A 60,994-nucleotide genomic window follows, 5' to 3' on the forward strand; every position below is an offset into this window, starting at 1 on the left:
ACGTGGAGCACAAATCTCTGTAACCAACAGCCTCCTTCAAAGCTTTTCCTTTTCAATAAAAATGATGGTATTTTAACTGAATCCACAAATTAAATCACAATCAAGGAAGCAAAGTCTGCTAACGGCCAAACCAGGAGATTTCTGTGGCTTGGAAACATCTCTGCACCTGTTTAATTGCTTGAAGACCAAACAATAAAGCTCTAGAGGAAATTCCCTCAGTATCTCATTCTCTTTTTTCCTGACTTCACAAAAATTAATGAGGTCATGAGCATCAGTTAAAACATTTATTGGTGGGCAAGGAAAACAGACATAAAAACGTTGCTGTCCCTACTTGATCTTCCCTTTGCGTGTGAAATTTATCTTTATAGTTGTCTACAACTTTAGACAAAGCCATTCCAGCAGTTCCTACCAGTTACTCATGTGTCTTCTCCCTTCCTAACAAAAATCAGCACATAAATATTCCCAAGAAATTGCAAATAAATAAAAATAAAGGAGCACTGGTAAATAGAGACCCCACGATGGAGATCCAGACCAACTGTGTTAAATAAATCACACACACACACATATATATATATAGTGACATTTTGGTCCATCCTGGACATAGATTCATACATTTGTTTGCATTAAACAAAATAATCATATCTTTCATTTGACCTACAGGTAATGAACAGGAGAAAAGTTGAAGTAGATATAAAATTCACATTGTTCATGGTAGGAGACTTGTGGCTCTCAAACCTTTAAGAGCATGACAGAATCAAGCCAAAAAGAAGGATGAGAGCAAGTCTGTGCTGCTCTCCAAGTTTTCATTCTCTGACCTCTATTAAGAATTCTGTAAGGCCACAGCTAATTAACATTTCCAAGGGCTGAAAGAGCAAGCTCCAAAGTCTGATGCCAGGCTGGACAGTTGCCCAGGTCACCACCCTCATGTGCTCACAGCCTGTGGCTCTCTGGGAATAAAAGAAAAAATGCTAAATACCCACTCAAGACCAAGGCCCTGGAACCAGGCCTGGCTCTCCATCACCCCAAGGAGCCCAGCCACTCCCAGGCAGTGCCTGCCCTGGTGTGACATGTGCCAACACTCCCAGAAAGAGGAAAATCCTCCCTCAGTATGGATTTACAAGCATGTGACAGGTGTTAAAAACATGGAGAACTTCATATGGGCGTGCTGCTATAAAGGAGCATGAGTTGAATGGAGTTATCCACTTGTTTGTCCATAAAATCACCCTGTTGATTGTATGACCCTGCTGGAGATAACGCTGAGGTGCCTGCCAGCACTGCTGGCACGAAGAAGAGCTGCTGTGTGCCATGGGCTCTGCCACACACAGTACCTACACATCCTGGAATCCCAGAATTGTTCCGTTTGGAAGAGCCCATCCAGGGCAGCCCCTGCCCAGGCAGGGTCACCTGGAGCAGGTGACACCGGACCGTGTCCAGGTGGGTTTGGGATGGCTCCTGAGGGAGACTCCACACCCTCCCTGGGCAGCTGTTCCAGGCTCTGCTCTTTCCCCTGTCATGGAAAGAGGTTCTTCCTCCTGTCAGGTGGAACTTGTTGTGTTTTAGTTTGTGGCCATTGCTCCTCATCCTGTCACTGAACAGAGTCTGGCACCATCCTCTGACACCCCTGGGAGGGATTGGTATGGATTGATGGATCCCCTCACAGCCTTCCCTTCTCCAGACTGACCAGGCCCAGCTCCTGCAGTCTCTCCTCATCACAGAGATGCTCCAGACCTCTCAGGAACACATATTTATAAATATTTTTTGTGCTCATTTGGGAGGGCCAGTGAGGGGACACTCACTGAGGGAACATGACACCCACGGATGGAACCCTCGGGTGGGACATAGCAGAGCCCCTCACATCCTCAGGGAGGATCATGGCAGAGCCCCTCACACCCTCGGGGGGGATCATGGCAGAGCCCCTCACACCCTCAGGGAGGATCATGGCAGAGCCCTTCACATCCTCAGGGAGGATCATGGCAGAGCCCTTCACATCCTCAGGGAGGATCATGGCAGAGCCCCTCACACCCTCGCTGGGGATCATGGCAGAGCCCCTCACACCCTCGGGGAGGATCATGGCAGAGCCCCTCACACCCTCAGGGAGGATCATGGCAGAGCCCCTCACACCCTCGGGGGGATCATGGCGGAGCCCCCTCACACAGAGAGGAAGGAGACCCCCTTCAGCCTCCTGCTGTGCTGGTGAGCACAGCTCCACCACCCAAGGGCGATGTGAAGCGAAAATCAAGGATGCACACACGGGAGTGTCGCGTTCTCCTCACACACGATATTTAAACACAGAATTTGCTGCTGTGTTTCGGTAAAAATACACCGGGAATGGCACTTGGATGCGTGCCGGGTCCCAGCCCCCTCACGCCGCCCGGGCGCGAATGGCGCCGCCCCGGCCCGTCCTGCACCGCGGCGCCAGCATGGCGGCGCCCAGCGAGGGCCGTGCGGGTCGGGGCTACGCGCCCTTCTCGGGCACCGACAGCGGCTCCTTCCCCTTCTCCGTCCCGCACAGCGCGGCGGGGGAGCCATCCAAGAAGCCATGCCGAGCCTGCACGGATTTCAAGAGCTGGTTCCGCGACCAGAAGAAGCAGACGGCCCCGGGCAGCGCGGTGAGGCGCGGCGGGAGCCCTCCCTGGAGCCCCTGGCGACCCCCAGTCCCTGTAGCGCTCCCTCCGTCCTCCATCCTGCCCCCGCAAGTGGGACGAGGCTGCGTGTTCCCTTCAGGGTGTGAAGGAGCCGGGGACAGGGTTCCCTTTGGTGGGAATGGGAAGGGGGTCCCCATCTTCTCCCTGGGGATGAGGGGCTCTGCCATTGCTCTCGCTGAGGGTGTGAGGGGGGCTCTGCCATGTCCCCTGAGAGTGTGAAAGGGTCCTTGCTTTGACCTACAGAGGATGTAAGGGGAGCTCTGCCATGTCCCCTGAGGGTGTGAAAGGGTCTTTTCCTTGTCCCCACAGAGGGTGTGAGGGGGCGCTGCCATGTCCCCTCAGAAGGTGTGAGGAGGCTCTGCCATGTTCTCAGAAAGGATATGAAGGACCTGTTCCCCAATCTCACCTTCCCGCCCAACACAAAAGGGCTGTTTCCCCATCCACCCCAGTGTCCCCTCACAGCCCTCTGTCCCTCTACAGGACGTGGAGGTCATGGAGGAGAAGGAGCCCCCTCCGGACTGTCCCCTGGACAGCGAGCAGCTGGGCCGCAGCACCTGGGCCTTCCTGCACACCATGGCTGCCTACTACCCTGACCGGCCCTCCGGGGCACAGCAGAAGGAGATGAGGGACTTCATCAACCTCTTCTCCAAGTTCTACCCCTGCGAGCACTGTGCGAAGGACCTGAGGGAGAGGTGGGTGGGAAAACCCTCCGAGGGTTTTTTCGGGATCCGGGGAAAGGTGAGTTTCCTCAGTAAGTTTTTTGAGGCTCTGAAGGACAGGTGACTGGCCTCAGCGGGTTTTCTGAGGATCTGAAGGAAAGGTGAGTTTCCTCAGCAGGTTTTTTTGAGGTTCTGATGGACAGGTGACTGGCCTCAGCGGGTTTTCTGAGGATCTGAAGGAAAGGTGAGTTTCCTCAGGAGGTTTTTTGAAGAGCTGAGGGAAAGGTGAGTTTCCTCAGCAGGTTTTTTTGAGGTTCTGATGGACAGGTGAGTGGCCTCAGCAGCTCTTTGTGCTGGAGGGGCTTGCCAGAAGTGCTGGGCTGCAGCAGCTAGTTTGCATATCAGCAGCTCTTCCTGCACTTGGGGTTTGTAGCTACCTGAACTCGTTTCTTCCAGTATTGCGTCAATCACAGATGCAATGACTCAAAAAACAAACACCTGTCCTCATGCTGTTGGGTTCTGTGCTGCCTCCAAGGCCTCCCTGAAAGTGATTTTGGAGTTTTCTGGTTCAAAATGGGCTTTTGGACAGTTGTGGAATTAGACTGGGATAATTTGGTTTTCAGGAGACAAGTGTTCTTCTACCCTCTACAATGCCTTGTATTGGCAATCTCAGTATTGGTGTTTGGTTTGGTAGAAGGTGTCCCTGCCCACGGCAGGAGCTTGGGTTGAGATGATCTTTCAAGTCCATTCCAACCCAAACCATTCTGGGATTCTGTGATAAAGTTTTCTGCTTCTCTCAGCTTCTTTCTCAGAAGTTTCCACTAATTTGTTTCCCATTCCCTGCTTGCAGATTACGGACAAACCAACCTGACACGAGCACCAGGAGAAACTTCTCCCGCTGGCTGTGTCTGCTCCACAACGAAGTGAACAGGAAGCTGGGGAAGTCGGAATTCGACTGCTCCCGTGTGGATGAGCGCTGGAGGGATGGCTGGAAGGATGGGAGCTGTGATTAACCCGCAGGGATTGCTCTGGGAATCCAGCACAGCAGTGCAGTCCATGTGGAGTTGCTGCAGGGACAGAGGGAGTCAGTAATTCTGTTTGTGTGGGGCTGATTCAGAGCTGAAGCAATGCCAAAAGAAGAATTGAAAATCCTGTCCCAGTGATGTGTTGATAAGTAATGGTACCTGAGGGGTTGAGGCTGCCAGAAACCTCTGAGACTGGGTCACTGACAAACTCATTTCATTATGACATTTCCTGATTTTTGGGGCATTTGCTTATTTCTGTGGCTAGAATTCATTTTTCCCTGAACACAGTGGTGTTCTCCGCAGGCATTGCCTGATGTTTTAGAAGATGTATCTGATTAATTGTCATTTTAGTTTCTGTTGTTCTGATAGAGACAATTCATGCTGGGTTTTGTGCCAAGTCTGTACCCCTGGATTTCCAGGATCTCCAACATATGTTGTTTCTCTTTCATCCAATTCCTTTGATAAAGGGCATGTACATCTAATTTAAACACTAAAATATGGAGCCCAGATTTCTCAGTTTGGTTTTGCATTTCAGCTTACCATGTCAGAGGACAAAACAGAGTCAAAATCATTTCAAGTTCTTCACGTAGCTGGTAATCTCATCCCTTCCTGCACTCCTGGCTGGGAGAGGTTTGCACAAACCCTGACAGCAACAGGTTTTTTTTTTTCTTTCCCTGCTTCCTGCTGAGGTTTTCTTGCCTGTTTTATTGAGCTTCCTTATGTCGTGCCCCACAGCACACCTGTGAACTTACCCCTGGGGACTTTTGGCAAGTTTTGACTGGAAAGGTTAATGGTGCTGCTGTAATTAGAGCAGAGGCACCTCTTATCTGAGCCTTTGGTCCTCACACCACTGTGTGGGGCTCCTTAGTGGTTAGAGAGCCAGGAACACCTTTGGAAAGACATTTTAATATTTTGTGGCACACTCAGGTCCTTTCAAGTCAGGTCTGTTAAATGAATGTGAGACTTTTATGGACTAACGATTTCTGAACTCTTTACGTCGTAACATTTCTAAACACAAACCCAAAAGACCTGATAAACGAGGCACTGCATGAAGAGTGTGACTGGAGGTGTCACTCAGGCTATTAAAAGTGCTCAGAAAATTTCCCTATCAACATGTTGAGGTTTCTTAGAACAAATAAACCCCAGCTCTTGGGTTTTGTGTTTTGGTAGTAAACTCAGCCCCCGGAGCAAAGTCCATTGGGATCCCCTAGAGGGGAGAGGACCAACAAAAGGGCTGCAGGCCTCCCTTTTTGCAGGTAGGACCCAGCTGACTCAGGTCTCTCAGGACACTTTTAGCAGCTGGGCGTGTGGGCAGGCATCTCCCTGTTGGTTGTGCTAAAGCAGGAATTTTGTGTTCTTCCATTCCAATCTGCCCTGCTCTGTTGTGTGTGACAATGTCCTCGCCCACGGAGCAGATGATGAGATTTCTCCCTCATTTGTTTCAGCGTAAACGAGCAGGTTGGTGAAACGTCTGTCCCATCCTTTGTCACCTTCATCTGCCAGGGGACCAGGCTCAGGGAGCCACCCAGCACACCTGTGCACCCCCTGAGTGCAGAGGGAGGCGAGGGTGTATCCAACACATTCTGGTCACTTTGTGTGCTTCAGGGAGGTGGTGTGCAGTGCAGGAGGAAAAGCCTGTCCTGTCCTGGCAGGGGTTGGGAACAGCTTCAAGCTGAGTCTGTGTCTTTAGCAAATCCTGCCTAAGAATGAGGCCACCAGCTGTGGGCAGGATGCTTTTAGGGCAGTTTCTATCTTTACCAAGTGGCCATTTGATAAAATTTCTGCTTGCACTTGGTTGTTTCGTGTTTTTGGTTTGGCAGAAGAGCTCTGATGTAGTTGTTTCTCAGGCATAGCCTCACCTCTGTGGAGTTGACCATGTGAGGATTGGGGGGATTTGTTCTGCTGCTCATTTGTACCACAAGTTTTAGTCTTGGCTAAGGAATTTCCATTGGAGGTCCTCATACTCGTGTACAGCAAATTGTGAATTCTCTACTAATTGCACTTGATTAAATCTAGTTTTAAAAATCTCTGTATTCAAATTATATTTCCTGTTGATGTAAAAATAATAAAGCAACTTGAGTTCACTCCTGTTCACTCCTACTGTGTGGGATCTTAGGAAAAGGGGGTCATGCTGTGCTCGTGGGTCTAACCTCTGCATGCCAAGATACTACTGTTATATATACAAAACATATATATATAAAATTGTATATGTATATATGTGTGTGTATATTATAGTTTGGTGGCTCAGGTAAACTGTGTGATTCTGTGTGGATTGATCAGACGAGGTGGGGCTGCTCCTGGTCCTTTCCTCTTGTGCTGTTGAATGGATGCAGTTCTCTGTTGGCCCTACAAAAATGCAGGAATTTGTACAGCAGGTCCTGTCACATCAGAGTTTGCTTTTATATGGGGAACAGTGGGAATTTTTGCAAGATCCCAGTGATTTTTTTTGACTTGCTGACAGTGTGAGGGGCAGCGTTAGAGTTGGGAGTAGCTCAGCTCTGGCTGGTTTGGAGCAGGGTGGCATCCCTGAAGAGCAGGGTTTGCAATCCCATTTCCTGGAATGGGGAAGCTGCCTCCTCTCCATACGAGGAGCTCTCTGAGGAAGAGCAGAGCCAGGAGCAGGTGCTGCCCGAGGAGCTTGTGGGACCTTGCTGTGTGACAAAGAGCCTGACCAACCTTGCAGCTTCCCAAATTCCTCTGTTTTCATGGGCTGCTTTGCATTCAAACAGTGCTTCACTTTTTTTCCCTTCTTTTTTAAAAAAAATTATTCCCTCCCCAAAAGCAAAGAGCAGGGAGCCCTGGGGGAATCATCTGTTCCATGGATGGCAGGCAGACTTGCAGATGCTGGCAGAAGCAGCACTGTGCCTTTGACATTTTTCCAGGGATTAGCTGTTCCTTTGCAGTGTGTTGGGTGTATGCAAGCTCCTGTTCACAGAAGGATTCCCAAGAGTTGCTTTGTTTTCTCATGTCTTTTGCTTCAGTGTGTTCCAGCCAGTGTGGGAGATTCTCCCTCTTGGAGTTTTACAGGCTTGGAGAGGGAAGGGTTTGGATTTTTTAGGGTTTTTCTTTCCTCTCCCTCTAAGCACTGATTTTTGTTGGGGTTTTATTCCATTCCTGGAATGAATGGCTCCTCAGGGTTTTTGTCTGAAGGATGGAGAGATGTTGTCCAGTATTATTTGAAGTCAGGATCAAGCACAGCCAACAAAGTGATGTAAAGTCAACTCTTGATTTTGTAGGGTGATGGGGAAAGTAATTTCTGTAATTTCTGAATATTTCTAACTGCTGTTAAGGTTTCCACAAGTAGAATCACAGAATATCCTCAGTCAGAAGGGACCCACAGGAACCATCCAGCTCTCAAGTCTGACAGCCACAGCCTTTGCCAAGCTGTGCTCCCCTTGGCATGTGACAGTCCTGGTGAGGGGTGGCTGATCCAGCCCAGAAAGTTCTGCTGGCATTTCTCTGGGCTCAGCCCCTGGCATGGGCTGGCACCCCGACAGGGTCCCTGGCACTGGGACCTGCCCTTGCTTCCCAAGGAAAGGTGCCCTCCACTCCCAGGTGCTGTGCTAGTGCAGGCTGATGCTTTTCCTCCCGAACACTCCAAATCCAGAAGCCCCGTCCTGGTCCCAGTTTTCCCTCCCGGTCCCAGTTTTCCCTCCCATCCAGCACATCCCGTGTTTCTCCTTGGCTTCTGTTCGTGGCTGCAGTGTGCTTCCCACAAGGAGCTACCGGGAAAATTCCCTCCACATCTGACCAAGCCAACAGCAGAGGGCAACAGAGGATGTATTGCCATGCATTTCCTTGTACTGCCATACATTTTCTTGTATAGTCACTCACGTATTTCCTTGTATTGCCATGCATTTCCTTGTATTGCCATGCACTTCCTTGCACTTTCTTGCATTTCCTTGACTTTTCCACCTCTTATCCATCTCTGGAACAAGACTGCTCCAGACATCAAGTGTTTTACCTCATCCTAATCCTTTTCCTGTGACTTTGGGAGGAGATTTTGGTGCCTTCAGTTATTTTTCAAATGAGTGTGCAAGCCTCTTGTCTAATTACCAAAATGAGGGATGTGTTATTCATCTGCCTGCAGCTAAAATCTGTACTTGGAAGCAGAATAAAACGCTGTTTCCAGTTAATTTAATGTCTGTCCCACCAGGCATTTAATGCAGCCCCTAAAACCTTCCATGTTTCTCAGAACACCAAGCTTTAGTTCTAAGCTCAAGTCCCACTGCTGGATGGAGACTTGTCCTGTGAATTCTGGGTATGGTCAGGCAAAGCTGGGCTTTCCCTGCTTTTTCCATCCAGGTGTGCATTAGAAGAAAAAAAAAAAAAGTGGATTCTGTGACTGTGCCTCATGTTCTGCTGCTTAGATGGGGTAAAAGATATACAAGGTATAAAAGACAATGCCCTTGTGGCTGGAGGCTCTAGAGATGAAAATTCAGTTCTTTTTTAGTCATAAGCTTCTTGCTAAACACCAGGTAAGTAACTTCATCTTCTGCAGCCACACTTTCACTTCTGCATAAGGGGGGTAAAAATAGCTGTTAGGGCAGTCTTGGCCTGTATTTCCTGTTTAGATGAAAATCTCTTCCAGGGAGGCTGTTTTAATGGGCTTGTGCTGCACAAGCCTGGGCCTGAGAGCGTTCACACTTATAAAATCCCTCATCTCCATCCATCCCACAAATCTCTTTTCCATCAGGTTTCATCCTGCTCGTGAATCTGAGGGCCTGTTGGGGTTGTGTTCAGTTAAGAAACAAAGCTTTTCTTATTTTCAGTGTGTTTTGGCAGCACAGCTTGATGTAGCTGTGGATGCTCTTCACGTCCAGTATGGCTTGAGCTGCCCCAGGTCCTTGTACCTGTCAGCTCTGCTCACCTGTGCCACAGCTGCAGGTGGCAGGCACCAATGTCAGCTGCTGGCACATCCCCAGCACGCTGGGACCTGCTGGTGTGCTCCTAAGGAGGCCAGTTTGGGAGCAGCAAAGACCTCGTTCCCCTTTTTCAAGCTCTCCCAAGGTGGCTGAATCAGATTAGATTCTGGTTTGCCAAAAGCCCCGAAATTTTCATGCTGTGAGGTGTTTGGAGGAGCAGATGCTGAGCTCCCTCCTGAGCCGCTGAGGCCATGGCTGCACCGCTGAGAGGAGTTTTGAAACCCTTTGGGGTTGGGTTCAGTTTGGGTTTTACACAAGCACTGAGTGACCAACTCCCCTGTTCAAAACCTCACTGAGCTGCGTTATCCCAGCCTTCCCTCGGTGATTTCAGTCAGCAAAGTGTCCCACAGTTTTTTCTGGCACACTTATCCTGGGTTTATTCGTGTACAGTGAGTGCTGAATCCCACCTGAGAAAAGCAGATGAGTAACCAGCTAGTAAATGATCTTCCAGATATTTTTGGATCTCTTAGGGTGGAAAGCATGAAGAGCTTTCTAGTGCCAGTGGGCTAAGGTACTGCTCATCAGGAAGCCCATTCTCACTGCCCCTGGGCCCTGTGGACTTCAAAGCTCTTCTAAATATTCCCATCAACTCTCATTTTCATTTTCTCATCTGATGGCCGAAAGCAGCATCAGCCAAGCTCTAATGAAGGGCAAGCAAAGCATTTCAGAGCAACAACTAAACATCTCTCAAAGTGCTGTTTCAGGCCTGCTGCCCGGGGAATGTGAAGGACAAGCTGTTTTCCCACCCACGCCCGTGCCAGGGCCGGCTCAGCCCGCGGGGAGCTGCTGAAGTCGGTGGCTGCAATCCGTGTCCAGAGCTCCCCCAGCCCCCTTGTCCGGGCTCTGCAGCCAGGCTGTGTCCTGCACGCTGGGATTGCTTCACTCCAAACACACACTGGTGCGGCTGCTCCCAGATAAAGGTGGTTTCACCTCGCTTTTCCCACCTGGAGCACCTGTCCAGCTCTGGGGCCCCACACACAAGGAAGGGATGGATCTGCTGAGGTCACTGCTCCCAGGGCTGGAGTCCCTCTGCCCTGGAGCCAGGCTGGGAGGGCTAGGGGTGTCCAGCCTGGAGAAGAGAAGCTCCAAAGTCTCCTTGGAGCCCCTCCCAGTACCTAAAGGGTATCAGGCTGACTGGAACAGGTTTTGAAGAAGGAGAAAGCCCCAAATCTTGTTTCCTCCAGGTTGTCATGTCCACATACTTAGTCCTGAGAAAACCTGATGGGTTTTTTTTTGTGATAGAGACAAAGGTAAGAGGTTGGCATGACTAGAAGAAGCAGAAAGCAAATACAAGTCTTCCACTACCTTTAATTAAATTCATGGAAAATAAAGATATGGGCAGCTCTTGGGCAGTTGTCTGCGTGCTGCTCTGTTTGTTTCCTGTCCTTGTTCCCTGTCCCTGAAATCCAGTGGAATGGTAAATAGGACAAAAATTGTTCAAATCAAACTGACACTCTGGGAAGTGCCATTTCCAAATGCTGCTGTTCTCCATTTGATGGGGAAAACGTGGAAGGTGCAATATCCTTCCCCATTATTGGCTGGCTCTGTGTATCTGTTATCTGCAGCAATAGGAAGCGAGACAGAAAGACAGTTTGTATGTGGGCTGGAGATACCTCCTGTGCTCTATCTGAGCTGGAGCAGGGGGAGAAAACTGGCACCCCACGATGTGGGCAACGATTGTATAAACACTGCACGCAGCTGAAGCTGGGGGGATGAACCCCAAAGAAAAGACAAGTTTAGGAGGAGAGATTTCAGTGCACCACGGTCATGCCTGGAAGGGTGTAAAGCTCATACCTGTCTGGAAATGGTCATGATTTCTTCTAGGGTAACATCTCAAAGATTCAGGCAGTGTCCTGCTCTCTTGTGCTTTGCATTGTCCAAAAATTCCAGCTGGAACAGATGAGCTGGGCAAGACACGTTAGAAAGAGGGAGAAAGAAGTGGTTTTCCCAAAATCATCAGAAAGCCAGGAGCAGAGCCCAGGGGTCCAGCTGATTCCCTGGAACACACTGCCTCCTGGCACTGGCCACTCTGGAGGAGCAGGGCAGCCCGTGCCATGCCATGGAACCCTGGGCTGATGGGTTTGGGATGCTCTGTGCCCAAAGTGTGAAACGGATTTTTGAGGATGCTGAAACAGCTGCTTCTAAACCGCTGAAGCTGATTGAAAATCCCACCTCAGGTAATCCCTTCAAGTTAATTCGGTCTTTGTTCCTGGCCTGCAATTCAGGGATGAGCTGGCAGTGATGCTCTTGGCACTGGGGTCCCATCCCTGGCCAGCTCCACGAGCCATCCTGCCAGCAGAAAGCAGGAGGGACCAACCTGTCATTTTCTTCATGGCCATTTTGGTTTTGCCTAAAAAAATGTGCTGGTTCCTGAGCTGGTGACATTGAGGAGTGAAGGGCTGAATTCTGCTTTTCCTGCTGGGAGTCAGAAATAGACCTGGAGAGATGATGACTCACCTGTAATTGAGAAAAACTGCGTGGCATCATTATGAGCTTCAACAGTTAAACCCTGCTTCCAAGCTGCCAGAAAGAACAGACTGACAAAGCAGCAAAAGGCCGAAAGGAGCTGGAGACAGCATCCAGCACCCGGGAATCCTTGGCTCTGTGGCTGCAGCGTGTGTGTGAGGGGTGTGACACACCTGTCCCACAGGTCCCCCGCGTGCCGTGGCAGTGACACGGTCCCTGCCAGGGGAACGGGGCTGCAGCGGGGCAGGAGAAGCCCCCAGCCCCACAGCCCCGTGGCAGCAGGGCTGGCGGGCTCCTCCTCGCTGCGCCTTTCCCTGCAGCTCCCGTCCGGAGCTGGGATGATGTCAGGGTTGTCATGGCATCGGTATCTATGGAACCGGGATCAGCAGCGCGGTGCTCAAAACCAGCTCAGGTCCTGGAGCCGCGGGGGGAACTCCCTGCGCTCTAATCGCGGGTTTCCCTCTAAGCTTCTTCCTTTTCCTCCTTCCTGCTGTCCATGGGGAGGGAGCAGGGCTGGGGCTTGGCCTCCTCCCTCGCGTGGCAGCTCTGGGTGGCTCCTTCCGTGCGTGGGGAAAGCGAGAGGTCAGCCCCAGCCGTTTTCACTTCCCTCTTCTTGCACCAGCAGTGGATGTGCAGCGGCACAGAGCAGCTGCCACACCTCGCCTCTGCTCTCGGCCACCGGCCCCGGTGAGCGGCCAGCAGAGCCCTGGCTTGTGTCTGAGAGCCCTCCCGGCTGCAGGGAGGCCCGGTGAGCGGCCAGCAGAGCCCTGGCTTGTGCCAGGTCTGAGAGCCCTCCCGGCTGCAGGGCCTCTGAGGGTCCCCAAAGGGGGACAGCCACCCTTTCTGGGGGGCTGGGCACAGAAGGGCTGTTTATTTTAGGGTCAGTGCCCGCAGCAGAGGTGAGCTGAGCACTGTGGTGACCTCCCTGTGCTCCAGGCCATGGCATCGCCCTCATGCCAACAGCCCAGCTGCTCACAGGGAGCCTTTGCCATTGCCTGGTGACACTGGCATGGGATGGTGACCCGTGCAAGGACACCACACCCCTGCCCATGGCATGCTGTCCCCAGAAGGAGCACAGTGACCGTAGGACGGTCATTCTTGGAACAGCACAGTGACCCTGGCAGTGGTAAGGTGTCCTGGCTGCTCTGTGGTGTCCCCAGCCCTGGCACAGTGCCCATGGCCACAGCACAGTGACCCTGGCAGTGGTAAGGTGTCCTGGCTGCTCTGTGGTGTCCCCAGCCCTGGCACAGTGCCCATGGCCACAGCACAGTGACCCTGGCAGTGGTAAGGTGTCCTGGCTGCTCTGTGGTGTCCCCAGCCCTGGCACAGTGCCCATGGCCACAGCACAGTGGCCCTGGCTATCCACAGTGCCCACAGCTCTGCTGTGGTGGCCATGCCCACAGCTTGGCGACAGTGGCTGTCACAGTGCCCGAAGCCCCATCCTGGTGACAGTGGTTGTCACAGTGTCACAGTGCCCATGCCCACAGCTCGGTGACAATGGCTGTCCCACTGTCACATTGCCTGTGCTCAGAGCTTGATGACAGTGCCTGTCCCACTGTCACAGTGCCCGTGCCTACAGCTGGGTGATTGTCACAGTGCCCAGAGCCCCATTCCAGTGACAATGCCTGTCCCGGTCACAGTGCCTGTGCGCACAGCTCGGTGACAGTCCCTGTCCCACTGTCACTGTGCCTGGAGCCCCATTGCAGTGACAGTGCCTGTCTCAGTGTCACATCCCCCGTGCCCACAGCTTGATGACAGTGTCTGTCCTGCTGTCACAGTGCCCGCAGCCCCATCCCGGCCGGCGCGGTGCGCGCGGCGGGGCTCGGCTGGGCGCGGAGCGGGCGCGGGGGAAGATGGAAGGAGCGTCCTTCGGAGCGGGCCGGGCGGGGGGGGCCATCGACCCCGTGGATTTCCTCAAGCAGCCGCAGACCCTGCTCCGGGTCACCACCTGGGTAAGGCGGAACGGCCGCGGGGGCGCGGGGCTGGGCAGCGGCGGTGCGGGGGACAGCGCCCGGTGCGGCGGGCAGTGCCCGGGCGATGGGCAGTGCCCGGGTGATGGGCAATGTCCAGGTGATGTGCAGTGACGAGGTGATGTGCAGTGACGAGACCATGGGCAGCTCAGGTGCATCGTGCCCGCAGCCGGTGCATCGTTCCCGGTGCCGGTGCGTCGTTCCCGGTGCCGGTGCCGGTGCGGTGGGCGCTGCCCAGCCCCGCGGGCACTGCCGTCTCCCGGGGGAGCTGGCAGGGAGTTTCCTCGGGAAGGGGGCCGGGAGCGGCGGCGGGATGCGCGCTGCCCCTCTCCCGTGCGGCGCTGGAGGATGGGGCCGGGAGCGGGAGGCAGAGGACATTTTCCTGCCTGCCGCGCTCCGTGCATGCGTGTGTGTGACAGAAAGCCGGGAGCAGCCCTGCCCAGCTCCCCCGTGCTGCTGAGAGGATGTCATGTTTGTTGGACGTTTCCCATCGGTGAATTCCCACCGCGGAGCAGGAGCTGCAGTGGGCTCTGCAGGGCTCAGGGAAGCCTTTGGTGGTCCTGTGCCAGGGTGCCCCTGGGGCCGTGGTGCCCCGATGCCCAGGGCTAAGGACAGCCCTTAATTTGCCTCTCCCAGCCTGGCTTTTTTGCTGAGATCTGCAGGTGTGCAGCGCCTTGGGAGGTCAGGAATGCCAGCTCCTTCCCAAAACCCCCTCGTGGGAAGGATCTGCCCGGCTCTCGTCCGGCTCCAGTGCTTGGCTGGAGGCTGTGGATGAGCCTGGGGCTTGTCCTCGCCCATGTCACACCCGTGCTGGCTCTGTGTCACCGTGGCAGCGCTCAGCGAGGCAGGGAGCTCACAAAGCTGTGCTGAGGAGGTGCGGGCAGCCCCCAGCTGCCCTCCTTCCAGCAGGCACAGCCGCTGGCTCCGAGGGGCTCTCCGGCCCTGGGAGAGGCCCCAGCAGCAGCACATGAGCAATTCCAGCTGCAGTCACATGCTCAGAGTTCAACCACACGCTGCAGTGTGTGCCTGATGGGAGCTGGTGTCCTTCCTTCCCAGGGCTTGGAGGAGGCCCACAGCTCCATTGCTGGGGAAAAACGGGGCCAGGGATGGATCTGGGGCATCCAGATCCATGGATGTGGTGTGGATGTTGCTGTGGATGGGGCATTTTGGGCAGGCTTGAGGCACAGGGCAGCAGTTGTTTCCTAGAAGAAAACTTGGTTTGGATCCTCCTTGAGTGGCCATGGCAAACTGCTGGCAGGAGGGTTTGGGTACAGTGAAATAAATCTGCCCCACTGCTGGTGAGTTCAGCCCCTCCTAAAATAAATGTGTCACCTTGCACCCAGCGGGCTCCCCAGCCTTGTTGGGTGGAGGGGATTGGACACTGCTGGGAAGGACCAAAGTATGGAATGTAGGTACAAAATAAAAATCCCAGCTTAGGAGATGTTCCTGTATATACCCCCTGGTTCATTCAGTGGTGAAGTCCCTCCTTTCCTGGCTCTGTGTTCCCAGGGAATCAGTGACAAACGAGTGCTCACAGCCACAGAAATGCATCAGCTCGACTCCAAACAAGTGCAGGGGCCACCAGTGTGGACAAACTGGGATGAGCATGCTGCTGTCCATAAGTGTTTGCTACATTCAGGGTTGGCCAAAGCCCGCTGAGCAAAAAGGGAGTTTTTGCTCTTTTCAGTGGGCTGGGGGAGCTCCCTTTGGAGCCCTTTTCCCAGGTCTCACTCCCTGCTAGACCTGCCAGGGTTCACCACCGCTCCAGCCTGGGGGTTTGGAGCCCCAGTTTGGTTGTCTCAGCCCAGTTCCCCGTGTGTTCAACCAGTTCAGCACTTGTGGCCCCTGTCCAGCGCGAGCTGGGGCTGCACTCACAGCGTTCCCCTCCTGCTGCCGTGCCTCGTGCCTGCCTTCCAGGCCAAACCCCTGGCAGCATGGACAGATTGGGTGGGGGAGGCAGCCACGGGCTTTGCTGGGGTCTCTGCTGCCTTCCTTGCTGCTGTCCTGGGCGGGTGGCAGTGCTGTGGCCCGTGGTGACATCCGTGCTGGTGGCCGGGCAGGAGCTGGAACCGATGCCCACCGTGCCACTCCCTGACTGCCAAAGCAAACAGAGCCTTGCCAGGCTCCCCTGCCTGCCAGCCCAGGGGAGATGAGCTGCCTGTGGCAGCACAAACCAGCCAGGGTGGTTGTTGAGCTGGCCCTGGGCTGAGGTCAGGTCTGGGGTGGGTTTTTCACGTGGTTTTCCTTCCTGTGCCTCGCTGGGGCCGTGGTTGACCTGAGCAGCTGGATCCCACAGCAGACACAGGAGCCTTGCTCTGGGGGTGATGGCAGCTGCTCCTGGGGAAAGGAAGAGCTGCCAGGGTGGGCTGGTTTGGGTGGGGGTGATGGAGAAACCCCACAGGGATTTGGGGCCAGCCCCAGGTGCCTGAGGTGAGTGACTCGTGCTGATCTGGCTGGTGGCCACTGCCGGGGCTTCCCACCACCCAAGGAAGGTCCAGTTCCCTTTTTTTGGGACTCTGTGGCTGCCTGGGGAACCTTGTGCTGGCAGACATGTGAGGGGCTGGCAGGTGAACGGTGACCAACACAGAAATCCCCAAATGTCAGCGGTGCCCAAAGGGGATTCCTGGTTCTGCCTCCCCCTGAGAGAGTAATTCTGAGTATCTGAGGGGGAAAACCACCACTCCTGGCTTGAGCTGCGAAACCAAAAGCTGGAAAGAACCATTTAGCAGTTCCTCATTCATCTCTTCCCTCTGTGTCTGATGCAGCTTGTCAGATGAAGATGTGATCTCTCTTGTGGTTTCCTTTTGAGACATTTTTTGCACAGCCAAACAGAGTCGATATTCACGAGGGCTGCCTGCAGAATCATGAGCTCCTTTCCCTGTCCCTGCCCGTGCCAGCCAGACTTTCAAGTGGCCACTCAGCTCCGCAGGGCAATTGTTCATTTAACATAGGCTTAGGTTTGGCTTTTAAAAGCAGTTTTGCAAAATATTCTGGTAAACTTTTTCAGCAATTCCTGTGATTTCGTGCAGAGCAGCAGCAGCAGCTGAGTGCTGGGTCCCATCAGTGCACCCTCATCCCCCTGACTGACCCATCCCATCCATCCCATTCCATCCATCCCATTCCATCCCATCCCATCCCATCCCATCCCATCCCATCCCATCCCATCCCAATCCCATTATCCCATCCCATTATCCCATCCCATCCATCTGTGCCTCCCTGGGGCTCAGCAGAAGTGCAGGGACTGGGCTCTGGGTGGCTCCTCAGGGGTTTCACTGACTCCTGAGCACTCAGGGCTCTTGGGGAAGAGCTCCAAGGCTGCTCTGGCACTCCAGGAGCCCCCAGCCATGCTCAGAGTCATTAGCATGATCTGAGCTGCCTCAGACTTTGCTCCTGACCACTTTTCAGAAGGGTCATCAGATTTCTGCCTTAATTTTCTCTTTCTGCAGGCTATGGATTAAAGGCAAAATTTAAACTTAACATTTTGGTAATGGAATTATAGGGGAGCTTTGCTGCATCTGAGCTTAAAATGGTTCTGAATTGTCATGCTCCTGTCATCTCTGGTTTCAAGCACTGCTGGTGTGCCATGTGCTCAGATTGCAGGACCAGATTAGGAGCCTTGAATGAACGCTGTGTCTCAGGCAGCATCTCTTACCACATCAGAAAAAGTGATTCAGGAAAAATCAGTCATGTGCTCATCAATAGACATCCTCCCAAGCTGATTAGCCTGGTGGACATGGCCCTAAACCTATTACAGCCATCATTAGCCCACCTCTTTCTGTGCCAGAAACCACACCAGGCCTTCCCTTCATGGTCCTGTGGGAGACCTGGCAGTGCCTAAAGCTGAGCTTTGGTCTTCACATCTCCCAAGAAATGGTGCAGATCAGTGCTGGGACTTTCCCTGTGACTGACAGCCGTCAAGATAACCTGCAGAGGGGTCTGGGGGCTGATTGCCCCCTGTGCCAGGGGGTCTGTGCACATCCCAGGGCTTACAGGGGCTCAGGGGAACGCTCGGTGCTAAGCAGGATTTGCTGATTTGACCTGAATCGTTTTCCTTTCCCATTTGGTGGTCCCTCCTGGCCGTGCCGGGCTGCAGGAGGGCAGGGAGCTGAGCAGGAGGTGTTTGGCTCCTGGAGGCAGTGGGGGATCACCAAACCTGGCTCCGTGCGCCCGTGGGCTGTGCCCAGCGCTGCCGCTCAGGAGCCACGGCACAGGAAAGGAGCTCTGTCTGTCTGTCCTCGTGCATTGCATCTCCTCCTCACTGACACGACTGTGTGTGTGACCAAAGCTGGGCTCTGCAGTCTCCTGCAACCCCACACCTTCTGCTGCTGTTTTTTATAGGTCCCAAATGCAAGTGCAGCTCCTCAGCGGTGGGAACATCTCACCTTAAAATGGCTGACAGCTCCCAGCTCCTGCTCTCCTGTTTGCTTCTTGTTTTCCTTGCCTGGCTCTGCTCAGGCTGCTGGGTTTGCTGAAGCACAATTTAGAGGATGGGCTGCAGAAAGCTGAAAGCAACAGGGAGAAAAACTGTGTGTGTGATGGGGTCCAGGCTGCTGGAGCTTCAGGAGGGAGCGGGGATCTGCAGAGCACAGCTCCAGGAGAAAGGCAGGCAGCCTGGCCAGCCAGCATCCTCCAGGTGGCAAAAATGTGGTGGAGGGAGGGCACACACAGCTCCAGCTCTGTGCACAGCTGAAAGGTGTCTGCAGCTGGGCACAGCAGGGTCCTGCGAGGGCCTGACGGGTCCAGCACAATCCTGGAATGGTTTGGGTTGGAAGGAGCCTTAAAACCCATCCAGTGCCACTCCTGCCATGGCAGGGACACCTCCCACTGTGCCAGGCTGCTCCAAGCCCTGTCCAGCCTGGCCTTGGACACTGCCAGGGATGGAGCAGCCACAGATTCTTTGGGCACCTTGCACCAGAGCTTCCCCACCCTCTGAGCAGAGACTGTCCCACTGTCCTGTCCCACTGCCCTGTCCCACTGTCCTGTCCCACTGTCCTGTCCCATTTTCCTTTCCCATTGTCCTTTCCCACTGTCCTGTCCCATTGTCCTGTCTCATTGTCCTGTCCCACTGTCCTGTCCCATTATCCTGTCCCATTATCCTGTCTCATTATTCTGTCCCACTGTCCTGTCCCATTTTCCTTTCCCATTTTCCTTTCCCATTGTCCTGTCCCACTGTCCTGTCCCACTGTCCTGTCCCACTGCCCTGTCGCACTGTCCTGTCCCACTGTCCTGTCCCACTGCCCTGTCGCACTGTCCTGTCCCACTGTCCTGTCCCACTGCCCTGTCCCACTGTCCCGTGTCACAGAAATACTGTGACCTGTGCTGTGCTCCCCCCCGGGAGGGACTGAGGCTCCTCTGTGTCCTGAGGTGCAGCTCTGAAAGGATGGAAAGGATGGGAGAGCAGAGCTTTCCTCCATCCCATTCCCCTGCAGCCACAGGCAGGGCAGCACTCGTGGTCTGCTGCAGCTGCTGGAGCTGCTGGAGCTGCTGGAGCTGCTGGATTTGGGGCTCCCAGCACTCAGGAACCCCCACACCAGGAGCCCCCGAGCTGCCAGCACATCCCCATGGCAGCTTTGGCAGGATGCAATGTGTGCTGAGGTGCAGCTCTGAAAGGATGGAAAGGATGGGAGAGCAGAGCTTTCCTCCATCCCATTCCCCTGCAGCCACAGGCAGGGCAGCACTCATGGTCTGCTGGAGCTGCTGGAGCTGCTGGAGCTGCTGGATTTGGGGCTCCCAGCACTCAGGAACCCCCACACCAGGAGCCCCCGAGCTGCCAGCACATCCCCATGGCAGCTTTGGCAGGATGCAAGGATGGAAAATGCGATTTCCCCCCGGGGTGGCTGGGGAGAATCCAGTTTTCTTGCTGTGCCTTGCACCGGTTCAGCCAGGAAAAGCAGAATTTGTTGCTGGTGGTGTTGGGTTGTTCAGCTGGGAAATGGAGTGTCCTGTGAAGGCTCCTGTGCAGATCCTCTGAGATGCTGCTCAGGCCCACCAAACCTCACTGACAGTGGAAAATCTGACCTTGTGTTTTCCCAATCAAGTCTCTGATGAGCTGGTCAGGCCTTTGAGCTGCTGTGGTTTGTGAAGATGATGGGGAAAATGCACTTCTTCTGTGGGAACTTCAAAAAAAACACAGGGGGTTTATTTCCCTGCCCACGTTTATTTCATCTACCCACGTTTTCCTAAAATAAAAGCACTTTTTCATCTATACTTAGAAAGACAACACGATTTTATTCTCACTAAAGTGTTTCACCAGCACCAGTGGGTTTTTTTTAAGAAAAACCATAACATGACAGTCCTGGGGTGAGGGAGAGGTGGCCCATGGAAAGGCACGTTTTGACAGGAATATTCCAGGCAGTGCTGATGTTTTGAGCTCATCTATCAAATGTGTGCCCTTGGAATTTGTTGTTCCTTTGGCCTCCCAAGGAAAAGCTGCATGTCCTGTGCTTTGTACATTGAAATGTGGTTGTGGGGCTCTCATGGTTTGAGCCACTTGGGTTGCCTGGCAGCATGAAGGATGCTCTGCTTTCCAAAATCTTTTGGAGCTGGAAGTTAAGCAATAAAACATCCTTTTTTAAAAAATCAAACCATCGACATTGGCAGCCCCAGGTGTGCAAAGCTGGTGCAGGCACCACACGCCTGTGCTGTGACATCCTGAACTGTGTTTATGGGAGCTCTCCCTCCCCAGCAGAGCTCTGGGCTCCAGCAGGCTCCCACGAGCTTGGAGCAGGCTGCTCATCCTGGGAGGACCGAGTGGAACTTCTCCCAGAGGCTGAGTGCAAGTTTGCTGGCCTGCCAGAGAAGTAATCGTGTGGAATCAGAGGTCCTCAATTATTCATGTTTTCCAGAATCACATTACTTCTTCCCAGGGCCTGTTTCATAAATGCTGCTGCTATTTCTGATGGTAAATAACAATTTTGCATTATTTATGAGCAGATTTTTACAACTGCTGGTGTTACAGCTGCTGCCAAAGCTCTGGGAAAACGATTAGTGCTGTTTGTTGTTGTTTCTGCCTTACACACGGCCCCTCCTGTGAGCATGGGGATGGGGAGGATGAGGATGGGGAGGATGAGGATGGGGAGGACGATGGGGATGGGCATGGTGGGGATGGGGAGGATGGGGATGGGGAGGATGAGGATGGGGAGGATGATGGGGATGGGGATGGTGGGGATGGGGAGGATGAGGATGGGGATGGGGAGGATGGTGATGATGGTGATGATGGTGGTGATGGTGGTGGTGATGATGATGAGGTTGGTGATGATGGTGATGACAGTGATGAGGATACTGATGAGGATGATGGTGATGATGATGCCAGTGATGAGGATGATGATGATGGTGATGATGAGCATGGTGATGATGATGAGGATGATGGTGATGATGATGGTGATAATGATGATGACAGTGATGATGATGATGATGATGGTGATGATGATGATAAGGATACTGATGGGGATGATGATGATGATGGGGATGATGATGATGGTGATGATGTGGATGGTGATGATGATGAGGATGATGGTGATGATGACGGTGATGAGGATGATGGTGGTGGGGATGGTGATAATGATGATGACAGTGATGATGATGATGATGATGATGATGATGCTGTCCATCCCAATCTCCCCAAGCACAGCACCAGCAATGAACAGGGTGCCGGTGCCACAGGGTGACTTGGTGGCCCCTGAGCTCGTGGCTGGTGCTCAGGGCTGCCCTGAGCCAGGGGTGGCTGTGGGACAGGGCCCCAGGCCATGGCTGAACCCCCAGAGGAGGAAGAGGAGCAGGTCTGTCCCAGTGTTGTGCTGGAGAGTGGTTGGACCTTGGGGGTGGTTTGCCCACTGTGGTTCTGCTCCATTTCCCTGCTGGATGATGGTGGTGGGGATGGTGATAATGATGATGACAGTGATGATGATGATGATGATGATGATGGGGATGATGGTGGTGGGGATGGTGATAATGATGATGATGATGATGATGATGATGATGATGATGATGAGGATGATGCTGCTGTCCATCCTAATCTCCCCAAGCACAGCACCAGCAATGAACAGGGTGCCGGTGCCACAGGGTGACTTGGTGGCCCCTGAGCTCGTGGCTGGTGGCTGTGGGACAGGGCCCCAGGCCGTGGCTGAGCCCCCAGAGGAGGAAGAGGAGCAGGTCTGTCCCAGTGTTGTGCTGGAGAGTGGTTGGACCTTGGGGGTGGTTTGCCCACTGTGGTTCTGCTCCATTTCCCTGCTCTGTGACATCTGTCCCAGTGTTGTGCTGGAGAGTGGTTGGACCTTGGGGGTGGTTTGCCCACTGTGGTTCTGCTCCATTTCCCCTGCTCGGCTTCCCTGGCAGCTGCAGGAGGTGACAGTGGTGACACAGGTGACTGTGAGAGCCACCAGCTGGGCTTCATCCAGTGCTACCTCCATGTCACCTGTCCCTGACTCATCGTGCTGTCCCTGCAGGTGCAGGGGGAGCCAGTTGTTCCCTGTTCCCATTCCCAGCAGCTCCCAGGAGAGCTGGAGGAGCCTCTTATCCCTGCCCTGCACGCCTGGCTCCAGCTGTGCCCGGGAGCCAGCAGGGCTGGCAGGGATGGCAGGGATGGCAGGGATGGCAGGGCTGGCAGGGATGGCAGGGATGGCAGGGATGGCAGGGATGGCAGGGATGGCAGGGATGGCAGGGATGGCAGGGCTGGCAGGGATGGCAGGGATGGCAGGGATGGCAGGGCTGGCAGGGATGGCGGGGATGGCAGGGATGGCAGGGATGGCAGGGATGGCAGGGATGGCAGGGATGGGATCAGAGGCTCCCGGTGTGAGGGAGATGTGCCTGCAGTGCCACTGCCCTCCTGCTCACAGCCCCTGCTTGGGACCCAGAGCAGGATCCAGGGCGGGATCCCGGGAGGATCCAGGGAGGGATCCAGGGTAGGATACAGGGAGGGATCCAGAGCAGGATCCAGAGCAGGATCCAGGGAGAATCCAGGGAGGGATCCAGGGCAGGATCTAGAGCAGGATCCAGGGTGGGATCCAGGGAGGGATCCAGAGCAGGTTGTGTTGCTCCTGCAGCCTCCCCTCCTGCCTCATCCCTTTGGGGATAAGGGACTTCCTGGGGCGTGCAGGGGGATGGTGTCACCTGGGGCAGCTGCTGCCATCGGCTCCTTCCCCAGATGTGACAGGGGAGTGACAGGGATGTGACAGGGGTGTGACACCTGCGGTGCCAGCGTGGCCACCTGGGCAGCCCCAGCAGCCCCCGTCCTTCTGTCCCTCCTGGCCCCAAGCAGGTCACTGGTAATGCATTCAGGAGCTGCACCTTTCAGCCCCTGCTAAAAAATCACCCTGCTGCTCCCAGGGCAGCCTGTGCCCCTGTGCCACCTCCCCACACATGTCCCCTGTCCCCTCCAGCAGCCAGCCAGCCCTTCCCTGGCTCAGCTGCTCAGTTGTCCCCTGTCCCTGGGGACTCCAGGTGCTTTGTGGGGCCCAGCCTGGCAGCAGAGAGCAGCCCAGCTCTGCAGGGACCTGCCCCATGTGGGTATTTTCCCCTCCCCGGCGTGTCTGGAGGTCCTTACACTGCTCTGCACAGCAGGAGGAGGTTCCAGCTCCAGAGCAGGCACACCCAGGTGCATCTGGAGCCACCAACCACGGGAGAGGCAGGATGTGTGTGACAAACAGCTGCCATGGAGCAGAGGAGGGGATTGCTGGGAAGCAGAGTTCAGTGCCACCAGCAGCGAGCCGTGTTCTCTGCTCGCCCCTGCAGATCTTCTCCATCGTGGTGTTCGGCTCCATCGTCAACGAGTGCTACGTGAACAAGGACAGCCACGACCCCGAGCTGCTCTGCATCTTCAACGAGAATGAGAGTGCCTGCAGCTACGGCATCGCCGTGGGCCTCATCGCCTTCTTCGGCTGCATCTTCTTCTTCGTGCTGGACCTGTACTTCCAGCAGATCAGCAGCGTCAAGGACCGCAAACGGGCCGTGCTGCTGGACCTGGGCTTCTCAGGTACCCTTCCCTTCCCTTCCCTTCCCTTCCCTTCCCTTCCCTCATTGCTGGGCTCTGCTCCTCCTCTCTGGAGCCTTCCCCGCTCCTCCCGTGGCCTGACACCGCTCGTGTGCCTTGGCTGGGGACACTGGGGTGGCAGGGCAGTTGTGCCATGCAGCCGTGGCTCAGTGGCACCGAGGGAGGCTGGGGACACTGGGGTGTCCTCTCTCTGCAGCTGGAGGTGTTCACTGAGGCTCGGTGGTCCCATCTCAGAGCCCCCCCGGGGTTTTACCTGCCCACACCGCCTGCTCTGGCTCACAGAAAGCAAAGGTGGTTCCAGCAGCTGCCTCGGCTCTGGCTTCACTTCGTGCAGGGGTTTGGGGCACAGCAGGAGCAGCTCTGTGCAGCTGGCACTGCCCTGGGGGCTGCTGTGCCCCGGAGCTGAGCTCATCCCCGCGGGCAGAGCAGGCAGGGTGCTCCGGGCTGGGGGGCACCGAGCTCTGCCCTGCCCTGGCAGCTGCTGCCCCGCACTCCCAGGCTCTGTTCACAGCCTGATTTACCAGCACGAGCCTTGCTGATGGCTCTCTGTCCCACATGAAGGCATCCATCATCCCCTCCCTGCCTTGCCTGTTCTTCAGGCTGTTCTCTCCTCGCTGCAAAGCTCATTTCCATGGTGCTGGAGCATCCGGCCCTTGTTAGATAAAATTTACAGCCCCTTCCGTGGGGCTTGGTGCCTGAAATCCTTGGATTCCAGCGGGAGGGGGACACCACATCCACCCTGTGGCTGCTGCTGCGTGTCACGGAGCCAGGCTGGGCTCCTCCTGCCCTCCTGGCAGCCTCTGCTCCTTGCCAGCCACCGGGGAGCTGGCACTGCTCCCAAACCCTGCCTCCTTTCTCCTTTGTCCCCGTGGTGGATCCTCTGAGAGGAGAAATGACAGAACCATGGGATCCTGGAATGGTTTTTTGGAGGGAACATTGAAGCCCATTCAGTTCCACCTTCCACTAGACCAGGATGCTCCAGTTAAACTCTTCCAGGGATCCAGGGGCAGCCCCAGCTCCTCTGGGCACCCTGTTCCACCCTCACGGGGAAGAACTTGCTGAAATGAGCTGGGTGCTGACCCTGGGGCACAGCTGGGGCTTCATTTAAGCAGCACTTACAGCCCTCTTCCAGCTGCTCCCACGGACAGGTGAGACCAGCTGTGATCAGGGAGGTGACACATCCTCCCGGGGGCTGCCACTCCGTTGTCTGCAGCCCCCAAACGATCCTGGTCTCCCGCGGCATTCCCGGCTCTCCTTCCCCAGTGCTGCAGGAGCTGCTGCTGCAGCCGGCGCTGGGGCTGGCACATGCATCCTCACCCATCAGTGCCAGCTCAGCCCCCCGGGGCGTTTTAAACTCCTGTCACCCCGCAGCTGGCTGCTCTTCTGGGGGTGCTGCCGTGCCCGACCCCTTCTCCTGCGCTGGCAGTGCCACCCGCCGTGCCCATGGCACTGGGGCAACGCTGCTGCTGCCCCGAGCTGCTCTGGAAGAGAAAGGTTTCTCCCTGGGGCACAGCACTCCCTAAGGCAGCAGAGGCTGCCCAGAGCTGCCCAGGTTTCTCCCTGGGGCACAGAGATCCTGGAGGCAGCAGAGGCTGCCCAGAGCTGCCCAGAGCTGCTCAGGTTTCTCCCTGGGGCACAGAGATCCTGGAGGCAGCAGAGGCTGCCCAGAGCTGCCCAGGTTTCTCCCTGGGGCACAGAGATCCTGAGGACAGCAGAAACTGCCCAGAACTGCTCTGGAAGAGAAAGGTTTCTCCCTGGGGCACAGAGCTCCTGGAGGCAGCCGTGCTGCCCAGATCTGCCCAGGTTTGTCCCTGGGGCACAGCACTCCCAGGGCAGCAGAGGCTGCCCAGAGCTGCCCAGAGCTGCCCAGATCTGCCCAGGTTTCTCCCTGGGGCACAGAGCTCCTGGAGGCAGCAGAGGCGGCCCAGAGCTGCCCAGGTTTCTCCCTGTGGCACAGCACTCCCAGGGCAGCCGTGCTGCCCGGCGCTGCCTGGTGCTGCAGGTGCTGCTGGCTGCAGGATGGGGAAGGTCGCTGCTGCAGAGGGCTTTGGCAGCTGCAGTACCCAGCGCAGCCGTGCTGCCTCCGGGCTCTGCCTGATGTCATTTTAACTCCTGGCAGCCCGCGGTGCCAGCGGGGCTGGGGTGGCACTGGGGACAGAGTGGGCAGGGGGTCGGTGGCAGTGTCTGCCGGGGAGGATGAGCTGTGCTGGCTCCAGTGTCACACGCAGGAACAACTTCCCCTCCACAAACCAGTGCCAGTCCCTTGTGCCAGCCCCAGTGCCAGCCCCAGTGCCAATCCCTTGTGCCAGCCCCGTGTCCCCAGCCCTGTGTCCCTTGTGCCAGCCCCGTGTCTCCAGCCTGTGTCCCTGAGCCTAACCAGTGCCATCCCTGTGTCCCTTGTGCCAGCCCTGTGTCCCCAGCCTTGTCCCTGAGCCTAACCAGTGCCATCCCTGTGTCCCTTGTGCCAGCCCTGTGTCCCCAGCCTTGTCCCTGAGCCTAACCAGTGCCATCCCTGTGTCCCTTGTGCCATCCCTGTGTCCCTTGTGCCAGCCCTGTGTCCCCAGCCTTGTCCCTGAGCCTAACCAGTGCCAGCCCTGTGTCCCTTGTGCCAGCCCCGTATCCCCAGCCCTGTGTCCCTTGTGCCAGCCCCGTGTCTCCAGCCTTGTCCCTGAGCCTAACCAGTTCCAGCCTTGTGTCCCTTGTGCCATCCCTGTGTCCCCAACCTTGTCCCTGAGCCTAACCAGTGCCATCCCTGTGCCCCTTGTGCCATCCCTGTGTCCCTTGTGCCATCCCTGTGTCCCTAGCCCCATATCCCTTGTGCCATCCCTGTGTCCCTTGTGCCATCCCTGTGTCCCTTGTGCCAGCCCCGTGTGCCCATCCCTGTGTCCCTTGTGCCATCCCTGTGTCCCCAGCCCCATATCCCTTGTGCCAGCCCTGTGTCCCTTGTGCCAGCCCCGTGTCCCCAGCCTTGTCCCTGTGCCATCCTGCTGCTCCCACAGTGTGAATTCACCTTTGGGAGCTGCTCTTGTTTCACCTCTGGGTTTTTAGCTCCCAAAGTCCCCCAGTGTGACTCTGAGCAATGGCTCAGCTCCAGACGTGGGCGTTGGAGCTGCTTCCCATTCCAAGGAAGAGCTGCTGGGAAAGCCCCCTGGCAAAGCAGGGAGCAGAAAATGTCCCTGAGTTAAAGGGTGACCTTTGAGGAGTAAATCCCAGTAAATCTCTGCCCTTTAATGCTGGCAACAAGTCGCTGTCCTGAAGGGAAGTGAAAATGCTTATGCAGAGATCTGGGTGGGTTTGGTGACAGGATTGGCTGTGTTTGGTGAAGTGTGTGTCATTTGGAAAGGGACACCTGGCTGATCCTTCCTGAGAAGGAAGGATTCCTTCCACGGCCAGGCCCGCTGCTTGGGAATTCCCAGGCCCAGCCGTGCAGGAGGAGACAAGAAATGTGTCTTAAACTGCAATTAGGAGCAAATTCTGAATTAAAGAAAGGAGAAAATTCTGAAATAAATGCCTTGAGCCCTGCACCTCCAGCACTCGGTGTGGATGCTCCATTTTATATCCTGTTTAGGGAAAACTGGCAAGATAAATGGGGATGAAAGGGAATAAAGGGAGGTTCTGCTGTCCCTGCAGTCAGACAGGGACTGGCAGCCTGGCTGCTCTCCTGATGTGCTGATGGTCCTTGCTCAGCATTCCCAACATCCACGTGTGCACGGACACCCGGAATCCCAGACACCAGGAGTGATGGAGACCCTGAAAGCAGCACCATGGGAGGGTCCAGGTGGTGCAGCTCCTCTTCCCAGAGCTGGAAAACACCCCTGCTGCTGGCCCTGTGTGCTCCTGGCTTTTCCTTGGCTGTGCCCTGAGCTGCTTGGCACTGGGCAGTGCTGGTGGCTGGGGATGGAATTAGAGCAGCTGCAGCCTTATCTCACTCAGCCAGCTTTGCTTCCAGGCAGGAATAATCAAATAATCACCAGAGTGTTTGTGCTCAGCTCCACAGGCCCGGGGGGATTCTCTGCAGGGATGAGCAGAGCTCTCACGTGTCGTGGAGTCACGGAATTACAGAATGGTTTGGGTTGGGAGGGGCATTAAAATCCATCCCATCCCAGCCCTGCCATGCCAGGGACACCTCCCACTGTCCCAGCCTGGCCTGGCACCCTCCCAGCTGCTCTGAGCCTCCCCACACTCACAGGGAAGAATTTCTCCTCCATGTCCAATATAAATCCACCCTCCTTCAGCCTGAGGCATTTCCCCTTGTCCTGTTGCTCAGTGCCCTTGTGAAAAGCCCCTCTCCACCAGCTCCAGGGAGGATGTGCTGTCCCTGGGGCTCGTTGAGGTCAGGCTGAGGCGTGGCTGAGCTGAATTTCAGGCAGGGAACACGCTGAGATGTCCCCACAGCTTCCTTCCATCTCTGGTTTTGTGTTCAAAAAGCTCCTTTTGGGCCAGGCTCCCAAAATTCCTGTTCCTATTGGAAGCCTTGGTGGATTGTGCAGCAGGAAGGGAGAGGTGCTGGGCAGGGGCATCACTGACCAGCTCTGTTCCTTTGGCAATTTTGAATGAATTTGAGACGGGACCTCTGAGTTGTTTTGGATTATTTTATTTACTTTTCTTATCTTCTGCATAGACAGGAAGGGTGAGTTCAGCTCACATCTTCAGTGCACGGCTCAGAAGGTCACAAGACCTCTAGTTACAAGACCTTCTAAGGATTTATTAACCAATAAAACACTACCAACAAGGATATTTATGCTTTTGACACAATAAATATTTTGTCTTATAGACTCACGCTACAGCGTCAGCTTTCTGTGTTATGACACACAGACTTACAGTACCACACTTTAAAACCCTAAACTTTCTTCTACTTAGCTTAACATGTCTCTGCTTTGAGCCATAATTCCACATTCTCACTTCCAGCTCCTAAGTGTGGGAGCCTTTTCCAGCATCTCGAGATCAAATCTTGGGTTTAATGCTAAGCTTTGGCTTACAGCCCCAGACTTCTGAGGGCTCCCTGCACTTCAGATTCCGTGTTTCCCTGCAGGTTTCCTGGCCTTCCTGTGGTTTGTGGCCTTCTGCTTCCTGGCAAACCAGTGGCAGAGGACGACGCTGACCCGGGGCTTCTCGCAGGGCGCCGACGCGGCGCGGGCAGCCATCACCTTCTCCTTCTTCTCCATCATCATCTGGGTGAGGCAGCCCGAAATGAAACTTGCCCCGGGCTGCTGGGCAGAAGGGAATGCTGCTGGGTGGCGAGGGGCTGGTGGTTTCTCAGCAGGGAAGCCTCAGCTCAGTCTCCTCTGCCTGGGGAGTTCCAGGCTTCCCTTTCTCCCGAGGCTGGGAGGGTTTGTTCCCGTTGAAAACGTGCCACGAGTTGCCCTGATTTCAGGTCCTCCTTGGAGGCAGGGAGTCCCCAGGAGCAGATCCCTGTGCTGAGCAGCTTCATGGGGTGCTGGGGGACTTGGGGAGCTCTCAGGCTCACCAGCTGCTCCTGGGACACGCCAGACTGGCCCCTCTGCTGTGCACCTGGAGAAGGGGCTTAGAAACCCCCCTTGATCACATTTCTGGCTCCACCTGGGCACAGGGACTGCAGCCAGGGCTGTGTGAAGCCCTGGGGCTCTCCTGGACCCCAGGTGGGCTGGGGGCTGTGCCACCCGGGGGCTCCCACCCCAGAGCTGTGTGTGGAGAGGCAGGGGTGGCTCTGGGTGACCTCCAGCTTCCCCTGGGCACAGAGCCCCGGGATGTGCCCCAATTCCATATTGCCTCTAGAGAACTGGGGCAAGAGGCAGTGCCAGGCTTTCCAGCAGCGTTCCAGCCTTGCTCCAGTTCTCCCCCAGTTTAACTGCTCCCTGCTTTGTGATTATCCCCATAAATCTCCTTTAATCCCAGCTCTTCCCCATCCCTGCCACGGGGCAGGGCAGCGGGGGGATGTTCCCCATCCCATCAGCAGCTGCTGCCAGCCCGGGAGGGCTGTGGGGACACTGCTGTCACCCTGTCCCATCCCAAAGGGTTGGGAAGCCGTTCCTGGCCTCTACAGGCGTTTTTTAGCCTCCTCAGAACGTCATTTACAAACTAATTGAATTGTTAATGAAGCCTTCTGGAAGGAGAGCGAGCGGGCCCCACATTTCCCACGTTTGCAGCCTCAATTCCAGCAACCTGCAAGGGGGTGAAGGAGTCTCGGCAGAACTGACCTATTTTCCTGGGCTGCCTCTCGGCAGCTCCCCCTCCCCACAGCAGATGTGTTTATTTGGGCCAGCAGTGCCAGATGTGCACGGCCAGGGCCCCCCAGCCCAGGCAGAGCTCTGGGGGTCACCCTGCCCCTCAGAAATGGCCTCTGGAGTGTCCCAGTGGGGTTTGGGGCTGGCTTGGGTACAGCCTGTGGGGTGCTGCATGGGCTCGGTGCTTTGCAGGGAATGGGGGATGTGGGCTCGGGAGGGAATTTGGGGTCCTGGGGGTTTGGGGGACCCTGGGAGGATACGCAGTCCTGGGGGGATTCAAGGTTCTGGGGGTTTGGGAGACCCTGGGAGGACATGGGGTAATGGGGGAATGTGTGATGCTGGTGAGACACAGGATGCTGGGGGGACACGGGGGATTGGGGGACCCTGAGAGGACACGGAGTCCTGGGGGAATGTGAGGTCCTGGGGCTTTGGGGGGTCCTTGGAGGACACGGGGTACTGGTGAGATTCGTGGGGAATGTGTGATGCTGGTGAGACACAGGATGCTGGGGGGACATGGGGTCCTGAGGGTTTGGGGGGTCCTTGGAGGACACGGGGTCCTGGGGGGATTCGAGGTCCTGGGGCTTTGTGGGGTCTTTGGAGGACATGGGGAATGTGTGATGCTGGTGAGACACAGGATGCTGGGGGAACACGGGGGATTGGGGGACCCTGGGAGGACACGGAGTCCTGGGGTGATGTCTGATGCTGGGGGGACACGGGGTCCTGAGGGTTTGGGGGTCCTTGGAGGACACGGGGTCCTGGTGGGATTCAAGGTCCTGGGGCTTTGGGGGGGGTCCTTGGAGGACATGGGGAATGTGTGATGCTGGTGAGACACAGGATGCTGGGGGGACACGGGGTCCTGGGGGGACTGGGGGTTCCGGGGGTTGCTCCGGGGAGCCGTGGGGTCGCAGCCCTGCCCGGTGTGACGCTGTCGCCGTCCTCGGCTCGCTGTCCGCAGGTGGTGCTGGCGCTGCGGGCGCTGCAGCGGTACCGCCTGGGCACGGACATGTCCCTGTTCGCCACCGAGCAGTTCGGCACCGACCCCAGCGCCTCCTACCCCGGCTACCCCGGCGGCAGCAGCGGCGTGGAGAGCACGGAGACCTACCAGAGCCCCCCGTTCACCGAGACCTTAGAGCCCAACCCCAAAGGTTACCAAGTGCCAGCGTACTGAGGGGCTGCGGCGGTGCCACCCCCGCCCGGTCCCCGATGTCTCCAGCCCCGTTTCCTCGCCGTGGCCAGTCAGTGCCGGGTCCCTTTATTAGCTCGTTGTGCAGTGAATTCTGTACAGTGGTATTGGTTCTTGTCTTACCTGTCCCAGGGTTTCTAAAAGCAGTGTTCCCTCTAAGCCAGCAGGAAGGAAGGTTGGTAGCGCATCACCTACAGGTGGGGAGGAGGAGGAGGAGGAGGAGGAGATGGCCCCTCCGAGCTCTGCTGGGAAAGCCCAGGACACCTTTTCCTCCTAGCAAACAGCAGCTGAGGAGTTCTTATCTCGTTCTTCCAGAGCTAACACAGAATCCATCGAGGGTGGGTGGGCAGCGGGGGGAGCTGGCCCTGGCTGCTCCCGCTGTGGAGCTTCCAGGCAGGCTCCAAGGAAAGTGCCAAATTCACAGGGAAATCAGTGGGGTCTGTGTTGTTTTCCTTTGTATATACTTGCTGTACAAAACAAATATCCAAACAGGTGTTTCCAGACTTGGTTTAGAGGCTCAGGGGGCACAGCAGGCCGGGGTTGGGGTCAGTATCCAGAGTGCTTCTACGCTTCAGCAGGTTCTGGTTGAGGAATTAAAAAGTTGCTGTTTGAAATGGAAACCAGCAGGAGCTGGTTGCTGACTGGGAATAGCCTGTGATCAGTGGGGATGTGTCACTTTGTGGTTCTGTTTCCTCGTGGGGATTGGGAAATGTGTAAATTCCTAAGGAATTCTTGGTTGCCAGCGCTGACACGTCCTCACCCTGGAGAGGTGAGGGGCTCAGACTCCACATCCCAGGCCATTAGGAGCAATACTGGACTTGTATTTTTATTCTGTCTGCTGCAGCAGAACCCCGGGTGGGGACACGTGTGTCACCCTGCAGCCTCCAGAAAGGAGGGATCCAGGCAGGGAGCTGGAAAGGTTCGCAGGGAGCTGGAAAGGTTCACAGGCCATTGGAGTGCAGGGAGGTGGTGTGGGAAGAGTCAGTGAAAAGCATCCGGGAAGGAGGCTCAGGTGGGGGTTCAGCTGCACAGAACAAAGGAAAGGACAGAATGTGTAAAACCCAGCAGGTCCTCGTCAGCCTGCCAGCCCTCCCTGCCCGTGTGGCAGCTGGTCCAGGCTGTGTCACTAAGGGTGTCACTAAGGGCTGAGCAGAGCAGCTGAAAGTTGAATTCCCAGCCCGTGGGTGGCAGCTCCATCCCTGGAGGCTCGTGCTGGCAAAGCCACCCCTGCCTTGTGACCTCGTGAGGAGCAATAGCCACCACCTGTCCCCTCCCTGTCACAGGTCCTGGTCGCCCTCGCCACAGCTCATCCTGCTGCAGATCAGTGTGCTAATTAACGAGCAGCAGAGAAATGCACTAATTAAGCAGCCAATCATCCCGAGGTCACTGCCGGTGGAGAAGCGCGTTCCTTGCCTTGGCTCCAGCTCCTGGCTGTGCCCAGCCCCTCACAGGTGCCTGACCCAGTGCAGGATCAGCCTCAAGGGATTCCGGGATCTTGGTGGTTTTGTGGAGTCAGTTTTGCTGGGAAAGAAAAAGAAAAAAAAAAAAACCCGAGGATTTTAATACAGGGTAGGGTAGAACTGTAGCAATATTTTCCTTAGAGGGAACACTGAAACTTTAGCAGCACAAACAGTACTTGTGTTAATATTTTAGCGAAATTATAATCAATTTAAATGTTTAAATTGATTGTACGTGAGATAATGTTCGTTGGGTACAGTGTATTTTTTCTAACTATAATATAACTGTTCCAGAGTTTCCGTGTAACCGTAAAGAGCTAAAGCTGTGTCTGCCTGCGGGACACGTCCTGCCCCGTGTGCCCCCTGCTGAATATTACACGCTCTGAATGTCCCCCCCGAGGCCTGCATTGCCTTTCTTTGCCCCCACACGCACATCCCACCACGCTCTGACCTCTGGGGCAGCAGCAGGGACACAGGGATGACACCAGCGCAGCTCCTGGTGCTTCCCGGAATTTTCTTTTCCTTGCTGTGCTGGGCAGGGAGCAGGAGGAAGGGCTGGGTGCCCCAGGGGCTCCCTGGCAGCACAGGAGATGCTCCGTGATTAAAGCAGAGCTGGGAATGATTAATCTGTCCAGCCTCATGGCTCAGCAGCACCTGGAGGGAGGCGAGCGCGGATCCTCTGCACCCAAAGTGCCCGTGCCAGGCGGTGCAGGGGTGGCACCTGCTGGGGTGGCACTGGGACAGGCTGGAGCCACAGCTGGAGCGTTTTCCCAGGGAATGGCACCGGGCTGGTGTCCCATGTGGCCGTGCCAAGGCCGTGTCACCAGGCAGGACCAAACTGCCTGTGGTGAGAGGCTTCGCCCACCCCAGCCTGCCTGGCACAGCCCCAGCTCCCCGGCCTCACGGGGTGACACCCGTGCTGGAATCCTGCCCCACACCCTCTGGGAGCCCCCCCCCAGTGTCCCCACGATGTCGGGTGTCTCTGGTACCCCCCGGTGTGCCCCTCAGGCAGAGCAGGGTGTGCAGGGGGGGCTGTCACCAAGCACACCCCAAGGGGGACATGGCTGGAGAAGCAGAGCCGTGGCTGCAGTAACCCCAGGCTGCTGGGGGTTCAGGGATTTGGAACAACAATTTTCCTCTTTTCTTCCCTTTTTCTCCCAGCTGTGCTACAGCAGCACTCACCCCCTTGTAACCAGCCAGGCCACATCCTAGAGGATGCCAGGGCTGTGCCAGAATTGTCCCAAAAGCATGCCAGGACTGTCCTGAGCGTGCCAGGGCTCTGCCATCCTCACAAGCTGTTTGTAGCCCTCTGTTCTCCCCACAGGTCAGCAGCACCTCGAGCTCACAGAGGGCTCAGCTCTGCTCAGCCCAGCCCAGAAGCTTCTGCACAGTGTTAGCACTAAATTTGGGTGTAAAGAGTAGAATTCCAGCATTCTGCCCCACCCATCCTCTTGCTCCAGGAGGCTCTGTCACACCACCACTGTTCTCAGCTCTGAGGTAACCACATCATGCACTTCAAGCATATTTAAAGATTTGGAATTTTTGCCAACATTTCAAGCTGTTCCTAGCAAAGGTGGAAGCTTTGCTTAAGCAATGTTCAGTAAAAAACATTCTCCCCCTGCATTAGCTGCTGTGTCAGGGGCTGGAGCAGACCCTGAGAGCAAACCCCTCCCTTTACAGGACATTTGGGATCTCACGCTCTTGTGCCTGGACGCTGGGATGGGATTCCCATCAGTTCATGCCACAAGGAGTGACACTGCTGTTCTCCTGCCCATTGTGACACTGCTGTCCTGTTCCTTCCCTCCTGCCTCTGCCCTCTCTGTTCCTGGGACATGCCATCATTCTCCCCTGCAGCATTTCCCTCAATAAACACTGCTGTGTGTTGCAGACCCCTCCCAGCCCGTGCTGTCCCCAAGCAGGTGGCTCTGGTTCCCCCTGGTCCCCCCTGGTCCCGTTCTCAGTTGCATTTTGCCCCCGTGTGTGTCACGAGCCCCTCTCCCCCTCAGTGAGGCTCAAGCCCAGCCCTCGCTGCCTCAACTTGAACCCCCAGCTCAGCTGCCTGGATTTTGTTGCAATACACATCCAAACCTCAGCTCCTTTCAGAGTTTGAATCTCCAACAGCTCCCACCTGAGGAGTTCAGTTTCTTTGCCAATACCTCTGTCCGAGCAGACGCTTCCAGGAGTTGCAGTTGTCACTAACCTCTGTGCAGTGTAGTATAAAGTGGACTGTGTATGGAAATAAGTTTAAAATGTTTACAATTTTGTATATATTATATATATAAAAAATATCTTTTGAGAGAACAATCTGTGATTCTGTATTTTCGGTGTCTGTGTAACCAACTGCAACTTATTTTCAATAAAGAGCTAAAAATGAATAGAAAAAAAAAATATTTGGTAATAACTTTATTGAATCAGGTGAGCACAAGGAACAAGGAAACTGCAACATCAGGCCCCAGAGATGCAGCAGCTCGAGGGAACTCCCAGCAGCACCTCCCAGGGAACTCAGAGCTGCTGATGGAGAAGTAACTGAAACCCAAGGGAAGACAAGATGCTCCTGCAGGGAAGACATTTCACTCCCTGAACTTTACAAACCGAAGGGATGGGATGGGGAGAGTTGCTGACTGGAAGTGGTGGCAGCACCCAGCCCCCTCAGGGGCAGGAACAGGGACTGCCAGGGGCTCCTGCACCCAAGTCACCCTCCCCAGCCCCTTCTGGGCCAAACCCAACGTGCACAGGTGGTCAGAACAGTCTTAAATATTCAAGAAAAGAAACCCAAAGCACTTTGCAGCCTGAGAGCAAGCAAAAATAACACATGTAAGGCAAGGAAGAGTGGCTGTAGGCAGGAGTAGCTCTTGGGTAATACTCTGAGCTCGATTTCATAGAAATGATGATGCTAGAAAAGCTGTGTTTCATCACTACAAATTACATAAATTAATGTCAGCTTTATTCCTACACGTTAGAAATAACTAAACCTGGAGATGGGAGAGAATCAGACACTGAACTACAGCCAGGGGGGGACTCCTGGCACTCCATCACCTCAGAGCTGCTGCTGGAGGAGTCACTTCAGAGGAGGAAGAGATCCCTCCTCTTCCTCTGAGGTGGAATTTGGGGGTGCCAAGGAACAGGAGCAAAGCTACGCCGGCCCGGTGGTACCGAGGGAGGTGCAGGTGTCAGACTACTGTAAACAGATAAATGCACTTAAAGGCACTGCAGAAAACATGGTCAGTAATCAGCAGCATTTAATGTCCCAGGATGCTGTTGGGAGCTCCCACCAGTAATACATCCAAGAAATTAGAAACATGGCAGTCATTAAATAAAATTCCCGTGTGCTTTACGGAGAGTAAAGCTTTAATGCTGTTACTGTACATGCAGGGCTACAAAATCAGCTTCTTGAAAGAACTTTACAGAAAAGGTCAGAGGCAACTTCAAATCTTGCACAGATCGGCCCGATTCTTCAAGCAGCAGAATTGACTCTGTTTGCAGAAAGGGAAACTCTGCAGCCCAGTGTGTGCAACCCTCCTGGTCACACACCCCAGTGAGCAGCACTCTCTTGCACCTTTTTTACCCCTGACTAGTGTGATCTTCACTGAAATAGCACAAAAAAAAAATCAGAATGTCATAAGGGAAGCCACCTCCGTTCATTTCAGTGATCCATAAACTTCCCCCACCCCCAAACCAGAAAGAAACCCCCAAACCAGAAGCTTATTCCCCTATTGTGTCCCCTGTCATTCTGCAGATCCAAAAGGATTCCCAGCTATTGCGTGTTCCAGGAGGAATGAGCCCTGCCTGCCCCCCCTGCAGCTCAGCCTAACCCTAGCCCAGATTTGGGAGCTCAGACAGTGGGTGGGGACGAGCTCTGGCACATTCCTGTGATCCCTTTGCCCAGGAGGGCTTCCCAAGTCACCTGCTCCTGTCTGCCTCAAGGGCACCAGCCCCCAGCTACTGCCAAACCTCGTTCCAAAGTGCACAGCCACAGCCAGAGCCTGGGTGGCGGCCCTGGGGAGAGCTAACTGATGATCCTGCTGATTGCCTGCAGCGAGGGGAACTCCTCATCCTCGATGTGCAAAGCTTTGTGGGTCACCACGTCCTGCTGGGTCAGCACCTGCCTGCACGTGGGGCAGATGTAGCAGTCGAGGTCGGCGGGGGAGTCCGTCTGCCAAACATTCTTTTTGTTCTTTTTGGGTTTGTTGGAGCTTTGTTTCTCCTTGATCCGGAAGTCGTTGTGAGCAGAGAGCAGTTCCTGCTGCTTGGCTGTGTCTGGCAGCAACACCAACAACTCCTTGAAAATCTTCTTGAAGTTTTCCCCCAGCAGTTCCCGGCAGCTTTTGTAATACTGAGCTGCAGAGATCAGCCCCTGCAGGGGACAGGGAAGGGCAAGAATCAGAGGAAAATGAATATTTATCTATTAAAAATCCCATTGGAATTCAGGCCTCCCTGAAAGGGAGGCTTTGGGAAGCCACTCACCTGCCTGAACTGCCCAGAATGAGTTTTGAATTTATTGAACTTGGACTCGTCGCTCTGAAGAAATTCTTTAATGGATTGTATGAGCTGGATGTTCCTCTGCTGGAAGTTCTCAGGTATCAAGTATGATCCGTGACAGGATTTTGTCCTGTGTTGGAAAAGACCAGAAGTGACCCTGACGCTGGTTTGTGTCACACAAAGATGTCCTGGGACATAAATCACAAGGCTGTTCTGGTTTAAAGCTGCATGTCTTTCCTCCACCCAGCTACACAAAAGCAGCACACAGCTGTCTTGTCAGGATAATAAAATATGGGATTTTCCTATCAGATTCCAGCTTTCCACAAACAGAATGTTTAAAATCCAAGTTTAACGTGGTCCTGACGAGCTGGGCGCACTCAAAAGACCTGAGCAAAGACCTCACTGTGAATAAACCAACAGATAATGCACGTTGTGTATGAAACTGACACAAAGTTTCATACAGAAACTTTTTCCTCCCCTTTTCCCAAAAACTCCTCTTTCTGTCCCAGAAGGAACCAGAGAGCAGCTCCTGCAAAGACCAGAGCAGTGAAGGTCACCAAGGAGAACAAGCCTCAGCACCTTGCTGTTGGGACTCCACAGAATCAACGGGAAGTACAGGAATATGTTGGAGCTGCAGATTCCCAAATAAATCTAGGACAGACCAAGGTCTGAGCAGCCAAAACATTGCACAGGTTTGCAGCACCTCAGACTTGTAACTACACAGGGCTGTTTTATGCAATTCTCCTGAATCCAACCCACAGCACCCTGGGACTTCCCAACGGGAACCTTCCCCCAGCATCCCCTTAGAGTCACCCCCTGTGTGCTGTCTGAAGCCCCAGTGACACGAGGGAGGTGTGAGGTGTCCCACAGCCCCTGGCAGGCCCTCGACTCACTCCTTCAGAGCTGTAGTGACGGGTTCAGAGATGGTGGAGGATGGGATGACAGCGAAGCCCGGCGGGGGTTTGCTGACAGGCACCGACAGGCCCGGAGGCGGAGGAGGGTTCTTCAACAGCACCACGGAGTTAAAGCCTGAGGGAAGCAGGGAAGGGGCAGGAATTAGAGCACCCACAGACCCCTGGCTAAAACCCACACCAGTGCCTGACACTCTCTGCAGAAGCACCAAGAAGAGTTTGCAGTGCAGACATCACTGTATTGGAGAAAACCTAAAAAAAAAAAAATCTTCAAGAAGCACTTGAGAGTGGCTAATGCTCCTCTACAGAGAAAGTGCTTTAATTATTCATTTACTTTCTCAATGGAAAATAATTTTGAAAGCTCGCTCCAAGTCACAATGAAAAACACTTTTGCATTATTAAAGTGAACACAAACCACGGGAGGAGGCAGCAGGCCCAGCCTGGCCTCTCCCAGCAGGAGCTGCACAAACAGCGGCGCCGGCGCCTCCCGACGCAATCCCACTGCCATGAAAACCACTCCAGGTCACGTTTGTTCCTGCCTCCCTGCTTTCACAAGGTCATGGCTAAAAGCACGGCAGGAAACCTCTGCCAGCACAGGAGGAAGTGAAGTGACAAGTGCCAGCAGGGACAGAACACAGCCAGATTCCCTTTGCCTGCAGCGGCTTCCAAGGCAGATCTTGGAGTACAACACACGGATGTGTCAGCCCTGGGGACAGGGAAAAACCAGCTCTGCATCCACAAGCCACTCACAGCGAGCAAACACCTCCAGCTGTGGGGCAGAGGTGATTCCTAGAGGACATTCCAGCCTCCCTGTGACACCCAGGCTACCTCTGCCTCCAGAGCCCAAGCTGGCAGCTGGTGGCAGAACCACACGAGAGCCAGGAGGAGTTTACACAACACATCCATGTGTTCTCTGGGCTCTCCCCAAGCAAAGCTGGCCATGCCCAGCAGTGCTTCACCATCCCTGGAAGTGTCCAAGGCCAGCCTGGAGCAACCTGGTCTAGTAGAAAGTGCCCCTGCCCACAGCAGGGAGTGGAATGAGATGATCTTTAAGATCCCTCCCACCCAAACCATTCCACGACTCTGAGCTTCATTCCCTGCTCACCTGGTGGCGGGGGCATCCTGGCTGATCCTGAGCTCCCAAGAGCTGGGAAGTCTTCCTGAGGTAAAGGGCATTTGTTAGTCACTGGGGGCTTTTTAAGGCCGGGGGGCTCTTTGGGTGCAGCACAGGCAGCTGATGGTTTCTCCGAGTGCCCGTTGACGAGGGCCGTGGCTCTGTCGGGGCCCCTGCAGGGCTGCTCTGCCTCCGGGGGCTTCTCTGCGGCTGGCCTGGGACATGGTGGCTCCTGGGGCGGGCGTGGGGATGACAGGCTCTGCTTCTCAACCCCCATCTTCTTTTTCTTGCCCACTTTTGTAAAAGTTTGTGAGGTAGAAGCTGCCAGCAAGGACGAGACGTCGAACATGGTCGGGGTGTTGCGGATCTCCTGGGTGGTCAGGCCACCGCTGCCGTCCTCGTCGTCTGATTCACAGAGTTTATTGCTCTTCTTGCTTCCTTTGGAGGTGTTCAAGGATGGTTTTTTGGCTGGCTGGTTGACACAGGGGCTGCTGATGGCTTTGACCACGTTTTTACTGGAACCATTGTTCCATGCAGATGTGATGTGAGTTACTGTCCTATTGGTGGGCTTCACCTTGGACACCAGGGCTGGGAAATCCTCCTCCTGGAAGGCTGCTTTCCTGGCAGTGGCTGTGTACATCAGAGACATCCCTGACGACATGGTGGGAGCTGCAGAGGAGGACAAGCTTGGGAAATCTTCTTCTTTAAGCTTAACCAGTGGTGGTTGGGCAGAGCTGTGGGGAAGGGAGAAGGTTGGAGTTACTGAGGCAGCAGAACCCCAAGGGACAGCACAAACCCACAGCTCTCCACCCCTCCTCAGATTGTCAATTAGGGTGACACAACAGGAGTTGGACTGGATGATCCCCATGGGTCCCTTCCAGCTGAGGATATTCTGTGATTCTATTCCATGATTTTAAGATCAAGCCAGGAGCTGAAGCAATGCCTGATGCTGCTCATGCTGGTGAGCAGCACAGAAACCGCTCCAGGCAGGAGGGGATGGGGCAGGGGAAACCCTGGAGGGATCAAATGATCTGGAAAATTATCTCCCCCAGAAATGCAGAACACATCAATCAGCTTCTACACGTGCTTTGTCCCTGCTGCAGCCCTGCAGACTCACCCTTGGAGAGGTCCTGCTGCAGAGCCGATTGCTGGAAAGTCGTCCTGGCTGAGCACTCCGTTAGCAGCTGCTTCTTTTGGAACAGGGACAGAAAGAGCAAAGACATTGTTTCCAACCCAAACACATTCATTCCAGAGCAGGGGCTATCAGTGGCCATGACAGCAGCACTACCAAGGCCTATTTTCAGCAGCTGATGATGTCATTAAGTGACATTCCAGAAGAACAATTTCAATCCATGCATCACTATTTCCTTCAATTAACTCTGTTGCCCATTATGTTGTGGCATTCAGGAAACTCATGATACTTTAAATGACTAAAACCTGGGTAAGGCAGAACTTTCTGAGGGAACCTTCCAGACACGGAGATGCCCTGCAGCTGCAGGACCTGTCCAACACTCACCTGGGACATCGTTTGAAGGCTTTGGCACACGTTTGGAGCCGAGCACGTCGAGATCCCTCAAATCCTCCTTTCTCCCCCTGCTGCTGCTGCCTTCCTCTTTGTCCTCCACCCTCTTCTTCTCTTCCTGCCGTTTGGCTGCCACAGATGCTCTGACTGCTGCTGCAACATCCCTGTCTTCTTCTTCCCTGCAGGACAGGGCAGACTCCCTTGGTCAAACAGCAAGGACATCGCTGCAGTGTCACCTCTGCGGTGCCAGCTCCGGTGACGTCCCTGATCTCGTGCTGCCACCTGCTGAGAAGCCCAAACCAGCCCCACCGCTCCAATCCACCCCAGCCAGGCAACATTTCCCCCCTGGATTTCCAAGTTCTGTGTGTGGGAATAACAATCCAGGCCAGAAGAAACCGGGCTGAACTGGGAGAGACAGTACCACGGACACAGGGGGCACCTGTCTCCCGTTCATTTCCAAATGTATGGAATCATTCTTGGAGGCCACAGGAGACTCTTTGAGGCATGGCTGGGCATGAACTCTCAACACATGCACGATCCACATGCGACACCAACAGAGGAGTGTTTTGGGATGGACTTTTTTCCCCAGTGGAATCACCAGTAATGAACCAGCTGCCCACCCAGTGAGAAAAAGAAGGAAATCAAATGTGCAGGATATAAAAAGCACTCGGGTCTGGTGTGGATGAAGAGACACAGAAATGCAAAGTTTCATTTCAGTACTTAACCCTCTTCCTTTTCCAAAGCACTCAGTCTGGCCACACAGAGAACTGTCAGTTCAATGAAAAGCATGGTCCTTAGAACAGGAATTTCACAACTACCCAGACCAAAAACTCTGTTAAACCTGCACAGACTTGTCACCTACTTCAGAAAATCCTATTTAGAGAAGTTTGCACAAAAACAGCTGTTGGAATTAACTCAGGGTTCTGAGTTTATTTAAAACCACAAGTTGAGGGTTACATTGTTTGTTTCCTGAGCTGAAACCTCACACAAAATAACTCCATGATGACCAACCATGTAGCCAGGACACAGGCTTGGATGGGAAGCTCTCAGCTAAGGATTCATCATGGAGGCCTCCAAATTTTGTATCACTTCCTTCCTCCTAATCCTCCAAAATATTGTGAATTGACAAGTAAAAGCCATGACTAAATGGGAGTAAAACTCCACACAAGGTTGTGCTACTCACCTCTTGTACCTCCAGCTGCCTCTCCTGTTCTGCTGGTTCCCTCGGCTGCTCAACCTGCCTGCCCTCCCTTGCCTGTTGAACCTGTCAACCTCCTCGTAGTCATCTCCACCTACAACACCTAAAACAGAGGGGAGGGATGATCACTCTCAGTTATTTCCCTAGTGTGGGCATCACACTGTGCCTGAAAAACGCAAAAATATACTGGTACAAATAAATTATCTTCATTTCTTGCTGATGACCAAGTCAGCAGTTCTCCTAAAATTACCTGTCCTCATTCAACCCACATACAGGGAAAAAATCCTACAACTCAGGCAGGAAGGGATGTCTGGATATCACCTGCTCCAGCCCTTTACTCAAAGCAAGGCCAGCTCTAAAACTACATCAGAGGGCTTTGTCTGGGCAAGTTCTGGTTATCCTCAAACTCTGCAACCCCTCAGGCTTACCTGTCCTCATTAAACCCACATACAGGGAAAAAATCCTACAACTCAGTCAGGAAGGGATGTCTGGATATCACCTGCTCCAGCCCTTTACTCAAAGCAAGGCCAGCTCTAAAACTACATCAGAGGGCTTTGTCTGGGCAAGTTCTGGTTATCCTCAAACTCTGCAACCCCTCAGGCTGGAGAGGCCTTCTCAAACTCTGCAACCCCTCAGGTTGGAGAGGCCTTCTCAAACTCTGCAACCTCTCAGGCTGGAGAGGCCTTCTCAGTCTACAAGCTCTTGGTGCTGTTCCAGGACTTGTCTACCTTCTTTGGGAAGAATTTCCTCATGGCTATGAAATATCACCAGGTGTTCTTGAAAACTCTTAGAGAACAAGAGCCATAGAATGGCTTGGGTGGTGGGAGGACCTTAAAGAACACCTTGTTCCTGAGCAGGGACACCTTCCAGCAGAGCAGGCTGCTTCAAACCCTGTCCAACTGTGGGCACTTCCAGGGAGGACAAGGACACCTTCCAGCAAAGCAGGCTGCTCCAAACCCTGTCCTACTCTGGGCACTTCCAGGGAGGACAAGGACACCTTCCAGCAGAGCAGGCTGCTCCAAGCCTTGTCCAACTGTGGGCACTTTCAGGGAAGACAAAGACACTTTCAACCAGAGCAGGCTGCTCCAAACCCTCTCCAACCTGGACACTTTCAGGGAAGACAAAGACACCTTCTAGCAGAGCAGGCTGCTCCAAACCCTGTCCAACTCTGGGCGCTTCCAGGGAGGACATGAACACTTTCCACCAGAGCAGGCTGCTCCAAACCCTCTCCAACCTGGACACTTTCAGGGAAGACAAAGACACCTTCTAGCAGAGCAGGCTGCTCCAAGCCCTGTCCAACCTGGGCGCTTCCAGGGAGGACATGGAGACTTTCAACCAGAGCAGGCTGCTCCAAGCTCTGTCCAACCTGGGTGCTTCCAGGGAGGACATGGACACTTTCTACCACGCCAGGCTGCTCCTGTCCACCCCGGGCGCTTCCAGGGACGGAGCAGCCGCGGCTGTGCCTCCCCACCCTGCCCGGAGCCCCCCGTGCCCAGCTGACCGTCGTTCCTGCGCGGGTGCCGGGGGGCGTAGGTGAACTGCAGGTCGATGTGGCGGTTCTGGCGCGCCTCGGCGCGGCTCTTGCTGTGGCAGGCGCTCTTGTGGGCCTTGTAGTCGATCTCGGTGCGGAAGGCGTGCGTGAACTGCTCCGAGCTGCAGCGGCCCTCCTCGCACAGGAAGTGCTTCTCCCTGAAGTGCTCCCGCAGGTATTCGTAGTCACTGGGAAGGGAAAACACGGAGCTGAGCCTTCCCACTCTCTGACACAGACGCTCCTACAAGGGTCACGCCTTCAGTTTGAGCTTTCATATTTCCAGATTCTGGACTGCCCTGGTACATTCTGGACTTCACATAAAGTGTCAGCAGTTCTCCTCACAGCTCAGTCACACAGAACAATCCTTTGCCAGCCCCAGAACCAAGGACACCGCTGCAGCTTCAGCCCCAGAAAGTGCAAACAGCAGGGAATTGAGGAGAGCAGTCTGGGAGGATGGGACTGCATCACCTGAGCTGGAATTGGACAATGAACCCCAAGGTGGAAATGGACCAAAACTGATAAAAGTGTGAAAACTCCTGACCCATTGTCCAACCTGGGGGTAGCCACAGCCAGGCTCTTGTTCTGCCCAGGGTGTATCCTTTGAGGATTTTAATAAATCCCTGCTTTATTCCTTTAGCTCTGCCCAGCTCTGCTCCAGACAGCCTCTCAAGGCATCAAGGGGAGGTGAGGACAAGCCCTGGTGGTTCATTTGTCCTTATCCCAGGGATGTCCTCCAGCTGACACCGATTCTGTAGGGCCAACACACTCCTGGATGCACCACCCAGATGTCAAACCAAACCCAAAGAGAGCTGACCCCTCCCAAGCTGCTCTTCTGATGGCACATGGCTACTCTTGCAGGCTTCAGTGAGGACAAACCCTGGTGGCTGGTTTGTCCTTATTCCCTGGGAAGTTTTCCAGCTGATCCTGTACAGCAAACACATGATCCAGGTGTTAAACCAAACCCACTGATGCTCAGCACATCCAAATGTGCACAAAACAAAAAAGTTACCTCTATTTCCCTTGCACACAAACCTTGGAGCAACAGGATCAAGGAATCACGGAATTAAGGCTGGAAAAGACCTTTAAGACCATCAGCCAGCACCACCACTATGTTCACCACTAAGCTGTGGCCCCAGGTGTCACATCCTCAAGGTTTTAAACACTTCCAAGGATAGTGACTCCACCATTTCCCTGGCTAACCTCTTCCAGTGCCTGACAACCCTTTCCATGAAGGAATTTTTCCCAATATCCAGGCTAAACCTCCCCTGATGCAACTTAAGAACACTTCCTCTCATCCTGTCCCCCATTAGAGGTAACACACCAGACAGTTACTGTCAGCCTGCAAAACTAAATGTATTTAATGAAGAAAATTTTAAAGCATGAACTAGACCCAACGTGAATATTTTTGCTACTTATTTAAGGAATTTCAGCTAACCTGCTGCCACTCCTCCACTCTGCTTTCAAACACTACTTACCCCCTAAATTCAAAGGGCACCTGAAGAACTTTACTCCAAAATTTAAGATAAAAAAAAGGAAATTTAAGCCAGAAAAAGGAAATTTAAGCCAGAAAAAGGAAATTTAAGCCAGAAAAAGGACTCATATCAATAATAACTGCTTGCCTGTAGTACTCCTGAGCCCCCTCAGAGTCACAGAAGTGGCAGAAGTAGTGATCCCTGCGCAGGTGCTTCAGCAGCTCGTCGTTGTCCAGGTAGCGCTCGTCGCAGAACTTGCAGAGGGGGTGGCCCCGGTGGGAGGTGTCATCAGGGTCCCCATGGATCCTGTGCCGGGCCAGGTCCTTCCTGGAATACCATTTCCTCTCGTAGGTGAAGATCTGGAGGGCAGGTATTGTGTTAATACATTGGCATTTATAGATTTGTGTTTATAGATTTCCTACGGACACAGAGCCAAACAGAACAAGCCGGGCTGTGTCCAACTTCTCCATCTGTAGGGGTGGAAGATTTGCTTCAAAAAGATGCAGTTTGACTACCAACACCTAAAATTTTTGGTGGACAGGAAGTAAAATTCAATTGATGGATTCAAATCAAACCTAACTTGCATTTCTCTGAACACTGGGAATGAATTTAATTCACTTTTTTCCCTTTGGAATCTTTTTTATGCTGTAATGAGTTTAAATTATAATCTCTGGAATGGAAAAAGCCTAACTATGTATTTATAAACAAACAGTATTTTGCATTCTCAAATTTAGAAACCCCAAGAGAGCTGTTTTACCTTCCTCTCACAGCAACCACCCCAAACAGCTGCACACAGAGGATCTACTTCAGTGAACAACCTGTGTATCACAAGCCAGCCCTCTGTCCCCACTACCTCGTGAGCTGTTTTGGTAGGAAGGGTCCTGGAGATGCCAAAAAGATCAACCCAGCCTTGAGAACAGAATATCCTTTATTTCTGGCCTAGATAATTTCCCTGACTGGGAAATTGCTCTGGGAGAAGGTTTGTTTGGCTTTGCCAAGGCTGATGGACTGAAGCTGCCACAAGTTTAAGAGTTTCTTTTCAGTGGGTATGAGTAACATGGGATTTTTTTTCTTTGCAATAAAAATCTCTACAGTATTCTGAAATTAAAAAGCAATAGTTTTAATATTGTTTGTGAGAGAAAATGGCAGTCAAGTTCCCTCAGTGCTGGCTATGTACCCTGAGCATGAAGCACCTCACCAGAGCTCAAAGGACACCAGAAACCAAAGGAGGTCCTGCCCTCCTTTCCCACTTCCCTTCAATCAGCTCCAGGAATTCCAAGACCACAGGAAACACTCAGCTCAGTTCCCAAACTTATTAGGGTTCATTTAGGTCAACCTGCTCACTCCTGGATCCCATCCCTTTTGGCACAAACTCCAGTTCACCTGGCACAAACCAACCGTGGCACCAGCACCGTGGGGTTTAATTTAAAACCTGGAGAACCTCCAGGTCCTCTTCATTAATCAGTTTATGGAAGGAGAAAGGCTTAAAATAAAGCAACTGGCCTCACTGCAGGAAGAGGGAACTTAAATACATCCTTGCTGTTCTGCCTTCCCAACTTCCCAGGATCTCCTGGAGGTCATGGAGGGAAACTCCCTCCTTCCCACACATCCAAGCAGAGGCCCTGCTCACCTTTAGGTGTTTAACACAGAGTTTGCAGCAGAAGAGCTCGTGCTGCTTCCTCATGTGCTGTTCCAGGTCTGCAAAGGTGTTGAAGGGCTTTGCATCCGGGCACAAGGAGCATTCGTGCTGCAGCAGCTTCCTGAGGGATGAGAGAGATTCCCAAAAATGACCCAACTCCATCTCAGCACCCCGACACCTTCAGCAAAACACAAATGTTCCATCCCTGGCAGAAGGCTCCAGCTTTAAGGCTGCCCCTGCAATCTGCAGCGAGGGTTGTGACCTGCTTATTGCAAGAACTGCTTATTGCAAGAATGCTGCTGGATGGCAGGAACAGGATGGAACCAAACTACACCGAGGTTCCACCTGCTGGAGAAGAGCTGAGCCATGGAGTAGGAACCACAGTGCCACTGCAAAACTGAGCAAACTGAAACAAACCCTTCCCCTGCAAGAGATTCCTGCAACATTCACATCCAGTTCCAGTACACTTCCCACTGTCAGAAACTGAGGAATATGGGAAGGAGAGATAAATTGAAATTAAGGAATTGTATTAGGAAAGGAGGGAAAAAACCCCACCCAAAACCCCACCACACAATGGCTCCCAGGAAGAGCTGAGCACTGGTCTCACTGGGAGAACTCCTACTCTCTCATTCCCATGAATATCAAGCCATGTAAAACTGTAAATGTCCCAAAGTTACATTCTCAGCCCAAAACAGGGTGAATATAATGCCCAATTCTCCAAGGCAAAGGTTCCACTGCCTGTATGCATCATTTCCACTCCTCTTTCCATTACCTCAAATCCTCCCAATTAAGATTGTTATGAAAAATATTTGTAGAGCACGATGCTAATGCCACGTTTTTATTCTGCACTGGTTTTTCCACTTCACCTTTTTTCTCTCCCATTCAGAATTAAGATCTTTGTGTGAAGACAATGCTACTCTTCATGCAATACTTGGCACACCTTGGTTTGGTTAGCCCTTATTCAGCACAGAAGTAATTACAGTTACAACAGTAATTAAGTCTTTATCAATTTCCACAGCAGCCGCGCAAGGAACGGGAAGGTTTTCATCAAGTTTGCTGCTGTTAAAGACTCCAAAAATGACTTTTATTGCGAGAGCAAAGCTTCTGCCTTGCGTCGGCGAATGCAACACCGCAGCCCCAGGAGCTGCTGAGCGCTCAGCGCCCTGCTCCGGGCTGTCACCTGGCCAAAAACACCTGCACGGCAGGCGACTCAGGCTGTCACCTGGCCAAAAACCCCTGCACGGCAGGCGACTCAGGCTGTCACCTGGCCAAAAACCCCTGCACGGCAGGCGACTCAGGCTGTCACCTGGCCAAAAACACCTGCACGGCAGGCGACTCAGGCTGTCACCTGGCCAAAAACACCTGCACGGCAGGCGACTCAGAGCTCCCCGAACGCCAGGGAAGCAGAGCGCTTCCTGCCACGTGCTCGGGGACATTCCAGGGAGGAGCCAGCGCTCACCTGTACAGCGCGTACACCTCGGCGTCCGTGAAATAAATGTCGTATTTCTTCTCATGCTGCAGCTGCTGCAGGGCTATGGAGGAGAAGGACGGCAGCTTCCTCCCGAACACCACCTGCGGGAACAGCAGCGGGGTGGGCATTGCAGGCAGGAACGAGCCCTGGGAGCTGCCCACAGCCCCGTGCCAGCCCCAGCTGGCACAGCCCCCGGGCACTGTCCCCTGCTGCCAGCAGGGCCGCAGGACATCTTATCAAGCCGCCAGGGAAACGTGGATTGGCTCAGCCTGGCCTCTGGAGTTTGGACGGCGTTAGGAAACGCTGCTGGTGTGTTTTGCTCCCACAGCTGTTCCCAGAGTAAATATCCTCGAGCAGCACAACCCCTTCCACAGCCAATGCCTGCCAGGAGCCCTGCCCTCGGCTCCTCCCCGTCTCCTGGGGGATCACACGGGGACCTGGAGTCTCCAAGTGACAAGTGACTCAATGTCTAAGGCTGGCAGGGAAACCACTGTTTGGTCTTCCCTTAACTCCCAGGAAAGCGAGGAGCTGAACACCCAGCACCTCCCGAATTACCTGTACCACACACCCCTCTCTGGGCACCTCCTGGCTCCCAGCTGTCCCCCCGGGCTTGGAGCACTGCAGCTCCCACCTCCAGCACACATTCCCAGCCCGGCAATTGCTGCGGGAACAGCTGGAGATAACAACCCCAGCCCAGAAAGGCTGAGACATAAATGCAGTAAGGAATTTCAGTTCTTACACCAAAAGCTACATCAGAAATCTAGAAGTAGATGCCCAGGGAAGCTGTGGCTGCCCCGGATCCCTGGCAGTGCCCAAGGCGAGCTTGGAAGGGGCTTGGAACACCCAAGGAAAGTGGAAGGTGTCCCTGCCATGGCAGGGGTGGCACTGGGTGGGCTTTAAGGTCCCTTGCATCCAAACCACTCCAGGATTTTACGATTCCACGATCCCCCCTAAGAGCTGCTGCCTCCTGGAGCAGGGAGCTCCATTCTCTGCTGCCAGAGCGAGCCCTGCTGACTTCACACCATAAACATTCGCTCCAACTCCATTTTCTTCACGTTTGGTTTCCCACTCACCCAGGCGGCGGCGGCACCCCCGGGAGCGGGGCAGAGGGCGGATAACCCGGGCCGTCCGTCCCCGCCGGTCCCACCCAGCCCGGTCCCCGTCCGCCCCTGCCCGGCCCAGGCCCCCCCAGCCCCGGGCCCGGCCTCACCTGCCGCAGCTCCTCCCGGCACACGGCGCAGTAGCGGACACCGCAGAGCGCCCGCATCCGCACGGAGCAGCGGTAGCAGATGGGGTGCTCGCAGCGGCCCAGGGCCACCACGTCCAGCTCCCCGCAGCACAGCACGCACGGCCCCTCCGCCGGGCCCGGCCCCGCGCCGGCCATGGCGGCCATGGCGGCCTCGGCCCCGCGCCGCCCCGCCCGCACCACTGAGCGCGGGCTAGAGCGCCGCCCCACCATAGAGATGCACGCTCACACAGCGCTCACCGGCCATAGAGCTCCGCCCAGAGCGCCGTCGCGCTGCCGGAACTGGTTTCCCCCCCGCCCACGGCTACAGCGCCACCCCACTGATGTCACGGCGCGGTCCTCCAGCGGCCGGCCATAGAGACGCAGCGCGGTGACCATAGAGACGTGCGGGGCGGAGCGCCCCCGGCTGCGCCGCTCTGGCTGCCGCTCGGTGGTGGCTCTGAGGGGTAGGAGGACTCCGGGGGTGCTCGGTGGTCCCGGACACGTTTGGGGTCCCCAAGTCCTTCCTGGCTGTGGGGACCTGGGGACCTCAGACTCTGCACGTCAGTCTGTGAGGACATGAGGGACCCGAGGCAGCTCCTGGTGCCTCAGTCTGTGAGGACACGAGGGACCCGGGCTGGTCCTGGTGCCTCAGTCTGTGGGGACATGAGGGGCCCCGGGCTGCTCCTGGTACCTTTGGATGTGGGGACATGAGGGACCCGGGCTGATCCTGGTGCCTCAGTCTGTGAGGACATGAGGGACCCCGGGCTGGTCCTGGTGCCTCAGTCTGTGGGGACATGAGGGACCCGGGCTGCTCCTGGTGCCTCAGTCTGTGGGGACATGAGGGACCCGGGCTGCTCCTGGTGCCTCAGTCTGTGGGGACATGAGGGACCCGAGCTGCTCCTGGTACCTCAATGTGTGGGGACATGAGGGACCCCGGGCTGCTCCTGGTACCTCAGTCTGTGGGGACATGAGGGAGCTGAGCCCATTCCCGCTGCCGGTGGATGTGGATTTTCCCCAGACAAACACCACCCCTGGGGTGCCAACAGACCCTCCATGGATTCATCAGATCGCCAGCTTGATTTACTTTTAAATTTTATAACCCAACCGTGCATTTTCCCAAGTAAACCGGGGATGACTGGGGAAATAAAAGCGTTAAAAACGTACTGGAAACACTGCAGACACTGAGATTTTACATCCACTAGAGCAGGAGCACAAAGGAGCTCAGTTGGGGATGAATAAACTTTTATTTGCTGCAGGGGGTGAGTCCCACACGGTTCCCCCTGTCAGAGGCAACCCAGGTGTGAAAAACGCCAATCCCTTGTTTTTAGAATTTTAAAAGCTGAATAGTAATAAAATGGTTATAAAAATACTAATATAATTAGAGTAATAAAAATGTGGACAATTAGGATTAGGAGAATACAAGACAATAAAAACAAAGAGTTACAGACTATCTGGGTACCTCTTTCTGGGCAAAATAAGCCCGAAAAAGGACACACGTTAACAGAGGATTAACCCTTAAAAGAATAGTCTATTGCATATTTATATATCTCATACATGATTCAAAATTGAAGGTGTTTCTGCTTAATGTCTGCTTTCCCCCTTCATCTTGTAAATCAATTTTCTTGGCTTCTCGAAGTCTGAGTTTTCCCGAAAAGGAGGCAATAATTATTCTCTTGGGATCTTGGTGTCTTGTTGCTGTTGTCTCTGCAAAGAATTTCTGGATTATCTTATCCATTCCTTGAGCTAGTTACAAAAAGTATCTTACATCACATAATTTCTATTTTAATATTATGCTATAGCCTAAAAGCTATATTTACCACACTACTTCAAAAGATTAATACAGCACTACTAAGAAAAGATTAATACAATGTAACTTTCCAACATAACACATATAGTATTAATTTCAATATTTGCGAAGAGCCAATCATCTAATATGCATTTTTCACAGATGGGAACTGCGGCTGCTTGGACAGGAGAGGGTGCTCCAGGAGCAGGGAAAAAATGCTTCAACAGCAGCCATGTTCCTCTGGAAGTGGGGAAAAAAGAAAAGAGGGAAAAAAAAAGGATAAAATCTTGTTTGGCGACAGCACGATATGCATTTTTCACAGATGGGAACTGCGGCTGCTTGGACAGGAGAGGGTGCTCCAGGAGCAGGGAAAAAATGCTTCAACAGCAGCCATGTTCCTCTGGAAGTGGGGAAAAAGAAAAGAGGGAAAAAAATGGATAAAATCTTGTTTGGCGACAGCACAGAGGAACACACAGGAAGTTTTTCAAAGTTTGCTGCCTGCCACCTTTTATTCCCCACGGATCCCTGCTAAGTGACCAGCGTAGGATAAATGAGTCATAAAACCTTGGAAGGGTTTGGGTTGGGAGGGACCTCAAAGCCCTCAGTGCCACCCCTGCCATGGGCAGGGACACTTCCCACTGTCCCTGGGTGTTTTTGGCTCCCTCCAGCCTGGTCCTGGACCCTCCCAGGGATCCAGCAGCAGCCACAGCTTCTCAGGGAATTCCATCCCAGCCCCTTCATCACCCTCACAGCCAGGAATTCCTTCCCGATATCGCATCCATCCCTGCCCTCTGGCAGTGGAAGCCATTCCCCCTTGTCCTGTCCCTCCAGTTCATTATGAAATTCCTACTGGATTCCTAGGGTCCTCCTGGAAGATCTGATTAGCACCTTTATGGTTCCTTTCTTTTCCCTGAATTCCTTGTCATTTGAGTCCAAAGTTGCTCTTCGTTTTCTTTGAGCCATAAACAATCATTTCAGGACAAAGCAACTCATCAAACAGATCATTAAAACATCCCATGATGCTCACCAGCCTCGGTTAATGACATCTGTGCCATCAAATAAATTAAGTAATAGCTTTGTTAAGTGTTTGGGAGCAGATAATGAAGGATTTGAACGATTTGGATCATTGGGTACAACAGGTAATATTTACTTTCTCCTAGAGAGCCCCATTTATCCCTCTCGAGCGTGGAGTGGGATAACACACACCTTGCTAATCAAGCCTGAAGTGTGTTTGGGTGGGGTTGTGTGGAATAATTAGGAATGACTGGTGATGCTGGCTGTAATTACTCCAGGAAATGTTCCCCGAATTAATGACACTGTTGAAAATGTTTTTGTGCCCCAACTGCATCACCCAATTTTGGAGAGCAATTAGCACGAAATGAGCTGGAGGCTGCTGGCAGTGATGTGCTGCCCTGAGTGTCACTTGGCTGGGGAGTGACACCGTGGCTCGGGATCATAAACACACCTGGGGAGCTGGGATGGAAAGGGACATTACTCACTGCCAGGACAATGGGACACGGGCACTCAGCAGGAGCTGGGACGTTTCAGAGTTCAGCTCTGGTTGGTGACATCTTCCCACCAGCCCAGGAGCAGCACGAAATGAGCTGGAGGCTGCTGCCCTGAGTGTCACTTGGCTGGGGAGTGACACCGTGGCTCGGGATCATAAACACACCTGGGGAGCTGGGATGGAAAGGGACATTACTCACTGCCAGGACAATGGGACACGGGCACTCAGCAGGAGCTGGGACGTTTCAGAGTTCAGCTCTGGTTGGTGACATCACTTCTCACCAGCCCAGGAGTGCCAAGGACCTGATCCAAAGCCCTGATCCTGCACAGTGTGTCCACAGCAGTGTGGTTTTCCCCCAGAAATATGTGGTGTTCCTGGTCCTGATGTGTGGTTTTCCCCCAGAAATATGTGGTGTTCCTGGTCCTGATGTGTGGTTTTCCCCCAGAAATATGTGGTGTTCCTGGTCCTGATGTGTGGTTTTCCCCCAGGAGCGTGTGGTGTTCCTGGTCCTGCTGTTCACCAGGCAGCCAGCAGCTCCCCAGCTGGGGCATTTTCTGCTTTTGGGATGATATTTGTTACAATCAGTGTCTTGGGGGAAAACTGCTGAAGATTCCGTGTCCCTTCACGGTGCGGGTGAACCTCCCCCAGCACTGACAGCTCCTGCCAGGTCAGATCCCATCCTCAGTTCTCAGATCCAGGGAGCTCATTTGGAGCAAAACCCACATTAGGACATCATGGAATGGCCTGGGCTGGAAGGAACCTTAAAGATCATCTGTGTTCCTTCCAGAGTTCCTTCTGGAGGCCAGATCCATCCCTGGTGATCCATCCACCATGGGATGACCCAGCCCAGCCCAGATCCCAGCCTGTGGCACATTGCCACTTTGTCAGAGTTGGGTGTCCTTAACTGCTGCCTCTTGCTCTTCCTCCACAGCACCGCAGGGAGCGGCTTGGAGCAGCCCATCCATGGCACCACAGCCTCAGGCTGCACCAGGGAACCTTCAGGCTGGATATTGGGAAAGCTCCCTCATGGAAAGGGCTGTCCAGCCCAGGGCAGTGTTGGAGTCCCCATCCCTGGATGTGGCACTTGGGGACACGAGTTTGTGGTGGCCTTGGCAGTGCTGGGAGCGTGGTTGGACTCAGTGGTGCTGGAGCTCTGTTCCAAGCTCAGTGATGCTGTGATTCCATGATTCCACATCCTGCTAACGCAGCTCTGCTGCTACCATGGCTTTTCCAGCAGCTGGACACATCTTTCCACAGCTGTAAAATGCCAAAATAAACCCTTTCTTTCCATTTTGACATCATCACACAAGATATTCCCACTCTCCTGGCATTCCCACCATCATCAAGCAGCACAAGGAATTGCTAAAAAGCCAACGTTGAAACCTTCAAACTTCACCAAATCTTGTTTTCAGCTCCTCATCCTTCTGGAGAACCATCCTGCTGCTGCCTGTGAGTCATGTGTTGAGATTAATTTATTTTGTGGTGCAGAGAGGTTTTTATAAGCCTGTTTGAAGGGATTGAATCATTCTTTGCTGATGATTTAAAGATGCTGGTTTATTTTTCTGGTGATTGCAAATTAAAGCTGAATCTTAGCACTGAGTGTGACCCCAAAATATAAAGAAATAAAATTTTATAGAATTAACTGGGTTCTAAACATCTTAGTTGGTGCTTAGTTCTGTGTGTTGGCAGGCAAGGAATGTTTCCTTCCCAAGAAAAAGGGTTAATATTGACACTTGGGATAGTTGATTTCCATGTTTACTCACTAAATATCCCATAACAACTGCAGGAAAAGTCCCTTCTCCAGTCATTTCATCAGCAATAAATACACTTGGGAATAATTGATCAGTCTGGAGATGAGCACAACAAACCCATTCCAGTCAGCAGAACCACAGCCCCGATATTTATAGTTCAGCACTGAGATCCTGTCCAAGTGTAGAACCAAAGGTTAAACCTTGGATTAATTCCCCATTCCCAGCTTGGTGCCGACATGGCTCATTTGCAGCCAAGGCTCTCAGTGCAGAAATGGGAAATTTGTCTTCATTTGATAAAGTTTCTGCTAAAAGTGATGATTTTCTCAGCGTTCTGTTTTAAGGAAAATAAGTGTCAGCCAGCCCCTGAGCAGTGGCTTCTCACAGGTACCTCATTGCGTGGAATCCTGGAATGGGTTGGGGTGGAAGGGACCTTAAAGCCCATCCAGTCCAATTCCAGCACCTTCCACTGTGCTCAGGGGCTCCAAGCCCCATCCAACCTGGCCGTGGGCACTGCCAGGGATCCAGGGGCAGCCACAGCTGCTCTGGGCACCGTCCCCATGCTCTGAGTCAAGAATTCCTTCCCAGTATCCCATCCAACCCAGCCCTCTGGCAGTGGGAAGCCATTCCCTTGTCCTGGCTCTCCAGGCCCTCGTCCAAAGTTGCACCAGGGGAGGTTCAGGTTGGATATTAGGGAAAATTTCTTCATGGAAAAGGTTTTCACGCCCTGTCAGAGGCTGCCCAGGGCACGGGTGGAGTCACCATCCCTGGACTGCTCAGTAAATGTGTGGATGTGGCACTTGGGGACATGGGTTAGGGGTGAACGAGGAGGGGGTGGGCTGATGGTTGGACATGGGGATCTTAGAGGACTTTTCCAACCTTAACCTCTGCAGATTTGCCTGAAGGCAGATTTATTCTCATCTATGCCCCTCTGAGCCCTCCAACCATCTCACACGTGTGCGCTGGAGAGCCTCAGCTAATTAAATTTCGGGAGAACAGGTGAGCTCTTGGGAGTGGTATGGGCTTTGATTAAGAGATCTCAGGACTGTCAAACCAAAGATTCATCTCCCAGCTCTTTCTCCTCACAGCAAACTCTGCAGAGCAGAGCCAAATTTACTCTGCACTTCACACATCTGGGTGTTAACTCTCCGGGATTGGGAGTTGGGAATTACTTCCAGGAGAAAGCCTGACTCATGGACTGGAGGGGGCTGAGGATCTGCTCACATTTCAGATAGCAGCCCATGACATCTTTTCCCCCTGCTCTTTTCCCTGCTTCTCAGAGTTTTTATCTTTGCTGCTTTCCTGAGGCAGCACTGTCATCCCACATCATGGGGAATTTCTCATCATGGCTCCTTGGTGGTGTTATGTCATACCCAAACCACTCTGTGACGCTGCTGCTGCAGCCCTTGATGTGTTTGAAGACTTTTGATCTTCTGCCAAGCACAGGAGAGGCAAAATACAGGGCAGGGTGGCTGATGGTGTCTCACAGTCCATCCTCTCACCCAAGAGGCCCCACCAGAGCTGGGCTCTCCAGCTGATGAGTCACCCCAGGAGTGAAGGGTCACTCCTGCAGCTTGCAGGATGATGGACAACTTCATTAAGCTGGAGGTGAGGACCCCTCGGTGGGTTTGGTGAGTGTGGACCTCTGTTTGGTTTTGGTCTCCCGTCAGTGATTCAGTGATTCCCTCTCTGCACCTGGGTTTGAAGCAGAAATAATTCCACTGACTCACCTGGGGCTTAGCTATTGTCTGTAAAGGGCTTTGAAATCCTAAAGGATCAATGCCTTGAGAGTGTGGGTGATTGTGGTGTGAGCTCAGCACAGAATCCAAGTGAGGGAACAACTTGGAGCAGCAGCTCCGTGAAGCTCTGCACAAGTATCACAAGTCTGTGGGATTTTTTCCTTACCTTTGTGCTAATGGATCCATTGTTTCGTGTAAAGGTTTCTCCTGCTCTTGTTCTATCCTGTGTGACATTTACAGTACTCTTTGTTCCATTAGCAAAGTAATTTGAGATAGTTTATTATCCTTTGGAGACTTCACTGCCTTCTGTTTAACTTCCACGTGACTGGACCCTGAAGACAAAACCTCTTGAAATAGTACGTGAGGCTAAAAATAGTGGGGAATGAGTTGCTTCTTAGGAGTCAAATAATTAATTTAGTGCACTTTAGCAAGATCTGCAACATTAGGAAACACCCCTTGTTGTTTCCTCTTTCTCTTCAGAGCCACCAAAGCCTGCAGCAGCTTTCTCAGGAGTCAAGGTGTGTTTTACCTCACAGCTTGAAACCGTAATTTGTTTGTAGCAACTGCAGCTCCTTTATTTCAGAGGAACAGACAAATAGCATTTAATCACGTTCTGAATCACCGGGGGCAGGAATTGCTCCGTGATCCGAGTTTGTTACACAAGGACACGCTCGAGATGCGAGAAAATGGCAAAGGTTGTTATTGCTGGGCCTTTCTGGTGTGCTGCCACCACAGCACCTGAGGGACGGGGGCTCTTTGGGTCCCCCTGGCTGAGTGCCTCATCCCAGCCCCACACAAACACTGTTCTGATTGCCCAGGAGCTCAGCAGTGGGATGGGTGTTGGAAAACGTCAGGATTTACTGAGCCACGTGTGTGGGAATGTCTTTTTCTTGCCATCAAGACTTTGCTCACTCCCAGGTTGAAGCAATGCAGGAGGCAGCAGGGATGTGAATCTGGGAAAGGAGGGGAAGTGCAGGAATTTGGTGTCTGGGCAGAGATGGAGCAGTGGGGAATCAGAGCAGTGATCTGGGCAGCAGGGTGTTCACACAAATGTGACAAAAATGTCACATTTCTGAGTGGGACCTGCAGTCCCAGCTCGCTCAGCTGCTGAGCTTCCAACCTGGTCTGAAAGCCACCTCCTCACAGCAGCACCAGCTGTGCTCTGCCTTGGGCCTGCCTGGTATGGCATGGGCAGCAAAACTCATCCCTTCTCCAACCTCCAACTCCAGTTTTGTGCCTCCAGCTGATTTCACAGCGGTGAAGCTGCTTTTGGCTTTGTGTCCATCTCTCCAAGGCCAACCTGCACAGGAAGGCAGAGCTGGGCAGTGGCCAGGTGAAGGCCACTTCACCTGGGGCAGGAGGCTCCAGTGGGGCAAACTTCCATTCCTTGGGTGGTCTTTGGCAGAGTGCTGAACACTCTGTGCCTCAGTTTCCCATCCTGAAAAGAAGCATGATCCCAATTAGCAGAGTTAGATGAGTTTGCAGAGTGCAGGAGGGCAGGCTCTGTTCCTCTTCATCCCAAGTGATGTCACCTCCATCCTCTCATACTCCCACAGGGACATGCTGGAGAGCCCAAATGGGCAAAAAATGTCATGAATAGAACAGGCATTAATGCCCAAGAGTGCAGAGGCCCCGCGGCCTCTCCGATTGCTTTGTTTTCCTGCTCGGCTGAGTTGCTAACCTTCCAATAAACACCAGAGTCATTATCATAAAAATGTGGAAAATGCTGTCATTAAACCCCACCGGTTTCACTTTCAAGTGCCTCTTTCTGGGACATCAAATTCATTTAGCTCATTCTCCAAAGCCACAAATCCTGAGTGGCTGCAGTAATGTGTGTGGTGGGAGGTGAGAGCACAGCAGGAATGAAATGGGGTGGAGAGGCTCTTCAGAGAGCTGGGCTGGGTTTACTGCAGGGGTGAAGATGTGCTGCCTCCAGTTGCTCACCCCTCTCTCCCCTCAGCCGTGGGGTCCCTCGGGATGTTTTCCAAAAAACCCCAGTTCATGCTCTGGAGCTGTGGTGGGAGCAGTGCAGAAATTGGAGGTACCCTCTGGAGAACCCGAGCATCCAGCAGGATGGGAGCTGCAGCAGAGCCTTTCTCTTACAAAAAGAGTGATTTTGTTTCAAAATAAAAGAAGAAAACCTTAAATCCTTTCAGCAGCAGAGCCATGTGATAAATCCCTAAGGTTAGGTTCCTCAGGGAAGCTGTGGCTGCCCCATCCCTGGAAGTGTTCAAGGTCAGGTTGGACAGGGCTTGGAGCAACCTGGGACAGTGGAAGATGTCCCTGCCCACAGCAGGGGGTGGGACTGGATGGACTTTAAGGTCACTTCCAACTCAAACCACTCCAGGATTCTGTGATTCAATGATGATCCCATTCCCCTTCCCCTCAGCAAATATGAAATGACATCATTAAGGGTTCATCCAAGCACTGGGGAGGCTGAGCTGTGTCTGTGTGATTGGGAAATGTGATGCTGGAGCCAAAATCTGAGAGTTTAAATAAAAACATAAAAATGGGGTTTCCAAAAGGTCTTGGGGTCAGCTAGACCCTGCCCAAGGTCAATAAACACCTGAGGCTATGGAAATGACCTGAGAGACTGAAATCTCAAAATCCTGTGAGTCCGTACAAGACTTCCATAGGAACCAGGACTTGTTCAAAAGTTTTTTATCTCCCAAAAATAAGCAGGATTTTGCTCCTCTGGGGGAGTTCCTGGCACAAGCCCACCCTGGAGCAGCACGGTGCCATGTGCCCGCTGACGTGCTACGGTATTTGCGGAGCATCGGCTTCTGCGAGGGGAAGAAGAATCCTAAAATTATCTTTACTTACTTAGAATATAAATAGAAGACAAATTGCTTATCAGCTGTTTCGTTGGAAAGATATTTAAAAATACTTGGGAGAGGAAACGTGCACTGTGCTGGAGATCCGGAGCCGTGCTCTATCCCAAGGGTCTCGGCGCCTTGCGGACAGAGCTGCTGGCTGTCAGCAGGGATCATTCCTGGGAGGAAAGAGTTCAGTTCATGGAGAGTTTATCAGGGTGACAAGTTACCCAAGTCATGCCAAAAACACACAGAAAAGACACTTCAGGCAGATCCCTGGGAAGGAGAAAATCTTCCTTTCCTGGCTGGGAAGGTTGAGGCCACGTTGGAGTGTGGCTGCAGTGAAACAGGAGCTGCTAAACCTGCCTTTGTTTGGGCACAGGGCAGGTGCAGAACAAGCCAAGAGGAGCATCAGGTGCTTCTGAATGGATCCATCCCTCGTGGGGAGGAAGGAGTGTAATGGCTTTAGCTGGAGGGAGCGGAGCCCTGGAGGCAGCGCGTGTCCCGTGCCAGGTGAGCGGAGGATGCTCCGGGCTGCTCCATGAGCTGGGCTGTACCGCTGCCATTCATTAATGGCTCTATCAAACAGGAAAGTGCTGAGGCCTTCTAACGTGCAGAGCACTCAAGGGGTGACAAAAATAGCCCATCCAGCAGGGATTGGCTCAGAGCAAGACGGGAGCCGGCCGCATCCTTACTGTAAAGCTGGGCACTTCCAAGAACCCGAGCCGTGCCTGAGTTGGACTCTGCTCTGCTTCATTACAGGAACGAGCTGTGCCCTGCACAGACGTAACTTCCAGCATCCTCTCACGAAAGGCTGGATCCCCCTCCTGCCGACTGGGATTTGCATTCACTCCCAGCCTTCTCAGAAGTGGAAAATCGAGAGGCTCCATGCTGGCATTGCCCATCCCCGCATGCTCCCATCCCTGCCGGGCCAGGGGGCTGGCTCCTACAGGAGCAGGATGTTGCTTGGCTGAGATCCCACATTCTGAGGGGTCCCCAGCGTGGTTCTGTGCCCAGTGTGAGCCTGGAAAAACATCCCCCAGAGTGAAGGGGCACAGAACACCAACAACTCCTGGGCTGATAGAGAAAGTTTCCACTGAGAACTTGTGCTTGTTGGGTGGCAGAAGAGGGGTCTGGATGGTGAAGGATGGGGGATCCAAACCAAACCATTCCATAATTCTAAAACGCTGAGATTAAAATTAATCTCTGTGTGGTCTGAAAGAAACCCCAGAAATTATTTAGTCCTAGTTCAGCATATAAAGCCAAGAACTTCCCTAATAAACAGGAGGAACTGGAATTGCTCTCTGATGAGCATAAACTTGACCTGCTTGGTTTCATTAGGGAATCTGGGGTGGGGGGGTGAAATCAGCTGACTGCAAAGGCAGAATTGATTTTAGAAGAACTGAATATTTAAGAAGAACTGAGTGGCAGAAGAGGAGGGCAAGCAGCCTGGCAAACCCACTGGAACACGGAGGATGCTCACGGGTGCCTGGGATGCTCCAGGCTGCTGGAAATGCCCAGAGGATGCTCGAGGCCACGGGGACGATGCTGAAGGCTACAGGGAGGATGCTCACGGGTTGCTCTGGGTTTCAGGGGGATGCTCAGAGGATAATCGGGGCCATGGGGAGGATGCTGAAGGCAACAAGGGGGATGCTCACGGTTTGCTCTGGGTTTCAGGGGGATGCTCAGAGGATACTCGGGGCCATGGAGAGGATGCTGAAGGCAGCAAGCGGGATGCTCACGGATGCGCGGGATGCTGCGGGTTGCAGGGAGACGCTCGGGGATGCTCAGAGGATGCTGGGGGCCATGGGGAGGGTGCGGGCATCCCGGAGGGGGGGGCTGCCGGGGCGGAGCCGCGGGGCCCCTCCCGACGGCGCTATAAACCGGCGGGGCTCGGGCGCGGGGCAGCCGTCGCTGGGGTGCCCGGGGCCGGGCACAGCCCTGCCCGCACCGTGCCCTGCGCCATGGCGAGGGGACAGCTGTCGGGGGGCACCTGGGGGGCCCTGGTGCTGCTGGGGCTGATGCTGCCGGCCGCCCCGGCGGGCGCCTGGTACAAGCACGTCGCCAGCCCCCGGTACCACACGGTGGGTCGCGCCTCGGGGCTGCTGATGGGGGTCCGCCGCTCTCCCTACCTCTGGCGGCGGGAGCTGCCGGCCGAGCCCTCCCGGCACCCCGAGACCCCCACCGGGGACAGCTCCCCCGGCAGCCCGGGCAGCCCCGCCGGGGAGAGCCCCCCGGCCGCCGCCCCGGCCCCTCCGCCTCCCGGCCCCGGCCGCCTCCTGCAGCGCCTGCTCCGGCGGGGCTGGGGCTGGGGC

The 60,994-nt window shown here is 54.0% G+C and overlaps 4 protein-coding genes across 5 annotated transcripts in view; 3 read left to right on the top strand and 1 right to left on the bottom strand.

Annotated features, from left to right (window-relative positions):
• The first annotated feature begins 2,413 nt into the window (after positions 1-2,413).
• Positions 2,414-6,413, top strand: GFER (growth factor, augmenter of liver regeneration). The gene is made up of 3 exons (XM_041401926.1): positions 2,414-2,609; positions 3,126-3,337; positions 4,155-6,413. The coding sequence occupies exons 1-3, from the start codon at positions 2,421-2,423 to the stop codon at positions 4,315-4,317; spliced, it is 564 nt and encodes a 187-aa protein (XP_041257860.1). The 5' UTR covers positions 2,414-2,420; the 3' UTR covers positions 4,318-6,413.
• Positions 6,414-13,547: 7,134 nt separating this feature from the next.
• Positions 13,548-31,314, top strand: SYNGR3 (synaptogyrin 3). The gene is made up of 4 exons (XM_041401805.1): positions 13,548-13,672; positions 23,420-23,660; positions 28,711-28,853; positions 30,837-31,314. The coding sequence occupies exons 1-4, from the start codon at positions 13,574-13,576 to the stop codon at positions 31,047-31,049; spliced, it is 696 nt and encodes a 231-aa protein (XP_041257739.1). The 5' UTR covers positions 13,548-13,573; the 3' UTR covers positions 31,050-31,314.
• A 3,595-nt stretch (positions 31,315-34,909) lies between these two features.
• Positions 34,910-49,303, bottom strand: ZNF598 (zinc finger protein 598, E3 ubiquitin ligase). Of its 2 annotated transcripts, none has more exons than XM_041401778.1 (12): positions 49,069-49,303; positions 47,847-47,959; positions 46,379-46,508; positions 44,896-45,107; positions 43,247-43,464; positions 41,731-41,848; positions 40,542-40,726; positions 40,143-40,212; positions 39,017-39,759; positions 37,894-38,029; positions 36,986-37,130; positions 34,910-36,875 (listed from the first exon to the last, which is right to left on the bottom strand). In XM_041401778.1, exons 1-12 carry the CDS (start codon positions 49,249-49,251, stop codon positions 36,528-36,530), a joined length of 2,601 nt encoding a protein of 866 aa, XP_041257712.1. In that variant the 5' UTR covers positions 49,252-49,303; the 3' UTR covers positions 34,910-36,527. The 2 variants fall into 2 exon arrangements, with proteins under 2 accessions (XP_041257712.1, XP_041257711.1); XM_041401777.1 differs by having other exon boundaries at positions 40,143-40,215; positions 49,069-49,302.
• Positions 49,304-60,609: 11,306 nt separating this feature from the next.
• The window catches only part of NPW (neuropeptide W), a 1,724-nt gene continuing 1,339 nt past the window's right edge, over positions 60,610-60,994 (top strand). Inside the window, exon 1 of the mRNA XM_041401600.1 lies at positions 60,610-60,993. Coding sequence (XP_041257534.1) covers positions 60,644-60,993 — 350 coding nt within the window. The 5' untranslated portion in view covers positions 60,610-60,643. The remainder of the gene's footprint in view (position 60,994) is intronic.

Source organism: Onychostruthus taczanowskii, unplaced genomic scaffold, assembly GCF_017590055.1.
Source record: "Onychostruthus taczanowskii isolate IOZ18803 unplaced genomic scaffold, ASM1759005v1 scaffold19, whole genome shotgun sequence".
NCBI classification, from domain to species: Eukaryota; Metazoa; Chordata; class Aves; order Passeriformes; family Passeridae; genus Onychostruthus; species Onychostruthus taczanowskii.

Excerpts from the sequence above, each read along its gene's own strand:
- GFER (XM_041401926.1), top strand. The coding sequence starts at position 2,421 with ATGGCGGCGCCCAGCGAGGGCCGTGCGGGTCGGGGCTACGCGCCCTTC. Across the intron at positions 2,610-3,125 it reads AGACGGCCCCGGGCAGCGCG|GACGTGGAGGTCATGGAGGA; the intron begins GTGAGGCGCGGC and ends GTCCCTCTACAG. Across the intron at positions 3,338-4,154 it reads GCGAAGGACCTGAGGGAGAG|ATTACGGACAAACCAACCTG; the intron begins GTGGGTGGGAAA and ends CCCTGCTTGCAG.
- SYNGR3 (XM_041401805.1), top strand. The coding sequence starts at position 13,574 with ATGGAAGGAGCGTCCTTCGGAGCGGGCCGGGCGGGGGGGGCCATCGAC. Across the intron at positions 13,673-23,419 it reads TGCTCCGGGTCACCACCTGG|ATCTTCTCCATCGTGGTGTT; the intron begins GTAAGGCGGAAC and ends TCGCCCCTGCAG. Across the intron at positions 28,854-30,836 it reads TCTTCTCCATCATCATCTGG|GTGGTGCTGGCGCTGCGGGC; the intron begins GTGAGGCAGCCC and ends CGCTGTCCGCAG.
- ZNF598 (XM_041401777.1), bottom strand. The coding sequence starts at position 49,251 with ATGGCCGCCATGGCCGGCGCGGGGCCGGGCCCGGCGGAGGGGCCGTGC. Across the intron at positions 47,960-49,068 it reads GCCGGGAGGAGCTGCGGCAG|GTGGTGTTCGGGAGGAAGCT; the intron begins GTGAGGCCGGGC and ends CTGTTCCCGCAG. Across the intron at positions 41,849-43,246 it reads GCACCCGCGCAGGAACGACG|GTGTTGTAGGTGGAGATGAC; the intron begins GTCAGCTGGGCA and ends CCTCTGTTTTAG.